General features: G+C 44.9%; 6 protein-coding genes across 14 annotated transcripts; 4 read left to right on the forward strand and 2 right to left on the reverse strand.

Annotated features, from left to right (window-relative positions):
- The first annotated feature begins 6,960 nt into the window (after positions 1-6,960).
- LOC117850080 (KH domain-containing protein At1g09660/At1g09670) lies at positions 6,961-11,121 on the forward strand. Of its 2 annotated transcripts, XM_034731866.2 has the most exons (7): positions 6,961-7,554; positions 8,081-8,166; positions 8,838-8,983; positions 9,158-9,274; positions 9,381-9,497; positions 10,385-10,528; positions 10,610-11,121. In XM_034731866.2, the coding sequence occupies exons 1-7, from the start codon at positions 7,445-7,447 to the stop codon at positions 10,760-10,762; spliced, it is 873 nt and encodes a 290-aa protein (XP_034587757.1). In that variant the 5' UTR covers positions 6,961-7,444; the 3' UTR covers positions 10,763-11,121. The 2 variants fall into 2 exon arrangements, with proteins under 2 accessions (XP_034587757.1, XP_034587758.1); XM_034731867.2 differs by lacking the exon at positions 9,381-9,497.
- A 1,480-nt stretch (positions 11,122-12,601) lies between these two features.
- LOC117847295 (uncharacterized) lies at positions 12,602-14,916 on the reverse strand. Of its 3 annotated transcripts, none has more exons than XR_004638584.2 (3): positions 14,724-14,916; positions 13,221-14,118; positions 12,602-13,094 (listed from the first exon to the last, which is right to left on the reverse strand). XR_004638584.2 is itself a non-coding variant. In XM_034728477.2 (3 exons), the coding sequence occupies exons 1-3, from the start codon at positions 14,854-14,856 to the stop codon at positions 12,998-13,000; spliced, it is 306 nt and encodes a 101-aa protein (XP_034584368.1). In that variant the 5' UTR covers positions 14,857-14,916; the 3' UTR covers positions 12,602-12,997. The 3 variants fall into 3 exon arrangements, 2 of the variants coding, with proteins under 2 accessions (XP_034584368.1, XP_034584366.1); XM_034728477.2 differs by having other exon boundaries at positions 14,043-14,118; XM_034728475.2 differs by having other exon boundaries at positions 13,950-14,118.
- Positions 14,917-25,790: 10,874 nt separating this feature from the next.
- LOC117850162 (protein root UVB sensitive 6) lies at positions 25,791-30,414 on the forward strand. Of its 3 annotated transcripts, none has more exons than XR_004639196.2 (14): positions 25,791-26,198; positions 26,969-27,067; positions 27,155-27,268; positions 27,568-27,639; positions 27,727-27,837; positions 27,957-28,076; positions 28,256-28,357; positions 28,447-28,519; positions 28,914-28,994; positions 29,071-29,135; positions 29,266-29,367; positions 29,462-29,644; positions 29,751-29,991; positions 30,082-30,414. XR_004639196.2 is itself a non-coding variant. In XM_034731964.2 (13 exons), the coding sequence occupies exons 1-13, from the start codon at positions 25,845-25,847 to the stop codon at positions 29,817-29,819; spliced, it is 1,545 nt and encodes a 514-aa protein (XP_034587855.1). In that variant the 5' UTR covers positions 25,791-25,844; the 3' UTR covers positions 29,820-30,414. The 3 variants fall into 3 exon arrangements, 1 of the variants encoding a protein (XP_034587855.1); XR_004639197.2 differs by having other exon boundaries at positions 30,146-30,414; XM_034731964.2 differs by having other exon boundaries at positions 29,751-30,414.
- Positions 30,415-31,381: 967 nt separating this feature from the next.
- On the reverse strand, positions 31,382-36,271 carry LOC117850164 (PHD finger protein ALFIN-LIKE 5). The gene is made up of 5 exons (XM_034731970.2): positions 36,077-36,271; positions 35,944-35,976; positions 35,079-35,307; positions 32,014-32,143; positions 31,382-31,941 (listed from the first exon to the last, which is right to left on the reverse strand). Exons 1-5 carry the CDS (start codon positions 36,177-36,179, stop codon positions 31,660-31,662), a joined length of 777 nt encoding a protein of 258 aa, XP_034587861.1. The 5' UTR covers positions 36,180-36,271; the 3' UTR covers positions 31,382-31,659.
- A 4,121-nt stretch (positions 36,272-40,392) lies between these two features.
- LOC117850163 (uncharacterized) lies at positions 40,393-42,524 on the forward strand. Of its 4 annotated transcripts, none has more exons than XM_034731966.2 (6): positions 40,393-40,845; positions 40,996-41,107; positions 41,204-41,385; positions 41,465-41,632; positions 41,713-41,782; positions 42,047-42,524. In XM_034731966.2, the coding sequence occupies exons 1-6, from the start codon at positions 40,490-40,492 to the stop codon at positions 42,389-42,391; spliced, it is 1,233 nt and encodes a 410-aa protein (XP_034587857.1). In that variant the 5' UTR covers positions 40,393-40,489; the 3' UTR covers positions 42,392-42,524. The 4 variants fall into 4 exon arrangements, with proteins under 4 accessions (XP_034587857.1, XP_034587859.1, XP_034587858.1 ...); XM_034731968.2 differs by having other exon boundaries at positions 40,396-40,845; positions 41,264-41,385; XM_034731967.2 differs by having other exon boundaries at positions 40,398-40,845; positions 41,204-41,357; positions 41,455-41,632.
- A 22,699-nt stretch (positions 42,525-65,223) lies between these two features.
- Positions 65,224-67,857, forward strand: LOC117847369 (uncharacterized). The gene is made up of 3 exons (XM_034728569.2): positions 65,224-65,817; positions 65,976-66,253; positions 66,971-67,857. The coding sequence occupies exons 1-3, from the start codon at positions 65,535-65,537 to the stop codon at positions 67,649-67,651; spliced, it is 1,242 nt and encodes a 413-aa protein (XP_034584460.1). The 5' UTR covers positions 65,224-65,534; the 3' UTR covers positions 67,652-67,857.
- Positions 67,858-69,503: the final 1,646 nt, after the last annotated feature.

Below are 69,503 nucleotides of genomic sequence, written 5' to 3' on the forward strand. Positions count from 1 at the left end.
GCAACAATTAGAGTATAATATTTCTTTATTGTTACTTTTAGTATCTTTTTTGTTTCTCTCTTCAAACCAAAATATAGCATGGCAGTATCTGAAGCTGTATTCTGGTAGACCAAAGTATGATCATTCATTATATGATTCCTTTAAATATTATTATATTCTAGAGTAAAATATACCATACCATGCGGTGAAGATAAATATGAATGGTTACGATCAATATTTAGACATCTTTGCTTTGCTACTGCCTCTTTATTTTCAATTGTGCTACTTTCTTTATTCTTTCGTTTTCTCTCTTGTATTTTTTGACGTCTAATGCATCTTCTTTTCTTGCTTCTCAGTTCACTATCTTCTATTTCTTCTATTGGTTTATCTCTTTTCTGATTCAACATTTTCAATATTTCCTATGGCATTAAACCCAGATTGAAGGGTTAAAATGTAACAATGTTAGTAATTATTGCATAGAAATTATACAAAAGGTTAAATAATGTACTACATTAACCCATCGTACATATAAAGTGGAGCAAAATTTACATAGCGCCATTTGAAGTACATGGAAAAGAAAGAAAAAAGAAATTACAGCCATTTTTTCAGAAATGGCAAATTCTTTTACTACATTTTAAGTACTTGAAAAGAATGAAGAAAAAAAGAAGTTACATACATTTTCAACAGCTGGCAAATTATTATACCCAACATGAGAAGTAGTTAAAATCTGTTAAAAGAGCTGATATGTTTTCGAACTGTGCCATTGTTTGTAGGCATCATGCTATACTAAAATTCAATGATTCAATTGCTACAAATAAGAAAGATCTAGCAACATCACAATATTATGTAACTCAAAAATGTATTTTTGTATGGAGAAACGTTTACAGCAACCTAAATGGAAAAGAACTGTCACAAGGGTTTTGTGCAACACATTGGTGATATAAATGGTTATCATCATTATTCTAGATCGATTAATTGTAATAGATGTAAGAATAATACGTAAAAGTGAATCTTAGTGTCCTCTTGTAGTTGAGATTTTTTTAGAATGAAATCAACTGACATATTTTATCTCTAATGTACAGAGTGAATATTTAACATCTATAATTTGGAAATTTGTGAATGTTACAGGGGTACTTTAAAGTTGTGCGGCGTCATCTTCGGTCCCTTGGGTCCCAAAAAAATCAGATTTGCTGACATAGTGTAACAGGGTAAAATTTAGGAAATAAATTTTTGCATAGAGATATTTGAGTTAATTGCTTTTACCCGTTGAGCATCTTCCATTACAACCCCTAGTTCACCGTGCTTGGTCCAAACCAAATAGTTAGACATGAAACCGTATTTAAACAAGTGGCTGTGAATAGTCCCCCAGGAATCCTTTGAATACTCCTTCCTGTTATTGCATTGGAAGCATGGACAACATACGAACCCATTCTCTGGCTTGTTCGCTTTTGCCACTTCGAGAAAATAATGCAAGCCATCAATAAACATCTTGCTCCTCCTGTCTGCATTATACATCCATTGCCGGTCCATCTGCATCGTATTACGCATGAAAATGGATTACACTTGACAATGGATTACGCGTGAAAATCGATTAAAGATCCAAACAACATGGTACAATACAACAACATGAAGATCCAAATACACATATTTAAATTAAAGTCCCAAACAACATTATACAATACAACAAGCCATCCACTGGTTATTATCACGGAGGACTTCTTCATGACGTTGCTGCAAATAACGAAGCATTGCTTTTTCCAGCGCGCTCTTTTTCTTCGGCTTATGCTGAGGGCCAACTATGATTGGAACCTTGCCATAATAGGAACCACGATCGCCCCCACCATCGCCACTTCCTCTAGTAGCAGAAGCCATCTATGTACAAAAATTATTATCTTAACACTGCATAAGTTGTTCAACTTGAAGACCGTGATCATCTCGCGAGGATGTCCTCAACTGGGCGGCACCGCACTTCGTCATTAAAGAGGTTAGATGCTACGGAAAAGGGGACACGGTCACGATGTCCGTATCCACTCTTTCTCGTAGAATCAGCATCATTTTTAAACCACTGAAATAATGCATACTATATATGACACATCAATCTCCCTCACATTCTAGCTCAAAATACCTCTCCATTTTTCTACTTCATCATCACATTGTAGCAAATAATCTTTCCATCTCCAAAGCATAAATCAAAGCATAACACGAGGATGAAGTAGCAAACCTTCGCAACACTTGTGTTGGCTGAGTCAAATTCCCACGAAAATGAGGGAAAAAACTTCGGGCAGCACCTCCCTTGCTTTGGCACCACCGGAGAGTAGGTGAAGCTCAGCTCTCTATCAATGTGCTGGACTGGCTCGGGCTGGAGGAAGAAAGTCTCTGTCTCGGGGTATAGTGGGGGATGAGTTTTTATCCCGGTTAAAAACTCCAACCGAGATAAAAGGAAACACCTTTTGTCCCGGTTGGAAGGTTAGTCCCGGTTGGATCCTCCAACCGGGACTAACCTTTTTATCCCGGTTGGATCCTCCAACCGGGATAAAAGGGTGTCCCTTTTATCCCGGTTGGATCCTCCAACCGGGATAAAAGGGTCCAGCCACCGACGCCCCCCCCCCTTTAGTCCCGGTTGCAATTACCAACCGGGACTAATGCTCCCCTCCAAATTTCCGCACCCCGGCGCACCCCTTTTTGTCCCAGGCCAACTTTAAACCGGGATAAAAGGGGGCGGATCGAAAGTCAGTTCTCTACTAGTAAAAAGTAAAAGTGAATCTTAGTGTCCTCTCCTGACATATTTTATCTCTAATATACAGAGTAGGGGAAATCAGATTTGCTTATTTGAGTTAATCAGCCATACAGCTCATGAGACCATCTTATCTGTTATCTCCTAGTCAATCGACTAAATCACAGTGTTTGACAGTAGCAATGTGTATCGTATATTGTCGACTTCAGTAAAATCACTTGGTAAGTAGATTTCTTGAATATTGTACGCTAAAAGACTGAGAAGGATGCAAGTTTGTTTGGAGCATACATTTTACTGTCTGCTTATCTCCAATCTTCAGTTTGGACTGGCCTGTAATGGAAACACAATCTTTTGTTACAGAAAAGTGGCATATAGGGTGTAGAAATATGTTGATATGTAATGATGCTTCCTTATGCTGCTCAGTAAGGACCTTGCATAGTCAGTACTACCTCACTTTGGGGAAGACAAAGTCTTCAATTTCTGCTCTCAATTTCTACTCATGTAAAATCAGATCATCAATGATGTTGCCTTATGCTAGTCAGTCAGGGTCTTGCATGATCAGTACTACCTCTCTTTGGGGAGACAAAGTGTATTCAGTTTCTGCTCTTAATCTCTACTCATGTAAAATCAGGTCATTATGCTCTGTTTCTGTAAAATTGTTAGTAGATTAAGTTTTGAAATCTTGACATTCAGACCCATACTCAAATTGCATGATATTATATATTAACTTTTCCTAAGTTAAATATATTCAGAGGTTAATCCAGTTCTTGACCTAACACACTCTGTTGTTGACTGCTCTATATCTCTTCAACTAATGGTAGGCTGCTATGACTTTTAAAAGAAAAAAAGCTCTAGTACCATACTTACAGTGATTAGTATCTCACATATTTTGGCAAGAAAGCACATAGGCAACTTCAAGATAAGATCTTATCTGACAATGGAGTACTCTGTAATCAGATATATCAGCACATCAATCAATTATGTGTACAGGAAACCATTCAATTACTTTTAACATCATGTAGAATATTAACAATCATTATGGAAGTAATGTTGGAAAATATTTTTTTCTTACAGGGTTAGGGGAAAAGAAACAGTTCACATCTACGAATCTTTTTAGACTCTACCCTCATGGTTTAATGGATGTAAAATCTAGCACAGAAGCATACCTGGTTGCAGTGCAGATCGTTCTTTTGTTCAAGGCCTCAAGCAGATAGGATTGCTTGGGTGATGGAAAGAAGACAGAAGGGTTGTTGGCTTTTGCTTGGGTGATGCAACGAGGGTGAGAGGGTTTCTGCCTGGGTGGGCGACGCTGCTACGGCATGCGCGCCGGTGGGTGCGCAACTGGATTTATGGAAGGGGAAATGCCAGCGCAGGAGATGAAGTGACCGGAAGGCTGTCGAGGATCCGAATTCCCATTTTCGAGAATTCAAACCAACGCACTTCCGTGATAGTCCTAGGAAAACTATCAAGTGTGAATCACTATCTCAGATAATATAAATTCATACCAACACAGAAATATAGAGCAACAACATAGTACAAATATCACAGATATCATAAGTATCGAGTCCATCTCTTTGGCACAAGCGGATAAAAGTCCATCATGACTGAATCAAGAAAGAAACGTAAAATATCTACGCAGCAGAAACATAAGCTATGGCGAACTCCATCTCCAAAGGCGACTCGAGCGAAGGGTCATCCCTAGTCTTCCCATCCGTCGTTGTCGAAATCGTTGCCGGACTTCGACCCTGAAAAGCTACCATCCCTAGTCCCTGAAAATGAATTAGTTATAAATTTTTAAAGATTAAATGATTTATTTAATTATTTAAGTAATTTCAGAAAACATTTATTAAAGGTGACACGTGTCAGCACCTGGTTGTGCCATGTGACAGCACGAGAGTGCGCCATGTGTCTGCTGACATCAACGTTGACCCGGTCACCGGTCATCAGTCAACTGGGTCCCTTCGGTCAGCCGGTGGGCCCCACAGGTCAGTGGGCCCCACGGGTGAGTGGGCCCATTCGTCAGTTAGTGGGCCCTACCAGTGGGCCCGAACCTTGGACACGTCAGCGCCACGTGGCAGCCACGTGGCGCGCTTTACCCTATGTGGCCCCGCCACGTGGTGCCAACGTGGCAGCCACGCATCATGCGGCGGCAGCGCGGCGTGGCGCGACGTCACGGGGCTCGAGCGGCGATGATCGCACCCACGACGTCGTGGCGTTGCAGGGATGGTGCGCGGCTGCGGGCGTGAAGTGGCAGGCGCGGCGGCGTGCGCGGGCACGGTGCAGTAGGCGCGGCGCGAGGCGTGCGCGTGCATGCAGGCATGGGTCATCCCTAGTCGCGGCACGACCGCGGCAGCCGACGGCGAGGCAAGCGACGGCGGCTCCTACAAGCGGCTCGAAGGCCGGGCACACGGCAAGGTAGCAAGAGAAAGGAGAGGGGGCGGCGAAGCTCACGGCGGGGAGAGGAAGATGAGACGGATGATGTCAGGCGGCGGATGGCGGCGGGCGGTTTCCCCTTGGGCGGTGGCTCCGGCTCTCTCCCTCGGACGGCCTCCTCTTCCTTTTCTTTTCCTCCTTCTCTCTTCCCTTCTCTTTTCCCCTCCTACACTTCTCCTCCCAGCTCTCTTTCCTTCCCTCTCTGGTAGCAGCGATGGGGAGGAGCCCCGGGCGGCTTAGGATGGCGAGGAGGGGGCGTCGAGGGTCCTATTTATAGCAGTGAGGAGCAGCTAGGGTTTCGAGGGCACAGCGCTGGCACTAGGGTTTCGGGGGAGCGGTGCCGGCGGGTGGACGCCCGGGATGCGGCGGAGGCGCGGCACGAGCGGCGGGAGTGCGTGCCAGCGCAGACGGCGAGGCGCGACCATCCCATCCGATGTGCACGCTCGGCGCGCGTGCATGTACGGTCGGAGGAAGAAGATGAACAAGAGCGGCTGACGAGCGGTTCCGACGCGTCGGTGAGAGAGAGAGAGGGTGAGGGGTGCGGCGCGGTTAGGCGGGCTAGGCTGGAGCGGCCTGCTGGCTGCACGAGTGAGGCGGCGGCTAGCGGGCTAAGCCGGCTGGCGGTGCGGGTGAGGCAACGGTTGGCGAGCCAGGCTGGAGCGGCCTGCTGGGTTGCGCGGGAGAGGGGTAGGTTAGCCGGTGGACTGCGGCCGGCTTGGTAGGTTAGATAGGTTTTGATTTTATTCAGATTAAAAATTCAAACACACACAAACTTAAAATCCAAATAAAATTCAAAAAGATCCAAATCATTCCACCCAAGTTTTGAAAATATTTGTGATTTAATTATTAGAGATTTAGATGAGAAGAGAATTTGACTTTCATTTTTAAACAAGCACACAATTCAAAAGGAAGTTTTAAATTTTTAGAAATTTCACTTAAATTCATATTACAATTTTTCGAAATTCGAGCCGTATCGAAGGCACTGGATTCTGTAGTCATGGTATATCTGATCGGTTTGCTCGAGATCGGATGTCGGAAAAAGGGCGACGTGACCCAATCAGCCCCGGGAAACTTCACCGGATTTAGGTCATCAGAGACAGGTGCGATTTCGAGAAGTTTTCTTGACCTTTAGCCAACGATGAAATGTAATACTTTTCTCGATACAGTAAGAGAAATTTCCTTGTACCATTTTTCCCGTAGCTGAGGTTTACTTCCTTCTTTAAGCCCTTTTTTATGCATAGGCAAAGGAGCTTGGAAGATGGAAGTTTTCGTTATCTCCAACCACTTTTGTGTAAATGGGAGGTGTTTGGTTCTTTAGTCCGGATTAAAATTTATGTCACAGCGAATACTAATTATAAAACTAATTACATAGATGGAGGCTAATTCACGAGACGAATCTATTAAGCCTAATTAATCCACCATTAGCACATGTTACTGTAGCACCATGTTGTCAAATCATGAACTAATTAGGCTTAATAGATTCGTCTCGTAAATTAGTCTCCATCTATGCAATTAATTTTATAATTAGTCTATATTTAATATTTCTAATTAGTATCTAAACATTCGATGTAACAGGAATTTTAAGAGGTGCTAAAGAACCAAACATGTTGATAACACAGCTCCAGCTATTTTTCTTTTGCAAATTCATAAAAAAAATAAAAAAAAGAAAAAGGTGAAAAAAACGAGTAACGATCTCTAGAAGCAGGCGAGGGGCACAATCATCTGAGCTGGACCAACCGGTGAGATACATTCACACGTCAGCGAGCGAGAGGGCATCCAAGGCCGGCTCCTCCTGGTTTGTCTCTTCCTGCGCCCCCCCGGCTTCCACCCACCCCCTCCTCCCTCCCACAGGGTGGCTTGCTGTTGTTTCTACGGAGGAGAGGAAGAGCGAGCGAGCAAGAGCAGCAGCAGGCGGCCACAAAGGAGGCGCTGCCAACCCCTGCACAGCCTGGGCTCTGATCATTGATTGATACAAGCCCAGCTATTACCTTCCCTTTTCATTTTTTATGCACATATGCATATATAATCCCACCCATCCCAATACTTGCTCCTTGGTTCTTGGCACCTTTCTGTCCCTTTAGATTTCCTTGGATTCCATATAGACAAGGCCTTCTTCAGCCCCCATTCATTTGCTCTGATAGCTCCCTAGCTGTATCCTCTCTCTTGGTTTCTTGATTTTTTTTTAGTCGGCTTCTTGACTCCCTCTGCTCTTTTTTGTTCCTTACCCCAGTTCCTCGCCTGAAGTTTCAATCTTGTAGAGTTTTTCTCTGAATTCTTGTTTTCCTGCTGTTGGAAGCCATGGATGAGAGGATCCCACCGCCCCCTTTCTTCCAGCACTCACCATCCGGTGTCCATTCTTCCCCTCATCGCCACAACCCCATGTGGTCTTCTTCCTCTGATAGGGAGAGGTATGTGACTCCTGCTACCTGTTTCTGTGTTCCATGTGACATCTCTGACACGTTTTGATATCTGTGTTCTCGCCGATCCTGCTCCTGAAACATTTCGAATGTGAGATTTGGTCACTCTTGTGCGAGATTTACGCGTTCTTGATCATCACCATCTTGGCATGAGTTTGGAGCCGATCAATGCGGCCCTGCTGCTATATAGCGATCTGCCAGGTTGGGGGATCGCTTGCTATTTGCTAATGATGGATTGGTGCCAGTGTTGTTGACTGTTGACGGCTACTAGGAATAAGTCAGCATTGTGTCATCGATTGGGCGATGCTGGATATCCAGTTCATCAGCAGTATTTAGTTTTTAAGCTCGATCGTTAATCGTTATTGTTTTGCAGCTTGTTGTGCAGACCATTTGGTACTCCTGTTTCACAATCTTTCTGTTTCCAAAACATGGAATGGTTACTTCAGTTTCTTTTGTATCCTGCAAGTTTCTGTGACAGCTATAATTGATTGGACTAATGAAATTGTTTGCTTGGCAGATACCTTGCTGAATTACTTGCTGAGAGGCAGAAATTAGCGCCGTTCGTGCAAGTTCTTCCATTTTGTACCAGGCTTCTAAATCAAGGTTTATTTCTTTGCCTTTTCGGTTTTGGTTCTTCTATTGCTATTTTTAGCTATTCCTTCCATCTGATAATCTGCTACACTTTCTGTACGACCATGTCCATCGTTTTCAACAAGTTGCTTCTAAAGATTTCGTTAGGTCGTGTTTACAACTCAGTTGTTCTAATTTTTTTACCGATTTAATGCACACCAAGGGTGTACATCACCTGTTTGTCCTAAAAATTTATGGTTTTAATTGGCTGCTGTAAATTACTTACAAACCCCTAATGCATACCATTTATAAAAATGTACGAATGTGTCGACAGAATTGCTTGTTTCAAATCCCAGAGTCAATTTCACTGAAAAAAAACTACAAACTGTTAATTGTACAATTCTTCAATCATATCATTTAACAGGCTCACTTATTCTTAATCTGAAACAAACATCATTGTACTTAAGTATCTCTGTATATCTATTTTACTGTTATTTTTTTATTATAGCAGATCTTCAATTTTTTCCCCTGTATTCGAGCTTCTTGGTGTAGTTTCAGTTTGCAGCTTTAGACTATTTCGAATATCCTGCCTGAATGGTCTCTCCTTGATCCAAAGTGGAATAAATGAAACTAACATCATCTATTATACAGAATGTTTCGGATGGCATGTATAATCTCATACCAGCTTGTTTTCTTCAATGCAGAAATTTTGCGGGCATCTTCGTTGCCACCTAACCAAAATTTTATTGAACCTGAGAGAATTGATCATGGTAGTCCCTTAAGATTAGCTGGCCAATCTATGAATGGTCAAGCCATGGATCTAGATGGATGGTCGGGAATGCAAACAGAGGTTGTTCACATTCATAAAATCATTTCTTTATTGCTTTTCTACAAGCCCTATCTGTCTTAGCTCCATTTCATATTACTATGCACCCACATAGTGCTCAGAGAATTCTTAGCATACCAGTTATCAACCTTTTTTGTATTGTCATTTGCTTAAATTGAAATGTCTTTCTTTTTTCAGCATTTAGGAGTACTCCAATCCCCATCCATGGTATGGAATGGTACTCCGGGAGTTGTTGGCAGCCCTGTTGTGAAAAAGGTTGTCAGGATCGATGTTCCAGTTGACAAGTATCCCAATGTATGTGCAACTTACTATTAGCTCTAGTATTCGTCTTTTATGTTTAACTTCTCTTTTTACATGCTATGCCAAATCCAAATTATTCATAACCTTTTATAATGATTAGTACAACTTTGTTGGCCGTTTATTGGGGCCACGAGGAAACTCGCTCAAAAGAGTTGAAGCTACGACCCAATGTAGAGTATATATTCGTGGACGGGGTTCAGTGAAAGATTCTGTTAAGGTAATTAAACAAAGATTAGAATCAGCATGTTGTAGTTGCCTATTACTTACTAAAAGGATTGGAACCTTTTAGGGCCACTTCTATTTCGCTGCAGTACTTATCAACCATTAGCTAAACAATTGCATTAGTTGTATCATATAGGAGAATAAAATTAAGGATGGTTGTGATTGACATGAACCAACCTATATTTGACATAAGGCGTCATTTATGTTTTCTGAAGTAAAATGCTGGCAACTGTTGAAGAATTAAACCAGTTATGATGTTAAAGTACTTTTGATATTTCCTAGTATCAATTACTGCAATCAAGGACTTGTCCAGATGTATAATTTTGAACTTTGTGCTATATTAGCAAGGAAAAAGTGCCCAATTGCCCATCGCCCAAAGCATAAAAAATGTCCTTGGATTTTTCTACCCTGATTTCTGAATTTGATGCACTAATGGATCTGAAATGTTTTGTTTCTTTGATTTTATTCCATGTATGTTCATGTTGTTCCCTGGATAGTGGATACTGAGATAATTATAGTGACGCTTTGAGTTTTCTTTTATTGTCCAAAAATGCTATTCCTGTAGGTAGAGATATCAACTTTAAGGCAATATATATTTTTTTTTTGCATCTTTGAAAGGTTCTGTTTAATTGTCATCATCTCACAGGTTTATACTACGGCTAAGCTTTCAGACTTAAATGCTGTTCTGAATTCGTTTTGTCAAATTTTAATTTTGTGTCTGACTTGCAATGTTGTACCCAACCCTTTTCCCTAAATAAAACATGTGAATAAGAAATCTTTTGTTATGGAACAGTTATTGCACTTGTGTAGTTGTGTTTGCCAACTCTTGACTGTAAAACAACAGTGGAGAGATTCTAAAAAATAAAATCCTGTCTTAAACAGGAAGACAAGCTGAGAGACAAGCCTGGCTATGAGCACTTAAATGATCCACTGCATGTGCTTGTGGAAGCTGAGTTCCCAGCAGATAGTGTCGATGCCCGACTAAACCAAGCTGTGGCCATATTGGAGGATCTTCTCAAACCAGTTGTATGTACTCTTACTTGCTTCCAATATTTATCTTGCTTTCTCACTGGTATTACTCATCTCATTAACTGTTGTCATCCTCAGGATGAGTCCATGGACTACTACAAGAAGCAACAGCTGAGGGAATTGGCTATACTTAATGGCACTCTAAGGGAGGAAAGCCCAAGCTCCCATCTTAGTCCCAGTGTATCCCCCTTCAATTCTACCGGGATGAAGCGCGCAAAGACAGGGCGGTGATCATAGTCTGAAATGCAGAGCTTGAGGTGATCAAGATATGTATATCAGATTGCGAATATGCTCCACTGTCGGAAATGATTGCATATGAGGGATCAGCACGGCTGGCTCCAGGCCTGTCATGACATGAGCTTTACTGTGGACATCCTTGGAATGGACAATCGATGTGCAAAATATTTGTCTATTCAAGGGTTTGCTGTTTGGTCTTATTCTTTGTGTATCTGACTTTGAAATATTAACATTATTGGTTGGGTGGTTCTAGGTTTTGGGATTGTAGTGTTGACAAATGACAATAATCAGGGTTTTGAATGTACAAGAAATAGTTCCAATTTGTTAAAAATAGTTTATGTTCTTGCGGACAACTGTGTTCTCAGTAAGATTTTGTACTGGAGTATTCTTTCATTCTCTCCTTACCAAAGATTTAGTCCAACAATTCTGTCTTTCTCTGTTGTGGCTACTTGTACAAATGATTGACAGAATTCAGAGAACACGAACCTTTTTCTGATCCTTGAGGGTTCTGAATTATTTGTCTACAGAATTGCTTTGTGAAATTGTTGAGTTCCATCTTAGCTTTTGCTCTCTTTTTTTTCATTCAACGTTCTTGCTTTTGAGAAGAGAGCGGTAAACAAAGTTATCATTTGCAAGATTTTTAGTACTATTTATAAATTATAACGGGACATGGCATTTGGTTTCAAAGAGAACAGATATGGCGTGCATTTCTGCCAAAAAAATATTTTTGGCAAGATGTTCCTCTAAGTCCCAAATCATCAAATCTATTACAGTTCATGGTCGACCCCAATTTCACGGCGCATTGGTGATGCAAAATGGCACAAACTAAATAGGTTCTAAATCCCAATTATTTCCTGGCAGTACCTATGCAATGCAATGCGTATTAGTGTTGTTAATACCTCTCCTGTTTGCTTACACAGCTTGTTTGCTTACACAGCTTGATGCAAGCTGACATCATGTTTACGGCATCAGATTAGACGAAGCGACCAAACGAAAACAATGTGCATGCTTCTTCCAATGGAGATCACTGCCTTGCCTTGCAATAAACCTGTCTCTTTGCGTGGTAATCATGGTACTTGTTGCGGTTATGCTGCGAGGTCGCCCATCATTTCATAGTACATGCCTTATATTGGCATGTCCCATGAACTCCCAGAGTGGCCTGGGATGTGCGGCCATCATGGTCCGTGCTCTACGAATCCATGATCAGATCGTCGCGAGGTCATCATGGGTGCCATTGCATCACGACCGATGTTTGGTTAGATCTGGAAGGAACGATGCTCCCAATCGTTCTGCCTGTACATTTTGTAGTGCTTCAGCTTTGTCAAGCACGATATGCATTCGTCGGTGTTCTTATGAGCCAAGTATCTATGGCCTTTTCTCTTGCATCTATGGCCCCATTTAGGATGTGAGAAATGAGAACTGAGAGTAGAGACTTCACTGCAAAGGAATTACATTGTTTCCTGCAAATTCCTATATATGTTCCGCCTTTAGGTTATCAACTTTGGCCAATTGTCGAAATGTATATGTTTCCGATGTATTTGTCGATACACAAAATATGTACAAATATATTTCAATTACTTAGTTCAGGTTCTATTCTACTGCAGTCTACACAGCACTCAGCAGCAGCAACAGCAAAATAGTACACTCTCCAATGGAGCTTCTATTATTAATCGGCAAGCTACATAACTTGTCTGTTAAGGAACTGACTGCCGAATTGAGTTTATCATGACCAATCTTTTCGATACGAAAGAAAGTGGGAGAGATTTGACAGAAAACTTAATGAACTCCCACTTCACTTGACCCAGAATTACGTTGAATAATAATCATTGAGTCTTGTTGGACAAGAATGCATAAAGATTAAGGTTACACTTTGCAATAGCTAGGACTGGAGTAAGCTACAGAGTATAGACTCAGACGACCAATTCAGCTCGACAGTTACACAATTATAGAATGGCCATGGGCATGCTAAACAACACAAGGATCTGAAACAACGATCCAGGATAGTGTTTAGTATCTAATGGTCGACCAATGCGATCACATTCAATTGCATCCAACCAGATGCTGAGCAAACCAGGCATTTGCTACAAGTGTAAAATATGTACAGCATTTCTCACGAGATACAGACTTCTGTAGAGAATTCACATAAGACATATCGAGTTGCAGCTAGGTTATGTGCCTACAGCAATGTCCTGAGCATCTAAGTATCAGCAGATCCTGGTGCCTATTGCATTAAGCTCGCCTCCATTTATCAATTTCCTTTGAAGTTGCTTTGATTAATTTCTTTGTGTTCTCGATCAGCTCGTCAAGCAATACATCGATCTGATCTCTGAAAAATGTCACATGACCCTATTAAGTAATTCTGCTTTGTAATGACAGAAAGATATCTGGATCACAGAAACCAAACATTTGTGGAAGTAAAATTGGGTTGGAAAACAGGCTATTGCCCATTGACCTGGTGGTGGAGGCTGTTTAACCTCCCACCATGGTTTCAGTCCTATTCCTGCGCCGGGTACCATACCAATCTCTCTTTTTTATGTGAATGTCAAAGCTCTTGGGCCCCAAAGTCACTTCAGGCAGCTTATATGCAAGACCTGGATTCAACTGGGAAGAACTCTGATACAGAGTACCAGTGATCAATCTTCGTACAATATCTGCGACTACTCATGATAATGTTTGTTAGGGAACATTTGAAGAAACTATAGGCCTGTTTGCCCAAGTAGTTATCAACAAGACAAGCTAACCAGGGCCAAAAGGATAGCTTATTTTTGGGCTTGAAAGCCTACAGCATCTCTCAACCAAAAAACAGGATCTGTGGGAGTGACTTGTGAGTCCTATTAAGTCTGCTGAGCACATAAGGTGCGGTTGCACAAATTGCTTGCACGGTTCCTAGACACTACTGTTTTGGGTATGTAAACAGTTACCTTTTAAGGAGATACGAATAATTCTGAGATAGGCCTATGCAAAGCAAACCCAAGGTGTGGAAATAGTTAATTCCTCTATGCTGTTGGTGCTGATGGCAATCATATAAGAAACAAAACTAATTGCAATTTTGGATAATTACAGAAAATTTTATATAATCAGCAGAAGAGCACATGATTTTACGAATATAACTACAGGCATTGCAAAAGGAATGAGATGATACCATCTTGCAACAGGTATGTGGCACTAAGTTAAATCTTACTCTGATGGGAGGCCCTTAGATTTCTGATTTGATCTGACAATGTTTGAATATTTCCCATTTTCATCATAAGCAACTCCTGTTCCAAAACCGTACCCGAATCCAATCCCTATGCCACAACCCACGCCAACTCCAAATCCTAAGTGCAATCCAGGGAACCCAGGCCCGACTCCTGCACCATGAGTCACATTGGTAGCACAATGAATAGGAGTCAACTGGAAGTTCAAAGTTTAACATAATTATTAGTTCATGAAGCAACCAATACATCCTGTAATGCATCCACAACTGTTAAGAAAGGGCAACGTTACATATAACCAATGTCCTGAATCTAAACAGAAAGTGAAGATAAATCCTGTTCGCGTTACTGATTGAGCTGAGAAATCCAACACTTCACAAAAAATCCATGTAATTCACAACTATTATTTGCAGAATATGTCAGCCTTTTAGCCTTTTATTTTCTTATTTTATACTAGAAAGACCAACCAACAATCATTGAAATTACCATCTGTCCTGGCATTGGTGCCATTTGTATTTCATAAATGTATTACTGTTGCAGCCATACGAAGTTCAGAAAAATGATGAGCCAACCCCAATGCCAGACCTCTGCAGTCAGGTCGGTAATTAATCACTCATTAATCGATCAGCCTAAGCCACAAAGAGTGGAGTGGCATGTGTTCCAGATGAAGCTATTCCAGTAACCAACAGCTACAAGTAGACAAATTCTGGACGCTTCGATAGCCGCAAGAGCGGGTCTAGGGCTTAAGGGAGGGGTACTACCGCCGATGAGTCCGACGCCGACACCGACGCCGCAGCCGGCGCCGGCGCCGAAGGATGGGCCCAGCTTCCCCAGCACCTTCGACCTCGCCGGCGGCAGGCCCCACCGCGGCCCCCTCCGCCCGCCGCCGCCCATGCCTCCCGCACGGCTCAGAGATGCTTTCTCGAAGCACGCACGCTTCGTGACTGGCTGACAGCCCCGCAGGGAAAGTGGGAAACCAGCGCGGGCAGCGTTCGTTATGGACGCTTGACCCTGCGCGGAGATTCGCGCTGGTTTCTTTAAAAAAAATGCGTGTTCGCACGGCCTGGCCCAGAGACATTGGAGCTGGGTTTTTCCTTGGGCTCAAGTAATCCAGGATGGGCCGAACTGGGCTTCGAGTGGATCTAGCACAAAGCTACCAGGCCAGGCCGGTCTTCGTTTGCTAATACACACACGAGTGCTCTCCTTTTTTTCCTCTTGTTTCTATTTTACAAAATTTCGTTGTGGTGAAAGTGAAACGTCATGTTTACTAGTACTATTTCGTTTAAGAAATATTTCTTAACTGTGTGTTGAATTTAAGATCTTATAAAAATAGAGTAAAACAGAAAAACTTAGACACATTGGCATTTTATAGCTCATTGCCTTGCTTACATTTGACAATGGACGAACTCTGGAAATGACAGCATACGGAGATCAGGCAAATACAGAATTATTCAGTCTCCAACAGTCCGGCAGTCTACTCTCGTGGAATCCTTCTCCAACATATGGATATAATTGTACCATACCACGCATTGCTATGTATGTTCACATGCGTAGTTTCACCATTCACATTTAACGTTTTGATGCCCTTGAAATTCTAAGTGAAGTACCGTGCTGTTCTACTTCTTCACCAGCAGGCAGCAGCTACCTAATCGTTTTAATTAGTCCGTAACCTCCATCTGAACTTCAATTACGTTGACAAGAAAATGCCTTCTCGAAACATTCTGTAAAACTTTTTTTTGTCCAACTCATGGCAGCTGCTTATCCTGAGAAATCCAAAACTTGAGGGCAAGGAATTGCACACTAGCACAGCATTGGTCAGTGGCGTGGGCCCCATCTCATCCTCTGCCAGGTCAGCACAGCATCATCCACAGCATCATCCCTAGCGGCCCCTGCTCACCTGCTTGGGGGGTGGGGGTAGCTCTGAACCAACAATGCCCGGCTCTTAAATGGCCCCCAAATAGTGGAGCCTGGGGGAAAAAATGTAAAAATAGCAGGCAAGGAATGTGGTTCATTTTCCATGATAATGACTTGTATGAATATTGGGCGGTGCCTGAAAATTCGGCCCTTTAATTTTGTCATATTATAGGGTTCTGTATGAGAGGCACTGGCAATAACAAGTATTGAAATTTCATCCTCTATGGCAAGACGTTTGTCACCGACTCACCGCAGGACTAACATTTCCTAATCCCAAGTTGCACAGATTGTGTGGTAACATTGCTGCCTTACCCATTATCCCTATTTATATTGGAAAACAAAACAAATATGTGTTCATATTGTGCTATATTATTTGACACTGATGTGATATGCCACAACCACCTATAGTCCCAATGTTTTTATTTTTTTTCCATCTCTACTCTTTTGGGTGTACACATAGAGCACGGAAATAATAGATCAATTCCATTTTTTTCAAAAACTACAGCAATAAACTTGTGCTCACATTTATATCCAGAAAGCAAAAGTAAGGCATGTCTAGGGTATTCCCAGTATGGGTTTTATTTTTCACGATTTCCTGGAGTAATATGTTATCTAAAGAAATTTAAGTTGATGAATGAAACAACAGCTCTAATGTATAGTTGTACTTCGCGGTTTCATAGGAGTCATCGCATTTAATTGCTATGCACGACATTAGATGAAATCGGATGAAATGAAACCCTCCAATGCCAATTTTAACATGTTTCATAGTCCTGGAAGCAATATGCACTAAGTTTTTCATTCAGATGAAACACATTTCTTTTCTCTCCTTATAAATATGTTGTCATTCATCATTTTGTCTACGTGGCACCGTATTTAATAAGATTAAATGGCACTTTTGGTGACACATGGATTTCTTTAAAAATGGCAAATCAGAAATTGACTCCTATATTTGTTTCACGTTTTTACATTAGCTTGCACTTCATGGGATGGGAGTATCATCTAAAGTTTAGACTCATTAAAGACCTATTGCATAAAAGCAAAACAATTATGCTTGATCAGTTCTCCTAGTTAGTGATTCCTTGCAATACAAACCTAGTGGAACATGTAATTGTAAAAGCACTTTCATGGACCATGGGACATGGAAAAACATTAAAATACCTTTTCTATTAGGACATATGATTTTTTGATAAATATATGAAATTTCAATGCAAGATTAATCATGAAAAAAGGCTATTGCCCTGATACATAACTCCTGCAATTGGAAAAACAATTGTTACAGAATTTTATTAGGATCAAACCATCAAAGTGATACCTAGCGGACCATAGCATTTTAAGTTGAGGACCAGTTTAACAGAGCTTCAACTCCAATAACTCATGAAGCTAGAGCTAGGAGATACATTGGGAGCATTTGGACAGTCATTATTTTTCTATTTTATTTATTACTCCCTTAGTCCACAAATATGCATTTCTGATTTTTCTAAATCAAACTATCCCAAATTTGACCAAATTTATTGGAAAGAATATTAACATCTACCACATCAAAGAAGTGAAATATGAAAGTATATATATCATAATGGACCTAACGAAGCTCATTTGAAGATCATAAATATTATTGATTTTTCATAATTTTAGCCAAACTTAGAGCAGTTTGACTTATGATAAAATATAAATGCCTACATTTATGGATGGAGAGTGTAGTTCATCGAATGCACTTTAAATACATATAAGACATGAACTTTGCTATTATGACTTATGACTAAGACTTAAAAGAAGATAGAGAAAAAAATGGTATCTTTTGTGCATGGAATTCAACTCGCTCAAAAAAACGACCCATAATTCATAGTCACAAAACATATGCAACAATCGATTATCTTATGGAGCCCAAAGGCCATTCTCAGTGCAATGTTTCATGTTTATGTTTCCAAGTATGCCATATAAGCAAGAGTGCATTTAATTCATGGATGAAATAAATTACACAATGCATTGTTTCATCCTTTATTATTTCCAATACTACATACAAGACACAAATATCTTGGAAATAGTGTACACATGATTTCATCCTCATAAAACTAGTTTCTTCTCTTACCTTATAAATAGTGTGTCATGTCACCACAATTGCCTATATGGCAACTCATTATTGCCCATGAAACTAGCATTGAGGATGGCCTAAAAACAACCATGATACTATGCACTAGGGTAGTTTAAAGTGATGTGGTAGCTTTGGAGTGTGTGATAATGGGAGTAGCCTAAGGCTAGCCTCAATGGAAGGTATTATAGGAGTTTCATGAGCATTAAATTGCATGTCACATCAGTATTTTTCTGAATTGTACGAGGAGAGAGAAGGGAAAGTTTCATCAAATGTGGGATGAATTTCATTCCCATGACACTCATCGGGCACAATTACCAAACTCGCAATCTTGGTACCTGTATAATGAAATTGTGCATTGAGACTGGTATAATAACAGTTACAGAAACTAGCGTAAAAAAGCTGCACTAAAATCTTCAATCGAGGTTTATGTGTGTTGAGACGGGTTGGGGAAAGGGAACAGGCAATACGATAGGCAACAGATTAATTATGAGGTGATTAGCCATCCAGGCATGGACTTATTGACTTGGCTATGACCACAGACACGATCAACGTGCTTCACGCATAAAGAAAAATGCCCTGCCGATGCAGACTGGTATACACGCCCGCACTGAGAAGCATTTGATCAACACCCGAGTAATTTGACCGATGTGATCTTATTCACGATGGATGCTTCTTGTACAAGCAAAGCTATTACCCATTATTTTCCACAAAGAAAGGAAACCAAATTGCTCCATTCTCTGCAAGGAATAGAATAAGTAGAGCACTCAAAATGTTAAAATGAAGTTCAAGTTAACACTATAGTAATTTTAGGTGTTTACACATGCTCAAAGAGATGGAAGCAAAAAAACATGGTCAGAATACTCCATAGTGGTGTTTTGGCCACTAAAAGCAACCTTGGGCCCCCTGTTTTGTCCCCCATCTGTTTTTTTTTTGACTCGTGGAATTTGGGCTCCACCTGGATTTTGTGGCAGCGTTGAATTTAACAATGCATATATCAAATAAGTAGGTGTATCAGCCCCGGTGAGAAAATGTCTGCCCGACCTTTGATTTGGCTTAGTCATAAACCAAAGGATAAGACATGTTTTTACCAACAATGAATTTACCATTGCTAAAGTTAGAAGCATATACAGCAAGCACTCCCTCCGTCCCAAATAGTAATTTGTTTTGGCTTTTCCAAATACACATTTTTTGACATACACCTAGATATATGGGAACGTATCTGGTGCAAACCAGATACCCCGTGCAACCTTGGAAACTCTGAATCAAGACCACAAGATGTTAATCCAATGGATATGGTTAGAGATGGAGTTATTTTGCACACATTTTGCACGCCTGCTGGCCAGCAATGCAAAATTAGTTTTTTACAAATCCCCCGCCCCTTCCATCCAAACCTCCCCTTGGACCCATCCAGGGATGCCGCCGCCGCCCGAGGAGCGATTCACCGCCGCCCGTGGCCCTCCGCCGGCCTAGTGAGGGCGTCGCTGCCCCTTCGCCGCTACCCGTGGCCCTCCGCCGCCCGCGGAGGAGGTGAAGTTGGCTAGCGTGGCGGCGTAGAAGGTGACGCCAAGGGTGAGGTAGGCGAGCAGGAAGAGGAAGGCGTGCAGCACGATGGCTGGGCGCTTGGGCGGCGCCGGCGGGTGGTCCCCGGCCGCAAGCGCCATGGCCGGCACGATGCGGGAGCGGTGGAGGTTGGTGCAGCCGCTGGTGGCGACGGCAATGAAGTCGAAGAGCGAGGGCGTGCCGGCGGCAACAGAGGTGGAGGAGGGGTCCTCTGGGTCTAGCTGCGGCGAGGGCAGGGACGAGGAGCATGACGGCAGGTCGAGGTCGTGGCGGCCGTCGATAGAGCTGCGGCGGAGGTGGGCGCTGTGCGGCGGCAGTGGGGACGGAGGGGGGTGGTGGCGGCGAAGGGGCCACGGGCAGCAGCGAAGGGGCGGCGGCGCCCTCACCAGGCCGGCAGAGGGCCACGGGTGGCGGAGGGTCACGGCAGGGGTTTGGATGGAAGGGGCAGGGGGGATTCGCAAAAAACCAATTTTAGATTGCTGGCCGGCAGGTGTGCAAAATAATCCTATCTCTAACCCTATCCATTGGATTAGCATCTTGTGACCTTGATTCAAAGTTTCCAAGGTTCACCTTGCACCAGATACGTTCCCTAGATATATGCTTATGTCTAGATACATAGTAAAAATGATGTATTTAGAAAAGTCAAAACGAATAGTAATTTGGGATGGAGGGTGTATCTAGTTAAATGCCATAGGAGGACAATTCAAACATCCCCCTCCCCGCTCATTGTACGACAAGAGTGCTGAGCAGGCCGATACATACTGACTGGCTTAAGAAAACTACATATATTTGTCCCCTTGTTATCATAAAGAGGACAAGGGTGTGAGGTATAAAGATACAAATAGACATGTCATCACTCAATAAGATACTTCAACATTAGGTAGGAACATAGTTATACTAGGATGGCAACGTGCAGAGATGGTGATCTCGCCCTTATTAGATGGAAAATTGGAGTTCATCTGTCCCTTTCTAGAGTCACACTCCACTCAATATTTAGTTATACACAAGGCGGCGAATAAGATTGGGCCGATTTGTTCGGTGCATGAACGAAAGACATCAAGAGACGTGGTCACAGATATATAAGGCTTTGCCTTTGTCCCAGCTACTATCCCCTTGCTCGCAAAAGGTTGCTGTTTTGGAGATCGGAACTGACTCTAAAAGGCCAAAACACAACTTGGATTTGTTATTATGTTCTAGATAGATGAACTATGCACATTATTTTCCCATTTTCTTTATCCAAATTGTAGGAATATAGGAGTAATATTGATCGTCAACAATCTAGTCTAGAGCACAAAAAACACTTGATTTCCCCGTGCCCCAGAATGGCACTCCACTGGAGTAAAGCATTTTAGTCGTGCTACGCTCACCTTCGCCGAAGCACCGTCGTCCGATGCGATCTGCGTGGCCGCAAAGAGAAATGTTTGGCATCTCCACTCGTCAAGCCGTCGTTATAGAAATCAGCTAGCGATCGTGAGCCGGTGACGCACAGGGCCGGGGGAAAGGGAAAGAAACAAAGGCTCATTCAAGTCACGCCGAACGCGCCGCGCCGGTGACCAGACGTGCACCGAGGAAAGCGTGGACGGCAGCGGCTCCGCATCAAACCGAAGCGCATAATCCGCTGTGTGATCGTCGCCACAGCGCCACCTATCCTCCCCGTCGGCGAAGATTTGGGGACGGACGCTAACTAATCCCTCGCGTGATGTCCTTACGTTCGCCGCGCTCGCTGCCATGGATCAGCGCACCCGGCCAGGCACCGGCCGCGACCGGCGCAGAACGTGCCGCGCGTCCGTCTCGTGCTACTGGCACAGGGATTTCGCGAGGATTTCACGTGCGATCGGCATGATTTCCATACATGATTACCGCACGAGACCACGCTTAAAAAAAAACTCACCGCGCACGACACGGACAAGGACCCCCGGCGCCGATGGCGACCGGAAAAAATCTGCGTCCACACGAAAAAAAAGGCGGGATTCGTTGGATTCCCGCGGGCCCGGGCCGACCGAGGCCAGGAAAAATCAAGCGCCGCGCTAGCGTGGGTGCCTCACGCGGCGCGCCTGGCTCGTGGCTGCTGCCGGCCGGACACCCGCGCACATGCGCCGGTGGTGGCGACCGCGGGCCGTGTCGCCCACCGGCCCCATCATCGGATCGGCTCGCCGCTGGCTGCTGCTCGCTGTCATGACCCATGAGGGATCGCGCGGAATCTGCACGACAGGGAGAGGGGAGAGCTATCATCGCTGGGGAATTCCGATTTTTCGTGGTGCCGTGAGCTTTGCGCTTCTCGTGTCATTGGTCCCAACAAGGAGGGTCTGGTTGTTCTAGTTGGAATTGGAACAGATCGAGTCTGTAGGAGTATCTATAATGGGGTTTCTAATAACAATCTAAGGTGGAATGAACATGGTATACAGCTTTCAAATATAATTTTGTTTTTGAGATGGTCTTTCAGTACTACGCGAAATGATCGATAAAATATGTACGTATATAGACATATTTCCCGGCACCCGGCAGTGTTAAATCGAGACGCAAGCACTACATGGGCACTCTAACCAATTTTGCTAACCTCATGAGTCATGCGCACGTTACTGGTTAGGACTAGAAACTGTTGGGATACGAGGTAGGTTACACTAGCGCAAATCAAAAATTTCTACCGCGTAAACCAGGAAAACTGTCGTATAAGGATCACGGGATTACCACTCGACGCACTACTGGTGCGGAAGATGTAGATTCGCGTCGATGCAGCGAAGTTGATCAACGTAGTCGTATGTAGTCGATCACGTCGACGTCCAGCAGCTCCTCAGCAACTCATCCACGTGCAGCAAGATCTCCCTCGTGCCGCGGCTCGTTGGCGACTCGTCGTGGCTCGTCGGCGGCTCGTCCAAGTGCTGCAGGCGCAACACCTCCAAGGTATCCACACGTGCAGGGAGGAAGCGTCGCAAGCCGGACTGCTAGATCCGTGAGTTGCAACAGGCAAGGGCGTGGGAGGCGCGGCAGATGAGTTTCGCCAAAAGGTGTAAACCCTAGGGCGCCCCCACCCCTCTATTTATAGAGGTTCCTAACGGGCCTCTGGGTCCGAGGCCCATTAGTACTTCTAAACCTAATCCAACTCGGATCACATCCGAATTGGGCTTCCAGCCCCTTAAGTGTGTGACCCTATGGGTTCGGATACGTATAGACATGGCCCGAGTACTCCTACTCGGCCCAATAGTCGGTAGCGGCCTCTAGCAAGACGTGCCAACTCCTATACGCACACGAAGATCATATCAGACGAACCATCACAACATTATATACATGCTATTCCCTTTGCCTCACGATATTTGGTCTAGCTCCAAGCCGACCGCTCTTTCTCGATCCTGTGATTCGGAATCCCTTTGTAGGTTAACTCTTAACCGTACGTAGCATGGCCATGCATTTTCGGATCCGATCACTCGAGGGGCCCAGAGATATCACTCTCAATCAGAGAGGGGCAAATCCCATCTTGATTGACCATGTCTCACAGCATGCTTCTTGACAAACCCGAAAGCTACCTTTATAACTACCATGTTACGACGTAGCGTTTGATAGCCCAAAGTAGGTCGATCCACATCTTGAATACATGCGACAATCTCAGGTCTAAGGACAAAGCATATATGTTGTTTAAAGAGAGAACTACTTCTCGTGTTAGGTCAGTCCTAGCACATATCTCCACATGTGCCCACATTATTAGTTCAACATCTCCATGTCCATGACTTGTGAAACATAATCATTAACTAATACATGTGCTAGTCTAATATTCATGTGTGTCCTCACATGAACTCCGACTAGGGACAACTTTAGAATAACCATACAAGTAAAGAGTTTCACACACAATTCATATAATTACAAATCAATTCAAGTAGCCTTTAATGAATATTCAATGAACACAATATAAATCATGGATACAAATGGAATATCATCATCTCTATGATTGCCTCTAGGGCATACCTCCAACAGAAACACCAGGTGAATACCATGGCTGGTCACAACTTTATTTCCATCTCCCTTGTAGTGTTACGTGACTAGTTCTCGTCCATCCATTATGTGAAACAATAAATCTTTATCGCGCGAAGAGCTTTGGTACATGCTAGGTTTATCTCTTATCCTTTTAATACTCAGCACGCCTAGTGATTGCTGATCGTTAGACTCATAGGAGCTTGAAAAAAAGTGAAAGATTAATGATGTCGAGTGAGTGCCAACTTTTACTTAAAATTTGGTTTTCAAGTTGAAAGATAGATTTTACCAGCAACAAGAAAAGTGAAATATTGGAGTTCAAAATTCTAACTTTGAAGTTTAGGGGGTGTTTGGAAAGGGGTGCTAAAATTTAGCACCCCACTTTTTAGCACATTTTAGCACTTGACTCCCAAACAGGAGTGTTAAAAGGGGTGTGCTAAAGTTTAGCACCCCCATTTTCTTTAGCACACCTAAGGGGTGCTAAAAGGTGCTAATGGGTGCTAAAAGTGGTCCCAAGCCCATTTTTTCCCCTGGTGCCCCCCTATCTCCTCTCCTCTCTCTCTCCTCTCCGCCACCTGCCTCCTCCGGGTGCCCCTGCTACCTCCGCCGGCCGTGCCTCCTCCGGCTGCCCTCACTGCATCCGCCGGCCACGCCGCCAACGCTGGCCCCGCCGCCTCCGCCGGGCCCAGCCGCCTCGGCCGAGCACAGCCGCCGCCTCTGCCAGGCCCCGCCGCCGCCATCTGGGCCCCGCCTCCGTTGGCCCTGCCTCCAACGCCCGCCTCCGCCTGGCCCCGCCTCCTCCGCCCGGCGCACGGATCTGGAGGGGGCGCGAGGGAGGAGCGGGGAGGGAGGCGGCGGCGGCGGTAGCGGGAGGAAAGGGAGGCGGTGGTGGTGGGGATGGAGGTTACGGCGGTGGTGGCAGGAGGGAAGAGAGGCGGCGGTGGTGGGAAGGGAGGCGGCCTCCTCCGCCAACTCCCGAGCTCGCCTCCTCTGTCTGCCAGGCCCTGCCGCCTCCGCCGGCCACGCCGCCTCCTCCGTCGGGCGTCGGGGGCCTCTTCGGCGGCGGGGGCGGTGGAGGCGGCGGATGGGGTGCGGGGGGCGGTGGTGCCGGTGGCGGCGATGGGGCTTCTGGTCCACCTTGTTCTCCTTCGGCGCGGCGACGATTTGGAGCTTGCTTGGATTTCTTGAGTGGATTACAAGAGCAGAGGGGTATAATTGTCTTTTGCAAACTAATGTGCTAAAATTTAGCACGCTATCCAAACAGCCTTAAGTGCTAAACTTTAGCACTACATTTGAGGGTAGCACTGTGCTAAAGTTTAGCACTTGCTATCCAAACAGTGCTGTGTGTTTACAAGTGGGAATCCATTTCGCATTCAACAAGATGATTCTATATAAACACTGGAATAGAGTATTATTATTTTCTTGCAAGGGATGGAATAGAGTATTATCATTTTTTTCGAGGGATGAAATACAATATTATGCGTTGATTAAATTTTACCTATAATGCATCCTATCAACTTATCAAATCTACTATTACAATAGATAATCGTATTGTCCAATCGCTAAAAACTTACATGAGAACATATTATGATCCTACATGACTTCAATTAAATTACAAAAATTTTAATAATTTTGCATGGTGGCCTCGTGAGCACTATTGTTTCGTTCTGTATTCCTTGTTTTATTCTCAACTATAAAAATAATAGAAAAAATCATCATAAAAAAGAACAAAGCATCGCGAGCTTCACTCCAAAATGCTCTCTCCCATTTGCTCTTCTTTGGAACTAACAGCCACACATACGGGGGCGCTGCAAACTACGGTGACGCAGCAGAGGAAAACATGCAGAAATTTCGCCCCTGAGAACCGAACATGGAAAAACCTCAGCCAAATAAAGCCCTTCCACCCTTTTTTTCTCATTTTCCCCATTCAATTCCAATACCCAACCGTTCGCCAGCCACCCGCCAGCCTCCGCAGCCCCCTCACTCCCTATGACACATGGGCCCAAAACTCCATCTGGCCCCACCCGCCGGTCAAAGCTGGAGGCCCGCTGCAGCGCACGCGGCCATTTCTCCAGCTGGCACCAACAGCCGACCACACGTCCGTCCGCCACCCCAGTTCCAGCACATCCCGCCGACACATGGGCCCATTTCGGCTGACCCCACCTTGCCAGTCAGCTGCGAAAAATATCACCTCGAAGCCCACCCGAGTACTCGTAGCTCCCTCGGTTCGGAAGCGAGCCGCATATAAAAACCGTCTTCCATCTCTCCGGGCGGCCGCGCTGCTTCGCTGTCTTTCGGCAACGCCCTTCACCACATCTGAATCTCACCCACCCCACCCCCCCACGTCCCCCTCCGCATGGCGCCGGTGATGGGGCTGAAGCGGCCGGCGGCGGCGGCGGCGGGTGCGGGGGCGGCGGCCGCGCAGACCGTCACGCTGCCCGCGGCGGCCGTGCGGGACGCCGTGCGCGCCGCCGTGCGGGAGGCCGAGGCCACGGCGCAGGCCACCGCCCCGGCCGCCAGGGTCCCGTTGCCCGCGGCGGTGCCGGCAGAGATCGCCAGGGACGGGGTGCTGTGCCTCGAGGAGGTCGACGGGAGGCGGTGGAGCTACGTGGTCGACGCCGCCGGCGCCGCGGTCAAGGCCAAGGGGAGGGCCTCCGTCGGGGCCGCCTTCAAGGCCGTCCCGCTCCAGTCCCCGCTACCGCCCGTAGAGGTGAGGCCCCCTTCTGCTACCGCCTTGGATCGCGGGGATTTGGGGCATTAGTGCCGATGGCCTGGTCTTGGATTTGGCTCCTGTGCCGATTGCTGTGCCTCTGCGGGTGACCGGTGACGGTGTGCTTCAACGAGCAGGAAGAAGGCTGTGGATTTTCCGGTGGTTTAGTGGCTTTGTGCGGGTTGTGGGGATAGGATGACTTGCTCGTGGTGGTTTTGAGGATGCGTGAATTTGCAGTTGGATTTGATGAGATATGGATGGGGATGCGTGAAATCATGGTTTAAGTGGAGTTTGGCGCATGCTAATTGCGCTCGTGTCTGGTTAATGTGGAACTCCCAATTTATTGTGGCAGATTGGATCTGTAATTATAGGCCGTGGTGTTGAATTTTTGGGAAAAAATGGTCGTTTTGTTTGCTGCCTCATAGCAATTTAGTTTACCCTCTCTGCTTTCAGTAAATTTGGTTTGGATTGAGTGGCTGTTTGCCTTTGAATTTGGTTTCCTCACGTTGTTAATCATGCATGGGCCAGTATGTGATTTTCGGTGAAGTATTTTCGAACCCAAGATTATCTAATTTAGGGAGACGCTGGTGTCTGATTCAAGCTAGTTGTTTGTTGGATGCTGCTTAGCCACACATTTTTCTTCTGATTGTGATCTTTTGGTGTTAACTGCCTCCCTTTGTTTTCAACTATAGAAGTATTGGATACAAGGAACAACCATAGTCGAGAATGATGAACTACAATATTGATTATATGTAAATTTTCTGCTGCAGGAAATAATGTCCTTTATAAGGTCATATGTTGTGCCTGAAGGCTTTCCACACAGTGTCACTCCTTCATATGTCCCATACATGTCATGGAGAGCATTGAAGGTATATTTTCATTACAGTATACTTGGTTTTGATGATCTGCCTGATTTTGAATGTGTTACTTATTGTACCTTTTTTTTCTCTTTTCAGCACTTCTTTGGTGGAGCAATGGGTGTGTTTACAACAAGATCCCTTCTAAACTCTGTTGGAGTCTCCCAAAGCAGGGCTGTGCCTGGTGCTGTGGCAATCAACTGGATACTCAAGGCAAGTGTTTTCCTGGAAAAACTTACAAAGAGTGTTTTTAGTTGCTTTTCTTGTTTTCTGCGATATCTATCCAAATCATGTCCTACGAGAACAACAAAAGCATGCTAATGGCTAAGGAAAAAAGAGAACTCACAGGTCATAGTTGGTTGAAATATTTTAGATCCATTCAAACATATCTTCTGTTATTGCTGATGCCCTTCTTACATACATGGGTTCATTGATTTATTTTCGCTGCATTTATCCTGAACCTATAGTTATCAGCACTATTTTCTGATAGACGTATTGTTTTGCTGCTACAGGATGGGGCTGGGCGTGTTGGGAAGATGCTTTTTGCCCGCCAAGGGAAGAAATTTGACTATGACCTGAAGCAGGTATTTGTTTAGATTCAATGTGTGCCCTTCTGCACTCCTAATTTTTCTTCCATGCTAATGACTAACTGAAGTCAAAATTTACTACAGCTCCGCTTTTCTGGTGATCTCTTGATGGAGTTAGGAGCTGGGATAGAATTAGCTACTGCAGCTTTTCCACAACTTTTCCTACCAATGGCTTGCATAGCAAATGTTGTTAAGGTTTGTCCTATTAAATTGTCACAGCAAGTTCTTGCATCACTAATAATTTCAATTTGCCTTTACCTGCAAAAGTAGTGATGAAATATATCCTTTTTGTTTGACACATTTGCTCCATTCAGAATGTTGCTGCTGTCACTTCGACCTCCACTCGCACACCTATCTACAAGGCATATGCGAAAGGAGAAAATATTGGTGATGTCACTGCTAAAGGAGAAAGTGTTGGAAACATAGCTGATCTGGTAAATGTTCAGTATTTTTCAACTATTTTTGCTTATTATTTACAAGACATGCATCTTTCATCTGTTGCTGCCATCGTATTATTTTCACATTATTATATTATGGTTTCTCAACTGTTCAGTTTCTTTTTTTTCTTTCAATTTATAACGTTTCTTTTCTTTGCTGTTGTTTGTTTGTGAAGTTGGGAACTGGTTTGAGCATTCTAATCTCTAAAAGCAATCCATCACTGGTAACTTCATTTGCCTTCCTGTCTTGTGGATATCTCCTCAGTTCATATCACGAGGTTCGGTTTAACTCCTTCAGTTTGTTGCTCTTGAATAATCTTTTTGATAAAGTTCCTTGTAACCAAACTAATGTCATTTTTATTACCAGGTGCGATCTGTTGTATTGAATACTCTAAATAGGGCAAGATTCACTGTGGCTGTGGATTCTTTCATCAAGACTGGTATGTCAACATTATCTTTTTGAATCCTCATAATCAGATTTTTGTAGAAGTTCTGTGAAAAGAAATTAGTTAGTGTGTACTGCTGTATTGCTCAGAAATGATTAACTTAGGTGGCAAATTGTTCCAAATACACCAGCTATATTTGTGAGAAGGAACTGGAATAATATTGATAGATATTTAGAGGGATCGCCGGATATCTGCATAATACTTGTGATTGAATTGCAGTATAGAATTACAATAATGGAACTACCATAACTTCCAGAGAGACGTAGTCTAAATAATCTATAATTCAGAGCTTGATTACATGCATTAAAGCTTGCAGTGTTTGGTTGCTAGTTGGCCTTTTACATGTCATGCAGCAGTCTGATATTGGGTCTTCAATTTTCTGATGCAGGGTATGTACCTACATTGAAAGATGGAAACTCACAAGAGACAGTATTTAATCCACCTTGGCGACATGAGCCAGTTGCAATAGGTTTGCACTCTGACCATATATTTCTTTCTGCAGGTCGAGTGCAGAATCTTTGTTAATCAATTTTGTTTCTTTACAGGATCAAGATTTGGGGAGGCATTTCAGGAACCTGCTTCGTTTATTGCTATAAAGCCTTTGTTTGAGGTACCATCTCGTTTGCTCCATTCAGTGTGTTGTCCTATGGAAAGTTTTCCAACATTTTTCGGTTGTTCATTTCCTTCTTTTAGTGTAATTAAAGATTGGTATGTAAAGTTGTCATGTGTTTTAATTGCAGGATGAGAGGTATATTGTTACATATAACCCAACAAAGGACAAGGTATATGCTTTGCTCAAGGACCAAGCAAAGCCGGATGACATTCTCAAAGCTGCTTTCCATGTGAGCAATGACTGTATTCACTACTTCGGCACCATCACACTGGTTAAGGTTGTTTGCATCTACTTATACTCTTCAACTATGTTCTGGTGTACAGGCACATGTGTTACTGCATTTTATCAATGCTTCACATGCTAACTTGAATGCAAGAAGGCGCATGAACTCCAACCGGTCATACCAGCATAATCCAGTGAACATGGACTTCATACCACACATTGAGGAGTCGTGCAAGATTGTAATGTCATCTTATGGAGTTTTCAAGAAGAAAGCAAGAGAACAGGTAAAACTCTGCCTTGCACTCTTGCTGAACTTCTAGAGAAGTAAAGCTTGACAAGAACCGCAGGATTGTAATTCTTGTAGCTAACAGCCTTTCTTTGCCCCCACAGGGATGGATAATGTCGGAATCACTTCTTAACCCTGGACGAGCGCGATTGTGTGGAGTAGTACCACAATGATCGAAGTCTTTTTCATTGATCATGATGAAGAGGATATGTTTTTTTTTCTTTCATACTTTGGAGTCCAGCCCTATATGTGAGTCAGCGAACCTCTAACAAAGTCAACAATCAGCTCAAGTACATAAAATGTATCAAATCATCACGAGCCCAAAAGGAAGAGTACTTGTACCTGGTCAGTTCTCTCTCCTGGAACCCAAAACTTTGTACATTTTTACTTGACACGCAGCCACAAATTTCCTTGCCCGCTTGATATAACATGCAGGAGCATTTGATTACATCAGTTACCATGATAACACGCTCTGGCTGGGGCGTGCTGACTCATGCAGGACCATTGAAGGGGCTCCAAACTAACTGCGGAAGACCAACTAACAAACCTTTTTTGTATATTCGTTCGGTATTGTATAATGGAGACGGCTACCCTTCCTAATGTGACTGGACTTAGTGGTCATCGTCTGAGTTGTTTGACTGTTTGACAGTAAACTTTCCCCACTAACTTTGCGATACCTTGATTCTCTCCTCATTTCCCAAACATGAGGGGTTGTAAATGCCAGTTTTCGATAAAGAAGAGCTGTGTTTGATAACAGCATATCGTGCATGTTCTAGTTGTTTATGGCACAACCTCACTTTTGCAATGTGCGGCTGTACGAGTTGTTCTAGTGCGCGGCTGTGCTTTGTCTCTTTGAGCTAATGAGCTGGTCCTGTGTTTCGTTGTCATGTGTCCCCGTACTCATTTTTTTTGCATGGTGGTTACAGCAGTTTTTCTTGTTGTGCTACTTAGAGCAACTTCAACCGTCTATCCATTTTTACTCTCTCTATCTAAGTTGAAAAAAATTTCTCTCCATATTGAGTAGTCCGTTTTTACTCTCTATCTAAGTTGAAAAAAATTTCTCTCCATATTGAGTTCTATTTCCTACTCTTCAAATCCAATAGTTAATTTCCTCTCTAAAAATCTATATTCTTCGTCCACTCCAATCTCTCCATTTTGCATTATAACGGACTTTCCATTTCACTCTCCATTTTGCACATTTGGCAAGCTAAACCTGCTTGCTAAGTTTGGAGAGTATGGAAGAGTATTTGGCAAGCCGGATGAGATGGCTATCCGGATAGCAACTTAGTCGGATCGTGATTTTTCAGCAAACTTGTCAAATTTTAGCTTGGAGAGGGAGATGGAGACGGTTGGAGTTGCTCTTAGGACTTGTTTGAGCTTCTGGTGAACTTCTCATGTATCTTTCGGTTTATATGGAAAGCTGATCATAGATTTTTGAATATTTTTTAGAAGTTATTGTTGGTTTTTTAAACCAAAAGCTAGTAGCACCTTAGATATTTCGTGTTATCTTTAGCTCACAAAATCTTGGACGATCACCATGTTCAGAGAACGATTAATCAAAGTTGCAGAAGTATAATGTTGATATATGAGGCCCGGCCTGGAATGAAGAGGCCTGGTCAGGAGCCTCAAAGAAACTTTGCAGAACTCACGCGTGAAAAGATTCGAAGCATGGCAACATCGCAATGAGACAAGCGAAGGATCAGATAGCATGGCAACATCGCAATGAGACAAGCGATGGAAAAACGGTCAGTTTTCAAGTCTTTCAGTTGAAGAACACGTCCATCACACATCTGCAAGACAGCCTCACCAGAGAATCTGGTATTACTACAACAACCGTTTGAAACATTAAACACAATTAAGCCCGAGCAACATGAGCTGCTGGGGCAACCGAGTGAATTAACTGCGTTCATTCGAAATGAAAAGCAAGTCTACAAGCTAGACAGCTAGGCCATATCTGCAGACACCGACGATTCTGGCGCTTGCTTCCCTCCCGGGTCTCACCAGAGCTTGCTGCTAGGCTCTTGCCCTCTTGTTGCTGCAATCTGGGCACTTGTAGTGCTTGATATGCTCAGCTCGAGCAGGTGTGATCTTGACACACTTCCCATGGTACCACCGTTCGCAACTGTCGCAGCAGATCCAGAACTCGTCCTTGCCGTCATTTGTTCCACAGGACCCACATAAGGTGTTATCACGTTCTTCCTCTTCTTCGTATTCTTCGCCACTCTCATCATCATCATCATCCTTGGGGGGTGCCGACCCTTTTGTTGCCTTCGAATGAGACTCGGGTCTTGATGGCTGAAACAGATAAAATCATCAGTGATGCTAATACTGAACGGCAGCATGATCATGATAAGTGTCTAAACTTACCATTTTCGAACTTGGTTTGTTGCTTTTACTGGTACTATTGGGGCCCTTCTCCTTGGTTTGTTTCTTGGCAACCCCAGTCACTACTTCAAATATTGTGGGCAAGTTATTTATCATGTTGAAGAGTCGCCTCCTGTTAGGAGAGAAACAAAAATACATGTTTTCAAACATCCATAGCAGCAGAAAACTGTATTCAAACAGATAGTAATCTGAATGCTCCGAACCAGTGGAACCCAGATAGCAGTATTGGAATCCATTACAAGAACCTGTCTATTGTTTACTTAAGAGCCCTTCGCATGATCAAAACCTGCTAAGCCACAGGTAAGCAACAGATTCCTTTTTCTACCAGTTATGTTTACCCCTTGGCCCTTGCGTATTTCACATCCATGTATTTTCCTAAAATCATATAATCACCAACACATATTCCATTGTAGTAGTGCAAAAGGTAAATGTCCATTCTGGTAAGATCTATCAATCCACCTAGTAGATAACAAGATCTACAGTTTTTCAAGTAGTCAATTATTAGCTTCTCTCCCAAAAACAGATTTATGGAAGTGGAATGAATGCTCAACCCAATATACTCATATAACTAACCCCAAATGCATTACATAAACAATGTAACAAGCCAAACAAAGAATATTACAATCATATATTACATTTTATTCAGTCTCTTTTCTGTAAATGTGTAAAGTTTAAGTAACTTTCAATCACTTGCTACTGGTTCTTGATCAAGATGTTGGCAAAAACTGAAAATCTGTTAAGTTTAGTGTTTTCAATCCAAAGGAGGCTCATAAAAAATCCATCAAGCGACTTGAATACATATTTTCATGTTTGCCAACTAGCATAATGTTCAATCGTACACGCAAAAAAAATTGTTCAATTATAAAATCATCCTACAAAAATTCACAACTAAATGAAGCTAAAGAACCAAGTTGTCTTTGAGTACTCTGAAGTAAAGCAACAAGCTGCAAGCCTGCAACCCAGCAATAAATGTTTTGTACAGTAGTTGTGAATTCTGATGTCAAAAGGGAATAGCTTTGTTTGAACCAAGAGAGTCTTCCTTTTTCATTTTTCGCAAATGGTGCTTGAGTCCAGTGGCATAAATTTAAATTTTTAAAAAATCCACTACCAACAATTTTTCAACTCTTAGTTTCAGGTCATCAAAGTGTCACGACTAATGCACTTATGACTTATGCTGGATAATGAATCAAACCCAGAACTTAACCCTACATTTAGCTCCAACAGTGAAACAAAATTGTCAGCTCTTTGTTTGCCCCTAGAGTGCCACAAAACCAGTAACTTGCCTCTCAATGTTTCAGTTTAGTAGCAAATTTAGCAGTTCTCCAATATGTGATGCAACAGTATCAGGTGAAAAAAAATCAACGGTAACTTGCATGTTGCTGAAGTTTCAAGAAACACGTGGACTGTGGTCTTCCAAATTTCAATTTCCAAAATAATGGAAACAGAGAACTGCAGAGTACAAACTACAAACTACTACTTTCAGTGCAGCATGTTGTCCTAGAATCAATATGCACTCAATCCACCAAAGGTGAAAATGTTAGTAGTAGGTTTATCACCAAACTTCTTCCATGCTATAACAATTTTACTATCCCTTTTCAGTATAAAAAAAGTAATGGTAAAGGTGTGAACTGGATACTGTGTTGGTAAAGGTGTGAACTTCTTCCGTGCTATAACAATTTTACTACAAGAACCAGGAGGATATAATAAAGCAGTGTTGTCTAAGCAGTAGCTGCACTTGGCAGTCAGGCTGTAGACCAGTGCTAGTTAGGTGGTATGGAATCACCAAGCATTTAAGCGAGCTAGGTGGCGAAAAGGAAGAAATAAAACCAGACTATAGGGATATAATGAACTAAGAATAGATAAGTAATCTCAGAACAGTGGCAATCAAATGTATTCCTGCGCTATAAAAACCATAGAAGTGAAACGGAAAAACTACATGTTAGTGAATAAACTGTTCCATGTTCTTTATATGTTATTCAGGGCATGCTCTATCTGAAACCTATGGTATGCATCTAATACCTATTTTTTCTTAAAAGAATGATAACAAACACATGGAAGAAGCACTGAGCCCCCAAGACTCCAGTGCAAGTGCTCTACTTTTTTCAAGCAAGAGAGGTGTAGTTAAGAGAGGCCATCCAAACAAAGAAATCACTTAAAGTGGTCTGCTAATTAGGGCCTACATCCTCTTATAGCGCACCCTGGTTGGCACTCACTGCCTTCTATCTTCCCACTACTGTGGTAGCCGTCCCCTCAATCACTCCACTATTTCACCTTGTTTCATGGCTTCAGATCTGATGATACCTCTAACCACTTCCTAATTGGCAGCACCATTCCTTCCTGATCCCTAGTGCCTAGTGACCATAGATGTGCTCTCATGGCCGCCGCCTCCCCTTTATCCTCTACTCTCTGTTGGTTAGTCCATCTCCATGAGGCCTTTCCCCCAAATGTATCAACAGCATGAGCACACGTTCAACTGGCTCATAGTTGCTGACACCTTCTTAGGCCTCTCCATATGCATACCTCAATTCTTGGGACCACTGGGCTCCCAGTGCTAATGATGCTGCTCGTCACAGTATCACAGCCAAGCTTGTTACCAAACAATACCCAGTACACATGTTAGTTTACATTATTCAAAATGTCCTAGCAAACAACATTCTATTGATTTGGATTGTAATTCTTGCAATTTTTTGTAATCCAAACAGTGGAACTGCAGGCCAATTTCAGCTCTTCTTTTTTTTTTTGTTCCCCCCCTGAAAGAGGCCAATTTCAACTCAACTCTGATATTTGAATTGATGCACAAAGTAAACAAAGGATCAAACTGATCCTTAACAAAGGAGAAATCACAATGAAAATTTTCAAACGGGTGAGACTTGGGAGTCACAAGTTAGCGATGATGAATTTCATTTTGCAAGTCTTTCATATTTGTCGGTCAACACTACAGACCTGGATGAAATTTGTGCAGATGTAGCAAATAGACGACACAAAACCATAGATATACAAATTAAGTCCAAAGGACACTGCAATGTTCAAATGTCTGGAATCGTTACCTGGCCTCTTTGTCAAACCCAAACCGGGCCGCAAAGTAGAATGCAACAGCTAGTAACCAGGAATCGCTGTGAACGGCAACTAGTGCCAACCAATCCTTCTCATTCATGCCGTCCCTCGCAAAGTTTATTCCCAATGCTGGTTCAGGGATCTCCGGAGGAACTTCCTCCGCCGGCAAAGTTACTTCCCATGTTTCATTGGGGTAACCATAAAGGCATAAATTTTCCTTTTCTGTTCAAAATAGGCAAATTAGTAGATACAAGAAGACTCATGTGTTGTATTACTTGGTAATTTACTCAGTGAAGTGCAAGAACATGCAAAAAATGCTACTCTTGCAAGAAAAAGCTACATTGGCTGCACTAAAAGACAAGATAAAAGGAGGTTTTGCTGGTTTCACAAAACATACAGTACTTAATTCTGACCCAAGATTGCATTTATGGACTATGGTAGAAACAGCCAAAAATCCAACAAAATAAAAAAAAGAAATAGCAACCGTGGCTAATATGGAGACTTGCCAGCACCAGAAACTGGAACTTTCCAAAAATCCTACATTTTCCATTGAAGGCCACCAAGAGTAAAAAGTTGAGCTAACCAATGCATGAGAACCGCAAAATCCTTGCGAATTCGAGGATTCCATCCAACCTTGCGCTCAATCTACACTTACAATCTCTCACCACACTCGAACCCATTACGTCATTTACCGAAACCACAACGCGATGACCAGTATAGTGCTCCCATTCCCGACTAGCAAATTCACCAAATTTAGCTTCAGAAAACCAAGCACAGCAAACGAGCGCCCGAACCCTAACACCCACGAGACTGTCGGCGGCCCCAAACCCTACACCCGAGGAGATCGAGCAGACTCACCGGGGTCGCAGAGCTGGTAGAACTTCTCCACATCTGCGCAAACCACCAAAGCAAGCAACGCGTCAGCACCAGCGCAGCCGCCAGATAGGCAGGCGAAATCCGGAGCACAGGGAGCGAGCGGCGGGTAGCATACCGGTGGTGAGGGCCTTGATCATGCCCGCGCGGCGGCCGCGGAAGTCGCGGAAGACCTCCTCCGCGGTGCGGGCGGAGTAGTGCGCGCCGGCGCCGGGGTCCATTTAGGGTTCCGGCGAGGAGGAGGCGGCGGCGGAGACGAGGGGAGGAGGGGTGTGTGAAGGCGAGGAGGTGGGAGGAGGAGACAGGGTCGCAGAGTCGCAGGAGGGGTGAGGTTTTATTTGGGAGAAAGTTGTGGGCATTTCTGGGAGATTTGAGCCCGTCGTTTTTTTTCTTTACCCAAGTGACTGAGTATGTCACCATTTCTTTTCCCAAGCAAATTTTAATCGTCACCAATTATATATTTGCATTTGCCTGGTGTATTTCAAGGAAACCAATTTGCACTTTTTTATTATGTTTACGTTGAAAGCTGTGGAAGCTTTGAGAGGGTTTAGGCGGGCATGATTATCAAGGCTAAACTTTTTTATCAGCAGTTGTACCCTTTGTTTCTTGAAGGTTTTTTTGCCCTCTAATTTGTTCTCCATGTTGTAATTTTCCTCTATGTTCTGTTCATTTTTATGGGATTTCTAACTGTCCATTTTTCTTGAAGCTTCGCTAGAAATCTTCGTGTCTATTGATTTTACTCTAGGTTTATGTTCATGCTCCTCAATTATAGAGTTTTATGAATTACTATATGCACTTCTGTAGTCTGACTGTAATTTTTTTACATAATTTAGCGTAACATAGCTGACTAGTAGCAAAGAGAGTATCTGTCTATTTTCCTAGAGAAAAATGATGTGTGCATGTGAACATAATGATGTTGATTACAAATAAAAACACATATACTCCAATTTTTTTCCCAGGATTATTAAAAACTATGCATAACACTATGGAAAAATCAAAGATTTGATTTTATACCAGCACGGTCATCTATTAATTGCATTGAAAACAAATGAAGATAATACATCTCATCACTTCATAGCAAATGAAATACACCCGTAATAAAACTAAAAGCAACAAGGAGCATCAAGTGAAAACCATCACATGTATCGCATTTACTCCTTCCGTTTCAAAATATAGTTCGTTTTAGATAGATTGATGAAGGATAAGAGTACCCACGGGTCCTCACTAACCGGTCGGCCCTGATAGGGAGGCCCGCTCGATCACGCCGTGTAGGCCAAGGCATGAAGATACGTGGAGCACAAGTCCAGAGACAGGGCGAATGGACTATACTCAGATATCACGGGATACTTGTTGTAAACTGATTCATATTGCTTCCATGTAACAACGAACTAGACTTATATCCTATCCGATTGTAACCCTAGGTCGTCAACCTGTATAAGGCGGCTAGGGACGCCTCCCGAGAGCATCTAACCTCAACTCTTCGCATCCCATACCAGCAATAAAATTCACCAGAACACAAGACGTAGTTTATTACTCTCCGGAGGTCTAAACCTGTCTAAACTTTGCGCTCTTGTGTTACCATTCAAGCTCTTGCAATCTCCCCCACCTTCAACTCTACACTGGGTAAGTTCCTGGTGGACCGCCGGTCACTAAATCTGACAGCTGGCGCGCCAGGTATCCCCAGCGAGCTCGATGGCATCCCACCCCCCGCGTCATCTTCCCCAAGAGTATGAAGGACTTTCTCACCAACCCGATCCAACTCCGCTTTGCCAGCATGCTGGTGGACTCCGACTCCGTCGCCTCCATCACCGACTCGGTGTCCGCCGTCAGCTCGGCATCTGTCGGATCTGCATCGACGGAGCAAGGTCTCCACCTGAGAATCATCACGCCGCTTGCCCAGCAGATTGGCGATCTCTCTCTCAGAGAGGATCCCGCGCATCCTCGCGGCAACCCGCCCACTCACACCTTCTGATCTAATTGCGGGGCTAGATCGCATCAGCAACACCATTGGTGAGTGCATCAACCTCTCCGAGGTGGCACTACGCCCTAGAAGGTTGATGACGTGCCTTCCCCGCGCCCCTTTTAGCCTCAAGAACTCGGCTGCTGAGCTTTCTGAAAAACTCGCGCAGTTGTTCCAGATCCAATCTGAAGACCCACTCAAGCCCATCCAGTTTTTGGACTGTGACGAACATCCAACACCTGCGGCGCTTCTATCCTTAGGACCTAAAAGCTATGTCCTCTCTTTCAACTTTCTCATATTGAATAAATAAAACCCTAAAGGTTCTTTGCGAACCTACTACCCTATCGCTTTCTTAGCCGAACTCTTAATCACGTTCGGGGACTGTGCGACCTGTTCGACAGACCACACCCTCACCTTTACGCTCAGAGGCTTCCCCACTACGCGCCGACTTCCGGGTCCCAACTTTTCTTCTACCCCTCTCAAGGTTGTGCGACTAACTCGTGTGGACAACGTCCTAGCATGCGAAACCTAAACAACCTTACGTTCGCCCCTTTTACAAGCTCGAGATCCGCTCTCAGAAGAGTGCTGGCTAGGCAAGGCTAGGCGCTTAGCGGCTACAGGCCTAAGCCACATGGCGTCTGGTCAAACATACTAGGGAGGAAAGGAGTTTTGTCTATACATAAGTTAATCAGCAAGTTTTCTTGCCCCATAGCACAGATTGATACATTTTACAGTTTTTTCATTACAGGTCCAGTTCCTTAACTACTTCCTCCACGGCTTGTCGATATTGCTCGGCCAGCTCTGGGAGGTTACCATCATTAAAGTCCTCGGCAACGCCCGTTGTTCTGACGTGTTCCATGGCCAACCGGGGAAAATGCGTCTTTAGAAGCGTCATGACATTCTTGGCGCACCCTATGATGGTCTCCTTCGTCAAGGCCTTCAGCCGAGTTGGCGCATGCTTCAACTCGGTCACGAACCAAGCTAAGGCATATATTCAATTAAATATTTTACGGCTTTCGTATATCTTCATACATCTCGACCTTTTCTCCATGTCTCTGTGACTTTCACCGACCATATTGGTCACGCCCCGACTGCTCATACAGCTTGGTCCGTCCACAACCGTGCAGACGGGGCTGGACCCTAGCGCACATTTTCGATTTTCCGCACAGTTCTGACTACTTTGTCACTTGTCCGCCTCTCTTAACGGTTGCTAAAGTACTTGGGTAGCACACGCTTTAATCCGTGAAACCTTGACTCATCTTGTGATGCCCCGTCTACAAACTTGAGATCCGCTCTCAGCAGACTGCTGGCTAAGTAAGGCTAGGTGCTTAAACGTAACATGCTAACTAACCGAAGAAATTACATAGCCTACAAAAACGGGACGCGCAAGGATTTATTATACGCTGAATAAAACTCCGAGTTATTCAATTATTTAATACTCTACATTATGCTACATAATCTTTGTATTATCCTTTTACAGCTCCGAAACTACTCGGCGTGCCTCCCGTTACACGGTCGATTTTTCTAGCTCAGGGCGGGAGGCGACTTGGCGTGGTTCCTTGGCTCCTCCAGTCCTCGTGCTCGGGAGCTGGGCCTATATTTGTATCCTTTTTACGACAGAAATAATACATTAGACTCTTGATCATTAGACCGATTACTTTAATCGCTTCAGCAGTCGTATAGCCTAACGCATTTGGTCATACACATGTGGAAGCTTCAATTTTTCTTCTTTTTTGAGCACTGCGCAGCCTCTCCATCACTATGACGACCGCACATCTTCAGCCAAGTACATTACAAATCATGTTCATGTTCGACTCCACATCGTTTGGGAGCTCGAGGGATAAGGATACCCACGGGTCCTCATCGACTAGGATACTAGTCAGCCCTAACAGGTGGACCCGTCCGACCACGCCGTGCAGGCCAAGGCATGAAGATACGTGGAGCACAAGTTCGGACGCCGAGCGAACGGATTCTGCCCAAATATTACGGGATACTTGTTGTAAACCGATTCTGATTGCTTTCCATGTAACAACCGACTAGGATTATATTCTATTACATTGTAACCCTAGGTTGTCAGCCTATATTAGACGGCTAGGGACGCCTCCCGAGGGCATCTAACCTCAACTCTTCACATCCCATACCAGCAATACAATCCATCAGAACATATGATGTAGGATATTTTTCTCCGGAGGTTCGAACCTGCGTAAACCTTGCATCCTTGTGTTACCATTCAAGCTCTTGGTCTTGCAATCTTCCCCTCCTACAAATTTACCACCTAGGTAACCCTGATGGACTGTTGGTCACTAAATCTGACAATAAATTTTACTATGCACTTAAATATATATAATTATATTTAGATACATAGGAAAATCTATTCATCTAGAAAGATCAAAATAATCCATATTTTCAAACGGAAGGAGTACAAAGATTTTGCAAAACCTTCAATTGTCAGGTAGTAGAGCAGAGTGTGGGAAGGGGACGCGCCCTCGTGCGTTTGCGTGCATTCCTGCCAAGAAAGCAACCGTAAAAACCGAACACCCGCGACAGCCACTGAGCCGCGAGGGGGTGGATATGGCAGCCCTTGCCGCCCACCACCACCGCCTCTATTCCTCCTCCGCCGCGGCTCCAGCTCCTGGCCGCCGCCTCCGCTTCTCCCCGCGTCCTTCTTCCCATGGCCGTTTCAGCTCCAGAGCCGCGGCCCGCGTCCTCACGCGCGCCTCGGGCGGCGGCGGCGGCACCAGCACCAGCAGCGCGGCGGCCCCACCCGCCGCGGCGGCGACGACGGCGTCGTTGTCCCTGGAGGAGCTGCGCCGGGGCTGCACCACCTGGACGTGGCGCGGGATGCGCGTGAACTACCTCGCCAGGGGGCAGGGCCCGCCAATCCTGCTCGTCCACGGCTTCGGCGCCTCCGTCGCGCACTGGCGCAGGTGAGCGGGCCTTGGCTTCCTGCCTTCCTTAGATCTTTCTGATGAAATCTGAGCTATCTCGTGATCCGCGGTGCACGCGCGCGATATGCTCGACCGATGAACTAGCCGAGAGCTTGTGCAGCGATCACTAATTGCTCAGCTCGTTGGTAGGAACATTGGGGTGTTGTCTGAATCCTACACCGTCTACGCGATCGATTTGCTGGGTTTCGGCGCCTCGGACAAGCCTCCTGGGTTTTCTTACACGATGGAGACATGGGCTGAGGTGAGTGTGCTTTCAGTCTCATATATACATGAACAGAGACGTACTACTTGATGTTTGAACGGAGTTGATCTCACAAGATTTGCTTAAGATATCTAGCTTCAAAAGAACAACTTCTCATGTAAAGAAAACCATTGGTGCACGTGCTGTATCAAGCAGTTGATCCTGGACTTCTTGGAGGAGGTCGTGAAGAGGCCCACGGTGCTCGTAGGCAATTCTGTCGGGAGCCTCGCATGCGTCATTGCTGCCGCAGGTTCCAATCCGCCAATATCTTGTAAATTGTAATCCTCTCTCTGCAAACTCGGTAATTATGATATTTAATTAGTTTGCCTTGTGCTAACGATGAGCAGAGTCTAACAGAGACGTTGTTCGGGGCCTTGTGCTGCTGAACTGTGCTGGTGGCATGAACAACAAGGCGATCGTCGATGACTGGAGGATCAAGTTGCTCCTGCCTCTGCTCTGGCTGATCGACTTCCTGCTGAAGCAACGGCCGATAGCATCCGCACTGTTCGAGCGGGTGAAAGGCAGGCATGTTGATCTGCACTACAGTTCCCTCTGGTCTGACATGTTGGCACTTACACTACTCTGTGGCAATCTGAACTGAACAGGGACAATCTGAAGGATATCTTGCTCTCTGTTTACGGGAACAAAGACGCCGTGGACGACGAATTAGTCGAGGTAAGGGTATCTCCTACTCCTAATGCTCCGTCTGTTCTTCAGCAATCAGTTATCAGCTATGCAAGAATTCATGACTTGGGATCACTGAATCAGTGGGTTAAACTGATGAACTGCTGCTCTATCCATCCCCATTGGCATTGGCTTTGGCCGAAGTCTCACATGCCAGTGATAAGTAAACTGAGTGGAGAACACTAAAGCTCAAACGACAGAGTGACTACACTGAATCGTTGATTTCTGACGCTTTTTCCCCCTTTTGAAACGGAGATCATAAGGGGACCGGCTGACACGGAGGGCGCCCTGGACGCGTTCGTGTCGACGGTGACGGGCCCGCCGGGGCCGAGCCCGATCGCGCTGATGCCGCGGCTGGCCGACGTGCCCGTGCTGGTGCTGTGGGGCGACCGGGACCCCTTCACCCCGATCGACGGGCCCGTGGGGAAGTTCTTCTCGAAGCTGCCGTCCGAGCTCCCCAACGTGACGCTCCACATGCTGGAGGGCGTCGGCCACTGCCCGCACGACGACCGGCCGGACCTCGTCCACAACAGGCTGCTCCCGTGGCTCGACGGCCTCCCGCCGCCCGCGGCCGAGGCGGCCGGCGCTGCGGCGGTCTAGTCGCCGATGTCCTGTAGTGGTGCAGACGCTGGATGTGCATGAGAGATGATCTTTGTTTCGCTTCGACGCATGTTCTTCACTGAAATTCTGTATTTTTCTCTTTTGGTGGAGAAAGCTTAACGAGATTTTGATCCGGGCCCGCGCTTCGTATTGTACGCACGGCCCAACATGAGTTTAGGCGGCGGCCACTTTTTGGGCTCTTTTGGTCTGTACCAGAAACAAACTCAGGTTCTTAGCCCACTTGATCGACCGACCGGGCTAGATTTCCGCTCGACCGGGCTGAATCCATCCTCCCTCCTCGCGGGAACCTCTTTGTCATGGGCCAGAAAGCTCGCGACGGGCCGATTTGACAGCCAAACCGATCTTTTTCTCCACCGAGAAAATCAACAGCTTTCATTCCCATTCATGTGTGTGTGTCCTAGCTCCTAGTCTTGGAGAGGCAAGTACTACACGAAAAAAAAAAACAGCTTTCAGTTGGAGTTGATGTTGCCATATGCTCCAAGATACAGATTCTAGATTAGACTCCATTTCCTGGAAAGAAGATCTGCGATCTAGAGATGTTGACCACCACACAATGTCACCAGCATTTTCAAACTAGCGAAACCTGTACTCTCTCGTTCTTTGAACAGCGAAAAGTATACTCGGTCCAGCACCGTCCTCTGGATGCCGGCTTCCACCGCAGGCAGCTGATGGTGGAATCCTTTCACGGCCAATGAGACACGGCAGTCCACGCACGTCAGACCCACAAGTCGATCAGCTGGGGAGAAATTAAAAGTCAACCTCACAAGTCATCTGGCGCCGGTCAACGACTAGTCTAAGGTCCACGCATAAGCATGGGCGTCAAACGCCGGAGACCACACAGGCATCGCACGATTCGCAATCAGTGTGGACGATCGGTCTCGGCCCCGCGCACGCGCGCAGCTAGCGTCAATCTGCTAGCGTAGTAATGATGCATCGATCGGCCGTCGGGCCTGTGCAATAAGTTGGGGGCCGCCGCCGGCGGTGGCGGCGAGCCGGCGAGAGCGGCCTCACCGCCGGTAATAACTGCCAGTTATGGGATCAGCACGGCCCACCGGCCGGCCGGTCGATCCGTCGCCGGCCATGCATGCATGGGAACAGCTGGAACGGGGAGGAGTAACTGGAGCAGAGAGGCGAAGCTATTGCACATTTATGCACGCGTCATGTACCCACCTCGCCGATGGAATTCAATGCATATCCTCCTGGAGTAGTATCATGGTTTTGCTAGAGGAAAAAGTCAGCCGTTTGTTTTAGGAACAGAATGATCTACTTTTTATTTGGTTTTGGAAATAGAATAGATTGATTTGTCACTATCTCATTCTTCACAAGCACATAATTAGCTTAACAATGAGAGATGGTTTAATCTCACCAAAATTCATGGCATAACCCCAGAGCGGGCCATTCCATTCTAGATGAAGTGATTTCTTGAACCAAACAAACCGTAGCCTACATCTTGCTACGATAAAATGGTACCGGTCTTCCCCTTTGCAAATGTATGACGTTTTAGACATGACATGTTTCTAATATGCAATTTCTGTAACTTTTAAATAATCCCATACAATATTAATTGAATTTTTACACAACAGAATATAAATTGTAAAAATTCGTAGTAGTCATGAGAATATTTTTGCAAGATGAATCAATTGATATGATGTGACCACATGATCAATCTAGGTACTTTTTCCTAATTTAATGGTCAAAGTTAGAAACATTTAATTGTGCACCCTATGGATGCATACACTAGGAACAGAGGGAGTAACTTTGGCAGGAGATAAATTGATCTAAAAAAAGTGCATAAGTTATGTGTAGTATGATAGATCACATAAATAAATAATTTGGGATATATTACTTCGGTAGAGGTAGGAGAAGAAGAGAGGAAAAGGTAGAAGAAATTAAAAAGAGGAAGAATATGCATGAAGAGTAAGACAGGAGCTCATTACCCCCACCCCCACCCCCACGGGCGCGCCTAACCTCTACCTCCACCATTGACCACATCGAACTATTCAAATCAAAATAGGAAAAAGTGCTAAAAATTGCAAGACTTGTTCTTTTGCGATTATTTTTCATAGCTAGAACACTATGAACCACTCCCTCATATTGCAAATAAGTGACATTTTAGATAATGTCGGTGTTTAGACCCGACAACCTACCGAGGAGGGTGCTCGAGGTAGTGTTTTGGTTAGTGGGGCTCGTCGAGATCAGGAGCTCGAAGGTAAACGCACACACACGATTTAGACAAGTTCGGGATGCTGAATAGCGTAAGACCCTATGTCCTGTGTGTTGGTTGGATTGAATTGCTTTGGAGGAAGTCCCTACCTCACCTTATATTGCCGGGGTAGGGTTACAGGTCGGTTGATTACAAGAATACTAGTCGGATTCGACTAGACGAGTTCTACTCTTATTGCTACGAGTACTTTTCCTAATCCTCAACTAGTTCCTGTCTTGCCACGTAGACTACACCATCCTGCACCATAGTCTCCATGTCAGACACGTCTTGGTGTCCAACCCCATGTTTAGGACTGTTCAAAACCTTCTGGTGGGTCTATAGATGTACTTATGACAAGCTCCCGAGTACTTTTTAGTCAAATGCAGCAATTTCGAGTACTTTTGTAGATTCTAAGCTCTTCGAGTGCTTCATCTGGTTGAATCTTCAAAGGGACCCGAAAACTGCCATGCGGCTAGAATGTGCTCAAGCCTCATTTAACTTAGTCTTGTATCTTTCAACCTTGAATTTTATATGGAAGTGAGACGAAAATCACACTCCATATGGAGTAGCCCTCGAGCCTTAGGTTGAATTGAAGAATCAGTCTGAGGGCCAATCTATAATTTGCATCACTTTTCCCTTAAAACCCAAAGAAATTTTTTTTTGTCGATGGACATGTGGCACACAACCCCTGAGCTTTTTACCGACTAGTTTGGTGGGTATAAGGGTCAACCTCTGGTTAAGGTGACTGTCTTTGAAAGGAAAACTTATCTCTTCCAAAAATAGAGGTAACTGCCAACCAGTTGTCGCGAAATCTGCGAATCTGTTAAACCTTAATATTGCTTTATTCGTGCTGCTGTTACTGCACCACGGTTATAAATAACGGAGGAAATCATCCCTTTCGTTTCACCTTTGCCAACTGCCTTTCCAACTCCCACGCCTTAGGCCCAGCGCCGCCGCTGCCTGATCTTTCGAGCGCTAGCGTCACCGCTCCCACCACTTAGCCCCCGAGTATATGCGACAGAAGAAACTTGTGACATCAAGGATGGGGAGAAAAACTGCTGCATTCGAGGCGGTCGAGGGTGAGAAGCAAAAATGTATGACAAGAAGAAGGAGCCGCAGTTGCCGGTGCCCAAGTACAGGAAGATGGATTAGACTGCACCGCCAACTCCCGCTTGTGCTTGGAAGCAGTCATCTCTGAAGGAGGAGGAGATCAAGTCTCTTGTGGCTGCCAATCTGCTCCAAGATCAAGACTTCATCAATTGGAGATCCGCCTACGGCAACCTGTGGTCATTAGAGGAATACCCTGATGAAATGGTAATCTTTGCTCACTTCATCAAGCGTGGTCTAGCATTGCTAGCATCTGATTTTTTCCGAGGCAAGCTGGAGTATTATAAGTTGGAGCTAGTTCATCTGAACCCCAACGGTATTCTGCACACTGCTATTTTTGTGCACCTCTATGAAGCTTTCTTAGGGATCAGGCCTCACTTCCAACTATTTCAGAAATTTTCCCGTGTGAAGCCACAACCGAAGAGGAAGCACACCAAGTAGTCAGAGGTGCCGTTATCCAGATGCGGGAGAAGCTTAGCAGCCTGTACTTGGATTATGAGCTGATAGATTCAATTGCCGGATGGAAGGAGAAATGGTGCTACATTGGCAACCACGATCCCAAAGTACCCAAGCTGACAGGACATCGCCCCACTTGGAACAACCGATGGCTGGATGAGCCAACTCATGGAGATTGCCTTCAACTACCCAAGCTCCTGGACGGAATATCCAAACTGAAGCGAAGGAGTGACTGGAGTTGGAGTAGCTTTCAGTTTCATGAAGCGTCGAATCCAGCCCTTGCATCAGCGATGCCCCTGGGGCTACGAATACTCTGGTGTCAATGACCTGTCTAGACTGTCTCCTAAGGAACTCAGCACAGAGGAAATTATGGCGAGGTTGAGGCGGATGTTCAAGAATGTGGGCGAGATCCCCACCATTGTGCAAGAATTCTATGCTGCCAACCCGCTAAAGCTTGTAAGTACCTATTACCGTAGCCCCCCGAGTACTTATTTTTGTAGCGTTTGGATGTACTAACTTGTCTTTCTTTGCTAGAAGATGTCAGCTTGTACTTATCCACTCCTCCTCCTCCCGGATTGGAAGATATTTGTGAAGTTGCTCCTCGCATACATACGGCGGAGAGCACTAAGAGTGATGATGAGGAGGAGGAAGTACTCGAGGCCTTCAGCGGCTCTAGTTCTGATGCTGCGGAGAACTTTGAAGTTAAGGCCCAGCCATCTGATAAGGTCGGGTCATCCTCTGGATCGATAAAGCTTGAAGCTGATGAAGATCTTGAATCTGTAATTCCTCCGCCGCCAAAGAAGAAGGGGTCCACTTCTGCAAAGCGGGCCGTAAAGAAGTCTGTCACCGCAGAAGATGTGCCTCCCGCGGTAATTACTTATGAGGAAGGACAAGATCCTAAGGGCCGTGTACTCCTGGTAGGAGACTCCAATATCACCACCGTGTCTACTCAAGATGACATCGGTGGTTTGTAGGTACTCGAACCAGCAACAAATGCTTAAAGGGCGGCTGCTCTGGCTGCGCCAGACAGGTTGCTGGCTATCGAGGAGGTGATCACCATTGATGATGATCCAGAGCCTCCTGCCGCTAAGGTGGACCCTGCCAGCGCAAGAACTACTCGAAGAACAGAGGCGGTGGCTGAGGCTGGCAATTATCATGCTGCGGCCATTCAAGCCGCACCAAAGAAATTGTTTCTGACCATCAAGCCGCTGGCGCCTGACTGGAGAACCCTCTTTGAAGTTGAGGAGATCCACAAGGTATGTCTTGCAGCTCCTTTGAGTACTAATTGTAGCCCATGATCAACTTGTTGTGTCTCTAAAATCCTCTGACGTGGACCTTGGAGGGCCTAGCTTGAGGCCCGTGACTGATGGCAGTAGCCACTCGGTCCAGGACGTCTCCCTGGTCCAAGCAAGTCTGCAGCCAGAGGAACACCCTACGACAACAAGCAATCCAAGTGCTGTGTCTCTTGTAGAAGCATTGATGCAAGATGTTATATTGTCTTTGACTGATGTTGTAGTGCCAGCCCCCGAGCAACAAATATCTGAGGAAGTGGCGGTGACTACCTCTGGCACCGTGGCTACACTCGTAGCCCCCGAGCCAGAGGCGGAAATTGAGACGGTGACAGTGTTGGGAATTATGGCTGCCGACGCGTCTACCGAGTTGGGTTCGTCAACAAGTCTTGCCATGGTTCCACTCAGTACAACGGATTTTGAAGCTCACGTGGATCCACTAGCGGCTCGAGAAATTAGTCTTGAAGATATCCAGCTGATCGACGACCCTTTGCTAAACATGGACATGGTAGCTGGAATGATGGAGATGCACCGTCGTATCGCCTACGCAGAGGTATGCTTGATCTGGCTTCTTCCATTACTTGTAATTAGTAACCATGCCTTGATATGAGTACTTATTCTATGGCGCAGGATGTCATCAAATGCTCCCACCGGAAATCTCAGATGCTTCAAGGCTATGGGGACTCAGTACTCCATGCTGAGGCCCTTGAAAAGGAACTTGCCAAGGAGAGGGAGTACTCCTCCCGACTACTGATGAAGTACGATGGAGCTGCTGCTGAGTATCGTAGCCGCATCCAGCAGCTTGAGGAGGAGAAAGACCGTCTCAAGGGGCGGAATAAGTCATTGAACTAGCAAATCACAGGTAATTGCTCTCCTCATTGGATTTCAAGTACTGATTCTGTTTGTAATACTAATCCTTTTTGTGTATTATTTGTGTAGTGCTTTAAAAGTCAAAAGAAGATCTCCAGGGACAAGTCAATAATCGGAAGAACGCTTACTACCGGGTGATAGATCAACATGATAAGCTGGTATCAAGATATGAGAACCTGGAGCATCACCAGAAGAAAGAGAGAAAAATGCGCGAAGATGGTGAAGTTGACTTGGTCAATGCCATGAAAACCATCCAGGAGCGTGAGTCTGAGCTGGAAGCTGCAAAAATTGCTTTGAAGGAGATATCTGAAGCAGCCCAGCCAATAGCGGATATGGTGGAGCCTCCAGTTGAGGGTGTAGAGCCCTGCCCGCTGATTGAAGTACTCAAGGACTTGCCAACAAAATTCACCAACTACACTCATAAGATGATGAAATCTGTCTCCAAGCAACTACTGAGCTTCGTTAAGTCCTTATATCCTCAAGCTGATCTGACTCCTGTTGCGGAGGATATAAAAGAGGATTGCTCGGACGAACTTGTTATTACAAGCTGATGAAATCTGTCTCCAAGCAACTACTGAGCTTCGTTAAGTCCTTATATCCTCAAGCTGATCTGACTCCTGTTGCGGAGGGTATAGAAGAGGATTGCTCGGACGAACTTGTTATTACAAGCCGTGACTAGACAGATTTGTCTGGTGGATAGTATCTCAGGTAGTTTAGTTAACTCCTAAGGTACAAATGGCTTCTAGTCTGCAAGCTGCTAAGGGACAGATTTGTCCAATGAGTTAACTAACTCGTGAAATTTACTGCAGACTCTCTTTTGCAAGCCGCGATTGGAAAATTTTGTCCAGTGAGTTGAGTAACTCATAAAAATTTTGTAGACTTGTTATTATAAGCTGCATTTGAGCAATTTTACCCGGGGAGCTGAATAGCTCTGCGAACTTGCTTCTACAAATCATAATTCGGTAGAAATAAGTAGTCGAATTACGACAAAAAATATGACTGCTTTATTTAATTGTAATTCTACAACTAGGACAGATGGCCGATGTACATGAATATGTAAATCAAAATTTAGGGATAAAATCGACAGAGTTGCTTGATGTTCCACATGTTGTTGACGTCTTCACCAGAGAGATGTTGGAGCCTATACGACCCAGGTCCAGTGACCTTGGAGATGATGGACGATCCCTCCCATGGTGAGTTTAGCTTGTGCAGCCCCTTGGTGTCTTAGATATGCTTGAGAACCATATCGCCTATATTGAACGAACATTCTTTGGCGTTGCGATCATGATAGCGGTGGATTTCTTCAAGATATCTTGTAGACTGAATGAGTGCTGCACAACGAGATTCTTCGAGGCTATCTAAGTCTAGACGCCTTGTTTCTTCTGCTGCGCCCTTCTCGTATTGCTCGACTGTTGGAGATTTCCACATGACGTCGGTAGGAAGGACAGCTTCAGATCCGTAGACCAGGAAGTAGGGCGATTGCCCTGTAGGCTTGCATGGCTGGATACGGAGCCCCCAGAGGACATTAGGTAGTTCTTTGAGCCACTTGCCCCTTTCGTGTTTCTGATATCATGCAACCTTTTCTTGAGGGCTTCCAGTACCATCCCATTGGTGCGCTTAACCTAGCCATTGGCCTGTGGATGAGCGACAGAGATGTACCGGATGTCGATCCCACTATTCTCGCAATATTCTCAGAACTCGTGATTGTTGAAGTTGAAGCCTAGGTTTGTGATAATGCAATTGGGAAAGCCGTAGCGGTGGACAATTTCGTCGAGGAAGTCGAGTACTCTGTCTACCTTTGGGCAGGTTATAGGTTTCACCTCGATCCAGTTGGTAAACTTGTTAATTGCCACCAGTACTTGGTTCAACCCTCCAGGCATCATGGGCAGTGGGCCAATCATGTTGAGCCTCCAGCATGCGAAGGGCCAAGAGGGTGGTATGGTGATCAGTGTGTAGGTAGGGACATGCTGTTGCTTGGTGAAGAACTGGCATCCTTGACATCGGCGGACTAGTTCCTTGGCGTCAGCGAGAGCTGTAGGCCAATAGAAACCTGCTCTGAAGGCTTTGCCCACGATCGTGGGTGAGGATGTGAGGTATCCGCAAATGCCTTTGTGGATCTCCTCCGGTATGTCCTTGCCATCTTGACGTGAGACGCACTTCATGAGTACTCCTGATAATGCACCTCTTCTGTAAAGCTTGTCTCCGACTAGAACATAGTTCTTGCTACGTTGTAAGACTTGCGCTGCCTCGGTCTTGTTTGACGGTAGTTTTGCTCTTTGATGTAGTCGATGAAGGGAACTCTCCAGTCTTCGTCAATCATCATAACCTCCCGATCTAGTATGGTAGGACCTCGATCAGTGGTCTTTGATGGTGCCAACTCTGATATGGATGGCTTGTGTAGCTCATGTACAAAAACCCCTGCTGGAACTTGAGCACGAGTAGATCTAAGCTTGGATAGGACATCTGCGGCAATGTTGTTGTCACGAATTACATGGTGGAATTCCAAACTAGAGAATTTGTTCTCTAGCTTGCATACTTCTAGGCAATATGCATCCATGTTCTTCTTGTGACTATCCTACTCATTGTTGACTTGATTGATCACCACTAGTGAGTCGTCGTAGATGAACAACCGCTTGATTCCTAGCGAGACTGCCAGGCGGAGCCCGTGCAGAAGCGTTTCGTATTCAGCTTCATTGTTGAATACTCCCCAGAAGATTTGCAGTTCGTATTTGAGTTGTTCGCCTTTGGGAGATATCAAGGGTACTCTTGCACGGCACCTTCGAGGCTGAGTGATCTGTAGAAATACATGACCCAATGCTCTGGACGTTCTGCTGGCATTGGTAGTTATTTTTTTCCGTCATTCTGCCATGAAATCGATTAGTGCCTGGGACTTGATTGCAGTCCTCAACTTGAATTTTAGGGACAATGCTTTGAGTTCTACCGCCCATTTGGATATTCTTCCTGTTGCATCCCGATTGTGGAGAATTTCTCCAAGAGGGAAATCTGCGATGACGAAGATGTTGTGCTTCTGGAAGTAGTGTCATAGTCTCCACGTGGTGAGTAGTATTGCGTATAGCAACTTCTGGACTAACGGGTATCTGGTCTTGGATCTGACAACACCTCACTGACGAAGTAAACGGGCCTCTGTATTTTGTATACATGTCCTGGTTTTGGTCTTTCAACCACGATCGCCGTGCTGACGACGTTAGTAGTCGCGGTGATGTAAAGCAGCAAGTCTTCATTGGAGTTTGGCGCTGTGAGGATTGGTGGCTTTGAAAGGAAGTCCTTTAATTGTTGTAGGGACTGATCTGCCTCCTCGGTCCACTGGAATGTCTTTCCACTTGAGTAATTTGAAGAAGGGTAGGCCCCATTCTCCAAGCATTGAGATGAATCTGTTGAGGGCTACCATGCATCCAATCAGCTTCTGTACACCCTTGATGCCTGAAGGGGCATGCATGTCATTGATGCCTGAAGGGGCATGCATGTCGGTGATGTTGGGGATCTTCTCAGGGTTAGCTTCAATCCCTCGGTGACTAATGATGAACCCGAGTAGTTTCCCGTAGGGTACGCCAAAGACGCACTTTGTCGGGTTGAGCTTCCACCAAAATTCTCACAAACTTGTGCAAGTTTCTTCTAAATCCGCAATTAGGTCATCGGGATTTCTGGTCGTTACGACCACGTCGTCCACGTACACCTCCATGTTGCGGTGAACCTGCTTCTTGAAGCACTCCTGGATTGCCCGTTAATAGTAGTGCCTGCATTTTTCAACCCGAAAGACATTGTTGTGTAGCAGAAAGCTCCATATGGGGTGATCAACGCTGTCTTGATCTGGTCTTTTTCCTTAAGAGCTATCTAGTGATATCCTGAGTAGCAATCAAGGAAACAGAGGAGGGAGCATCCAGCTATGGAGTCGATGACTTGATCAATCCTAGGGAGCTCGTAGGGGTCCTTTGGATAGTGTTTCGACATCCTCCACTTATTGTAATTTTTCTTTCGCACCAGGACGGGATTGGCGAGCCACTCTTGATGATAAACTTCTTTTATGAAGGCCGCCGCGAGTAGTTTGACTAGCTCTTTCTTGATGGCTTTCCTTCTATCTTGGGCGTATCGTCATAGGCATTGTCTTTTAGGTGTAGCTTTTGGATTCACATTGAGTGAGTGCTTGATCAACTCCTTGGGCACCCCAGGCATGTCCGCTAGTTTCCACGCGAAGATGTCTCAGTTGGTCCGGGGGAAGCTGACGAACGTGCTTTCCTATTTCCAGCCCTGTGCCAATAAGGACTGTCTTAGAGCTATCACCAGTCTCAAGGTTAATGACTTTGACATCTACTTCACTTGCTGGCTTGACCTTGGTTGTCCCCGACTTTTTTTCTAGGATCTCGAGTTCCGACAAGGTTAGTTTTTTGGATGCGGCGAAGACTTGCATCATTGAGTTTGGTACTTGGGTAGTTGCTGCTAGCTCCACAGCTTCTGTGTCGCAGTCATACGACCTCTTCAAGTCTCCGCGCAGGGAGAGTACTCCCTTGGGTCCAGGCATCTCGAGTACCAAGTACACGTAGTGCGGGATGACCATGAATTTGGCCAATGCTGATCTTCGGAGGATGGCGTGGTACGATATTTCAAGTTCGCTACCTCAAACTGGATGTATTCTATCCATGTTCTTTGGTCCCAAAGGTAACTGGGAAAACCACCTGTCCGAGGGGTACAGCCGCGTTGCTCGGGATGATCCCATACAATGGAGAGTTTGTTGGGGTGATCATATTGGTGATGTCGAGGCCCATCTTCTTCAGTGTCTTGGCGAACAGTACATTGAGACCGCTACCGCCATCGATGAGTACTTTAGTAAGTTTGGAGCCAGCGACAACTGGGTCTAGGATGAGGGGATATCATCCTGGGTCTGAGAAACTAGTCCATTGGTCCTTCTTGGAGAAGGTAATTGGCACCTCGGACCATTTGAGGAACATTGGAGTCGCAGGTTTAATGGACATTATCTCTCGAAGAGCGAGCTTTTGGGACTGCTTAGTAGCAGTACCCGAGGTTCCACTGAAGATGACGTTGATGGTGTTGGATGGGTTCTGAAATTTTCCATTTTAGCATTATCTTCATTTTCCTTGGTCTTGCCCTTGTCTTTGATGCTAGACAGCTCTAGGAGGTCCTTCATGGCTCTGCGTAAACTAAAGCAATCTATCACAGAGTGCTTGTGTTATGGATGCCATAGGCACTGTTTCTTCAGGAGCTTGTTGAATGAGAGCCTGTGTTGATTCTTGCCGCCACCTTTCTTGGACGACTGTAACATTGCAATGATAGTATTGTCTGGCTTTCGCTTGCGGTTGTGACCTTCTGAGTAGTTATTTCAGTTGTCATTGTTAGGGCGATCGTTTCAGTTCTCATCGTTGCGTTGGCTATTGTTCTAATTATTTTTGTTCTGGTCCTTGTTGCAATTGGACTCGAACCTTTTGATCTCCTTGTCTTCTTCATCTGCCTATGCCTGTACCATGATTTTGAGAGATTTGACGTTAGCGGGGTGTTTTGTGTCGAAGTCATGGAACATCTGGCGGTCGTGGAGGTTGTTCTGGAAGCAGACTATAACGTCGCGCTCTGTGATGTCCATGATTGTGGCCTTCTTGTTGAAAAAGCGACGTAAGTGGCTCCGCAGGGTCTCGCCTTCTTGTTGTTTAACTTGAGACAAGTCGATCATGTTGCCAGGATGTTGCATTTCCCCTACGTAGTTGTTGGTGAACGCTAACTTGAGGTCCTTCCACGAGTCGGTGGAGTTCTTATCCAATAATTCGAGCCATGGAAGTGGCGCTGCCTCCATGTAGATGGGAAAGTAAATGACTTTGGTGTCGTCATTCCCCCCAGCTGCTTGTACTGACAGTGAGTAGCACTGTAGCCATTGGACTGGGTCCTGCTTGCCATCACACTTGGTGATACTTGGAGGTTTGAATTTTTCGGGTAGAATTGTCCTCCTCACACATCTTGAGAAGACGGGTACCCGTTAGAATCATCTCCTGGGTGTTCGACTTCTTGCTCACGCTCGCAGCACTATCTGTTGATGATGGTACGAGCGTCGTGGTTGGCATTGATCTTATTGCGGAGATCTTCTCCTGGGCGTTCAGGCTCTAGGTTAGCTCCATGGTGGTCACGGCCTCCCGAGGGTCTTGCCCAACTACCCTCTGCTCCAGCTTGGCTTGATCTGATGTCTTCGAGTTGGCTTGGTCTGGATGGAGGGCCTCTATGGCTGCTGTCATGCTGACTATGCTGGGATGGGGAGCGTTGAACTGACTATATTAGATTTTGTTGATTGAGTTGTTCGTACGCTAGTTCCGCCAGTTGAGCCAACTATCTTGTGTACTTGTTCTGGAGCATCGCGTGGGTGATGAGATCAATAGATGCGATGGCAGCCAAGGGAGTACGATGATGACGCATTTGAACTGCTTCAAAGGCATTATCCAGGTTCTGGATTGGTAGGTGGCTGCAAGGTGGCGATGATGCTCTGCTCTTGCGGTGTTCCTTGCTCGTCGTTGAGTTCTTTTAGCTTCACTCTGTTCTCCAATAACGTTGGCAGTGAGCTCATCCTGCGAGATGTCATTTAGGTGAAGCTCATGTTATGGGTTTCTATCCCGTTGCTCTTCTTCTTTATCCTCTTAATGAGAGCGAAGAGTTTTCATTCCGGGGAATAGCTTCCCGAGCTTGAAGTGATGACGTCCGTGGTGCCGCCTTCCTCGTAGATGGGTGACAGAGGAGTTCCCTCCTAGTACGGGAGAGTGTCGAGGTAGGCGATGTGGCATGAATCATCGTCCTTAGTGAGAGCAGGTGGCTTCATGTTGGGCCAGTAGACAAATCTGCCTTGGGAAGTTGATATGATCACCAGGCCCTGCTGCGGACCTGATAAAAGAGTCTCCTCGTCCGGGTCCGAGTAGTAGTCAAGGTCCTCGATTATATACGTATCGGATTGTGATCTGGACATGGTAGCCTGATAAATAGTGGTTGTGTTACGAAATCTGAACGGGAATCGATTATGGCGGTAATCCAACTCGCACGATGGCTTATTTGCCAGCTCATGGAGTTCAATTCGACCAGCGGAAAATGTCAAGTTGTACTCGGACTCGTCCCCCTAGCCTCTGACTAAGTCAAAAATTGAAAATTCGACGAAATTCTTGACGTGATCCTCCAAAGCTTGACGCTGGAGTTCCATGGTTTGTTGATTCTTCTCCGGCGAAAATTTCCAGCACCATCTATGATGCAAACCCAGGAGCCGAAGACGAACCTCGCGCCTGCTTCAAACACGACAATCGGCTTGTTGATGACTTGTGCCATCGAGGCTACCAGTTGATTCTCGACGAGTTCCCCTACCTGGCGCGCTAGCTATCGGTGTTTAGACCCGGCAACCACCGAAGGGGGTGCCCGAGGTAGTGTTTTGGTTAGTGAGGCTCGTCGAGATCAGGAACTCGAAGATAAATGCAGACACACAATTTAGACAGGTTCGGGCCATTGAATAGCGTAATACCCTACGTCCTATGTGTTGGTTGGATTGAATTGCTTTGGACAGGGTCCTTGCATCACCTTATATTGCCCGGGGCAGGATTACATGTCGGTTGATTACAAGAATACTAGTCGGATTTGACTAGATGAGTTCTACTCTTATTGCTACGAGTACTTTTTCTAATCCTCGACTAGTTTCTGCCTTGCCACGTAGACTACACATCTTGCACCATAGTCTCCATGTTAGACACATCTTAGTGTCCAGCCCCATATTTAGGATTGTCCAAACCTTTTAGTGGGCCCATAGATGTATGTATGACAGATACCAACTCCAAAGGATAACTTTTAGTAACTAATTTCTGCATGACTATCACACAGACGACAACAACAACAACATTGCACACGCGCGTGCGCACACACATGTGCCACAAAGGGTGCTCCCTTTTTGGTATAAGTTTACTCATATGATTTTTAAATAACTAAGCTGAACACATAAAAGTACCTCCCTCCTATCGGGGATAGATCCCAGTACCCTCAAGGAACGAAGAAGATGGACTCCTACTTATGATTCCTCTGTAATCCTACTAGGACTCATACCATATAATCTTACTAGGACTCCTTGTGACCGACTAGTAATCCCGCCCCCTAGAGTATATAAAGGAGGGCAGAGGTCCCTAGATCGGTAGGTGAAGACCTCATAGAACCACAACAGAGGACCAAATCCTCAACACCAAACAACACCCAAGCACAGGGTGCAATATACAACACCCTAAACAGGATGTAGGGTATTACGCTACTCTGGTGGCATGAACCTGTATAAATTCGGTCTTGTATTCTCGCTTTTACTTTCGAGTTCTAGGTCCGACTATCCCCCACCAACCAATCTACTACCTTGGGATACCCCTCGGTAGGGGTATAAAACACCGACATCTAGCGCGCCAGGTAGGGGCGATTGTCGAGATCATCAGATGAGCTTGAAGGACCTCATAATCAACATCAATCTACTCGATAAGAAGCAAGTCATCGAGTCAGAGTTCCGAGCAGACAAATCTACGCTGAGATAGAATCGATGCGCTCCACGTTCTAGTCGAAGATCGAGTCAATTTTTGCCACAGGCTGCTGCATACGGCTCGTCGATCAAAGTAGAGGCAAATCCAATTTAAGTTGGGGCATCAGGTAGACCGAGGGACCCACCCCATAATTCTGAAGATGACAAAGATCTGTTATAGTCACACGTGGATTGGGACAAATAATCAGCTTCGACTACTTTATGTGAAAAGCAGTTTTGAAGGATTTGTGCTACACGCACATGGAAGGCTACCACAAGATCTCAAAATTATAGCCTAACATACATAGAAGATGTATGCGAGCCCTGCTACCCCGACCTCCGGCTGCATCAAGTCGCCGATGACTATTTCAACTACTTGTCTCGACTAGAAAACTAGTCAAGAACGGTCTACTTTGACTACGGTATACTTTGACTACTCATCTCGACTAGAAAACTAGTCTAGAGCGGGTTCCACATGATCAACAACTAATCGGAGTTGACTCCGACTAGTTGGCTTCACCAACAATTGACACGGCTTCGTCAACAATTGTACACGAATCAAGCTAAATCACTTTTAAAATTATTTTATATAATTTTTCTAGCTTGTTTTCCGCACGCAGGGCAACGCGCCGAGTACTTTTGTGTATGCCTCCCAACCAAAATTACCCTCCAGAGCTGCACTTTGCAATCTATTCTTGGGGCATATTAACCGACAGTCATGGGCTTGGTACACCGAATTACGGAGGCTATAGCCACGGGTTTTGTGCACTAAATTCTGGAAGCTCCACCAACAGGCTTGGTACATCAAATTTCGGAGGCTACGGCCACGGGTTTGGTGCACTGAGTGCTGGAGGCTTGCGGCGGCTACACCCTAAGGAGGCACAAATTCTATGCGTGGCAACACACGTTCTCCTTACCAAAAGGTAAGGTCTCAATGACTACTTTACGCGCAATCGCGTAGTCTTTTTGTTGCAATGCCGACTACTTATTTTAAATATCTTCTCTTAGTGGTTGTTAATCTACTCGAGTAGAACACGCCTCAATTCGTGAAAGTCTCGGATTTTCTGTCATGCCTAAACATTTGGACGCGAGACAAAGATCTCCGTAGCAGCAGTGCCAGTACACGTACACGAGACAAAGATCTCACATGCAGTGCCAATGGCTAAACAAGAATTGAGAGTCTAAACATAACAGGCTAACTACTTGGGAGAAATATGGCCGAACAAGAGCATGACACACAACATTTACATTATATTCATCACTGAATAAATTTTAGTAGTTCCAAATTCTACAAATATGCTACATAATGTATGCATCTCTTTTTGCAGATCAAGCTTCGGCGACGACTCTCCAGGACGCTCAGTGTACCTCCAGTGGCTCCACTAGCTTCCAGGCTCGAGGGCTAAGCACCAATTACTACTCGGAATATCTCCAACGGCTAAGCTAGCTTCCAAGCTCGGGGGCTAAGCACCAAATAACTACTCAACGTGGCTTCTATGGCTCACCTGGCGCATAAGCTCGGGGGCTGGACGCGCAATACAACTCGGATGATGACTTGTGTGAAGAGTAAAGATTGATTATTTAATCATTACAAGGCTCGGGGACTGATAAGCTACACTCAAAAGTTGATTTTTTCAAGATGAAAGAAGAAAATTGAAGATTTTATTGACCCTCAGCCTGATTCTTTGATTCAACCTAAGGCTCGGGGGCTACTCCATATGGAGTGTGACTTCCGCCGTCCTTCATATCACATTCCAAAGATAAAGATTACAAAATCAAGACGATCAAGAGCTTGAGCACACCATAGCCTCATGGTAGCTTTGAGGAACGTTAAAGATTCAGCTAGACAAAGTACTCGAAGAGTACCAAAACTACTCGACGAGGATCTGAAAGTACTCGAAGGCTGCTGCATTCGACTATGAAGCGTTCGGGGACTTGTCGGGGATAGATCCCTATTACCCGCAAGGAAGGAAGAAGACAGATTCCTACTAGGATTCCTCTATAATCCTACTAAGACTCATACCATATAATCCTACTAGGACTCCTTGTAACCTACTAGTAATCCCGTCCCCTGGAGTATATAAAGGAGGGCGGGGGTCCCTAGATCGGTAGGCGAAGACTTCATAGAACCACAGCAGAGGACCAAATCCTCAACATCAAACAACATCCAAGCACAGGGTGCAATATACAACACCTAAAACAGGACGTAGGGTATTACGCAACTCTAGCGGCCCAAACCTGTATAAATTCATGTCTTGTGTCCTCGCTTTTACCTTCGAGTTCTAAGTCCGGCGATCCCCCACTGACCAATCTACTACCTCGGGATACCCCTCGGTAGGTTGCCGGGTATAAAACACCGACACCTCCATTGTATATTTTTCCGAGTAATTTGTAATCAAAATTTTGAATCAATTGACACTCAACCTACAAATATCACTTAGCTTGCAGGAGTCGTTTAACCCTAAAATATGAAATTTCATGATAACAAAACATAGCTAAAAACTTTCAAAGTGCTATTTTTCTAGCATAGATTGTTATGCCAACTATTGCACCGCAAAAAATGGAATTTAAAACTCAGCAAAAAGTCATTAGAGGTTGAATTGGCCTAGTTTATCAAATGGGTGCGTGGGGGGCAAAGAGTGCAAATTCTGTACAAGGGCTAACCGGACATGTATGTAGTGGCGCGTAAGTAGGCGAAAATTTGACATGTTTCTGGCTCCGCCCTAGACACGTGAATTGTTCAGTCTGTGAATACAATTCATGCATGCGAATCAAAAGGGTACCTTCACGAGAGAGAGAGAGAGAGAGAGAGAGAGAGAGAGAGAGAGAGAGAGAGAGAGAGTACTACGACAAGATCGACATCAGCTAACAGCCGATCGAGTGAGCAAAAGTCAAACACACATTTCCAGCAAATTCTAGCGCCTCCATGTTGTGGATTTTCCTCGGTCCTCTCCCCCCACATATACGTACACGTACACAGTCACATGATGGTAGATCTCATGTACAGACTTGAACTAAATGCACATGTCCTCATGCATGCGTACTGGTATATACTGTACATCCTTGCGCGCGTGCATGGGCTTGACCTGTCAGAGGTACGTACGTGTACGCATGCACAACGCGTCCAGCGGCCGAAGCGTGTGCGCTGCACGGCCGAGCTTCCGGTGCGCTGTCAGCGCTGCACGCTTGTGCCTAAACGTACGTACTGCCATGACCTGCAGTGGTCAGTGTGCGACGACTCTGCGCATAGTGCCATGGCCTCATACGCGCAGAATGAATAGGACAACCTTACCAGCAGGTCAGATCAGGCGTCGTCTTTGGCGTCCGTGTAGTGGGGTAACCTGGAATTAATGGAACCGATCCGACCACCCATGATGCTGTCGCGTCTGCGTATATACAGCACAAGGTATATATTCGATGTTTTTCGAAAGCTATACTACACTGTTAAGAGGTGCTATTTAATGCTCCCTCCATCATAAATTACTATTTATTTTTATTTTTTAGATAATGCATAGCTTTTAACATGTATCTAGTTCTTATGTTTAGAGACATATATAGTAAAAGTTATGTATATAGAAAAGTTAAAATGAATAATATCGTGGGATGAGGGAGTAGTTCTTGTTAGTGGGTATATTGTGGGTTGTCTCTAATGTTGTATGGTGACTTGTTTTCACCCTAAGATAGGTTCAAATTACGCTACAAATAAAGATCCTAGAGTATAAAAAATGTAAAGATAATAATAGCCCTCAGCCACTTGCGAATAACAGTTAAAATGTATTAGAAACCTTATAACAATTATTTTGTATGAATTCTATATAAATAGTTAGAGACAATAGTGTTCTTCGCTTGGTTACTGTCTGGTGTAAAGTACGACGGTATGCGTGGAGCTAATGCGTGCGTGCGCATATATGTCCAATATGTAGGGTTAAGAGGCCTCGAGCTACCTCCTATAAATGCGTGTCTCCAGTTCATCACATCATAAATATTGTGGCATGTTAGTTGGAGCATCACAAAGTTAACCTTATTCATGGGAGATGGGATCGGACATAGTATTTGTGAGCATTTTTTAGGACAATTTTGCATTTCGTAGCTGTTTTAATTTGCTGTATAGCAATGTGCTCGACGCGGGGATAATTTTTCCCTTACGTCCAGCACATATCATTACAAAAATATAAAGTTTTTCTTAAGAACCATGGCTAAAAAAGCTTACCTGAACATTTCATTTCTCTAAAGAGAGATTACAAGATCAAGCAATCAACCCCATCACTGGAAGTTGGTGATCATATATGATACATCTTAGGTATTAGGAGAAAAGAGAGTCAAAAGGGATTACAATCGCAAATTACAGAGAACAAATTCGGCCGAGGAACGCCATGCACGGACAAAGGAAGCAGCAGATTGCTCGAAGAAACCACCAAAATGCAGCAGTACCCGTGGATATCCGCAAATGTGAATTGAGCACCAAGACAAACACATTCGTGACCAATGAGTGTTGGCAACGGGAGGGCTAAACTCCACCACTCATTGCCACCCAATCGGGCCATCGAGACCCAGCAACTTGCCATCGAGATCAACGACGCTAGGCTCAGTGCACACCAGGCGCAATGCTTTTGATGTGGAGGGGTAGAACTATTGCCAAGACCATCACATCACCTGAGGTACGGTCCTCAAGCCATCCTTGTGTCATCGCCGCAACCACCATGCCGAACCACTGGGAGTCATGGCAGGAAGCACACAACCACAAGCAAGTCGGAGGAGAGCGCTGGCCACCAGCAAAGCATGCAGACAAATTAAAGTTGCCTAGGGCCCGTGCCGCACGAATCCGTTGCTAAGGGTGCGATGAGGAGCGACTGCATCGGGCACCCGCACCACCCGCCAAAGAGCTCGCCCTGCTGCATCCCCCTCTCCCCCAACACCAAAATCAGATCAGCGCTGATGGCCCCCGGCCAAGAGGCAAGCACGAGGACCGACAACTCGACCACCTAGGTTGATCCAATTAATTACCCACCTCGACTATTATTAAAAAAATAACCTAAAATAACACCTGAATCGGTAAATATGGATCTAAATACTTAGGTATGTCACTATAAGAAAATATCACAAAGTACTTATATATGTGCTTCTAAATTATCCACTATAAAGAAAAAAAACACTAACTCACAAGCAGCTTGCTCGGAACTACAGCCATCAGCAGCTGGTGCAACCAGGTTGTTTGTTGACTGTGCAAATTGTTAGCTCTCTATTTATTTACTTTTTTCTACTGTTGAGGTTGCAGCTGCTTGGGGCTTGCAACCAAGCAGCTGCAATGTGCAGCTGCAGCAGTAGCACAAGCGAGAAGGCTGAAGGTATACATCCATGATGTTTGAGCATATTTATTTTCATGTCAAACACACATGCAAGTGCAATATGCAAAAGAGAAAATTGTAAATAGGAATTGAAATGCGTATAGATAATTGATAAATAAAGTATATTATTGCAATAGGATAAAGATAACAAATATTTATAGGAGTAATGTGTTAGATTATGAATAAACAAGAGACAACATAAAAAATAAGCAACTTCGACTAGCTGGATGTTTCATATTTATCCATGAATTTTTAATAATTATTTCTTTTAAAATTAGTAGCATGTGCAGGAGAACGGTCTGGTGGACTAGTGATATCTAATCCATCGTGTGATGTATGGGTGAGCTGTGATAAGGGATGTCACGGGCTTCACTTGGCCCCTACTCACAGTACTGTCCATGCATATACACGAATCAGAGCACAGGATCTCCTGCACTACTTGTGAATAAACCATTCGTCTCTTATGCCTCCTTTTCTCTGCTCTATAGCCTATACTACTACTTGTAGTTTAGATGGACGGAGATGTGCATGTTGTTGTATATTCTGTCGGCTATTATAGCTAGCTACGTATGCGTACGTGCTGTAAGTTTATAAAAAGACAGTGCTGTCTGATGCTTTGTCACCAGATGCTAAGGTTTATTTCAACTTCTTCATGAGCGAATATATAACATAGCTAGGATTTTAAACAAGAGGTTTAGGTTTTAGCTAGCAAGGTTGCCCTCATGTTTCATCTATACAAAGTTAAGAAGTGACTAAAATTTGAAATATTTTCAGAAGTGTAATATCTGAAACTGATGGTTGAGATCTAATATTTCTTTTGTGGAAGGATCTAAATATAAATTGAACGAAACGCAAAAGGCATTTTGGCAATATTAGCAGCTGATCTTTCCAAGCACGTCATTCAATTTCATAATATTTGGTCCTTCTCTCACACCATTTTTAATATATACTTGTCACTGTTTTGTGTAGTTGTTGCAATATTGCAAAAATGAGTAGTCTTACTGAGGCCTTCGTGCATGGACCACATATATGAGCTGCCCGGCCCCATGCGTGCATGTGGGCTATCAATTCAGAAATTGTCAGTCTTCTCCATTCCTCAACGAACTTGACCTTATTCTTCTATCATTCCATCCTGCCATCTTCTAGATCTGACTCTTCTGACAGTGTGTAGTCTGTGACTCGATCTGTATAATTGGAACGTCATAGCTGGATAACATCTATCATTTGCATTTCTCACCACCAGCAGCAGTTGCCATATTTTATTTCAGTTCCGTACTAACATTGCATCTTTCTTCTTGAATCGCCTCTTTCTAACAACTGTGTTTTACAAATTTATGTTAGTGCATTAATAATTTTTTACTTCTACTATTTCTAAACAAAAATCTATAACAGCAGTACGATTTTCATGTAGTCAATTGCGAGAACTTCGGACATATTAATGGACATATACTTCTAAAAGCTTTATCACTACGGTTTCTAGATAATGAACGAATAAAGAGAATACAATACAATGCAAATAAGTTTGTCCAACAGTTACATTTACGTTTCTGAAAGATAGATATAAGTATTTTCGAAGTGTGAAAGAAATGTTTTCTTTTCATTAAGGAAGTGAGAAGGATGCTTGAAGAAGGCCGGAGAAACCAAGATGACCGGAATGTTCGGAAGAAAATTACAATTAGACATCCACGTCAGAGCCTGGATGAGGTAGCCGCCCAAAGAGGGGCTCATCTTGGCCAGTCTCTTTCTCTCCTTTAATTCCACAACTCAGTCCCTTTCCTTCCACTTGTAGGACCATGTATACAAAGGTCTTGTGTACAATTTACACTACCAACACAGCCGCTCGTTGTATATGTCATAGCTGATTTAGGTCCTACTCTTTGGTGGCCACCACTTCTTCCTAAAAGGTCATTGTGGCACTGGTTTCCAACTAGCTAGCTGGCCATCAAGCTGTTCTCCATTGCACCCAAGGCTTGTTGGACATGGGAGTCTAGCCTGTACTCGACCAACAGATTAAAATTTATAGGATTTCACTCATCCAACATATATAGCCCCCTCAATTGCCATAGCGAAACGAAGAGTTGCCTCATCTGCAGTTGATGAGGTTGTAGAATTTTATTTGATTTATTGTAGTTTCAACGCACGTGATGGATGCATTATATGACTCTAATTCTTGAAATTCTCATGTATCCTTAATTTTTGTGATTAGTTTCTGGTTTTCCTTATGAAACAAATGCAAATAATTAACCATCAGATCAACAAAAAGGCATTCATTCATGTTGGCTTAGCATATTAACGTACAAATGTCTCTGACGAGTCATTCAAGTTCTTAACTAACTCCTAAAAAAGTTAAGAGCCTAAAGTTAAGGTTCAATTTCGTTTTTTTGCCTTGATCCACAAAGGTGGATGAGTCATAAAAGCATCTCTTAGGTTGCTTCTTCGCCATTCATTTATTCTCTTGAGTCGAGTTTTGAGGACCATGTAAGGAATCGGCATTTGTATCGAAGCAAGATGTCCACCTCATCAGCCTTGGAAAAAGCTTTCCATCCGCCCCAAAGTATAGGTACATTTATGTTTCTTCTAAAATCATTTTTTAAATTTTGACCAATAATATATCTAAAAATAATTTATTTTGAACATAAATGGTTATATATTATGAAAGTTGGTTTCACGATAAATTTACTACCATCATTTTTACATTGTCAATCTTTACAATAACTTTGCTATTCATACTTAAAGTTGAAAAGTTGACTTAGAAAAAATCTAAAAATAGATACTACCTTTCTGTTTCAAATTATAGGTCATTTTGATTTTTTAGATTCATATGTGTTTGTATGCATCTAGACATACGCTATATTTAGATGCATATATACAAACACCTTTGGATCTAGAAAAAACAAAATGACAGAATGGAGGGAGTATATCATTAAATATAAACAAGGCGCGTCAACACCATCTACAGAAAACACTACTGCAATGTATTCCCAAATCAATGTTTATCATTGCAACCACATGTATACCAAACTGCACAAACAGTTCCAGCAGAGGTGGAGAAAGGCTCGGTAGCCATCGTCAAGTGGGTACTGCCGGCTGTGGGTAGCGGCAAAAGTGACCCGATCGGTAAGCAAAACCGCCACTCCAGTATATATCATGCATCATTTCATCAATCGTGCCGGCACCACCCTCTTATCCTCTCCTCCCACTCGCCTCGCTTGCCCCCCCAAATTCTCTGCCTCCTCCTCGGCGCGGTGCTCCCTCTCCGGCGTTGCCCTAGCTAGCTCGCCCTCGCTCGCTCGCCGTCGCTTCCGGCGCGCGCTATGCCATGAGCAGGGACCTCGAGGACGGGCAGGGCGCCATCGACAGCGCTATTGTGGCAGCACCTGGAGGAGGGGAGGGGAGTATCGAGGCGGCGGCGGCGGGCGGTGGCGGCGAGGCCGCCGGGGACACGCACGACAACGACGTCGTGATGCCGGGGTTCCGGTTCCACCCCACGGAGGAGGAGCTGATCGAGTTCTACCTCCGGCGCAAGGTCGAGGGCAAGCGATTCAACGTCGAGCTCATCGCCTTCCTCGACCTGTACCGCTTCGACCCATGGGAGCTCCCCGGTAATAACCAATTAGCGCATACAACTGCAAGCTTCTGTGCTTGATCACCTCGCCTGGCCTCGATCTTCTTGGCTACTATCTAGCCCCGAATCTCGATCTGGACTAATTAATTCGCTGTAATCACTTGTGGCGGTGCTCCCGGTTGCTCGGTGGCGCAGCAATGGCGGTGATGGGCGGGAAGGAGTGGTTCTTCTACGTGCCGAGGGACCGCAAGTACCGGAACGGCGACCGGCCGAACCGGGTGACGGCGTCGGGGTACTGGAAGGCGACGGGCGCCGACCGGATGATCCGCGGTGAGAACAACCGCCCCATCGGGCTCAAGAAGACGCTCGTCTTCTACTCCGGCAAGGCCCCCAAGGGCGTCCGCAGCAGCTGGATCATGAACGAGTACCGCCTCCCGCCGCCGGCAGCCGACGCTGACCCCTTGATTCCCAAGGTGAATTAAGCCCAGAATGGCAGAATCCCCCCATAGATTAGGGTTTCCGTATGCTCAATTTGCATTTGCAGGGTTCTTGCTCGCTTCGTTGCTTCCAAATTCCAAAAAGTTTTGTTATTTTGGAAATTGAGGTCCTGCAAGAAGAGCTGTTTATTTGGCGCGGTTAATTACCAATCATTTGATCTGCTTTTCGTTCGGTGCTTTTACTTTGGTCGCATGATTTCTATGAATATGCGAGATGCCTATTCCTTTTCTTTTCAGATCTATACCAGCTAGGGTTCGCTTTTGTTTCCTTCTTTCTTTTCGGCACACATTTGCGCACCACCGGGCATGTACAAAAGCTACACTCTAGAATTACCCTCCTAGCTAGATACCATGCACCCCAGATTCTGCAAGATCTTTGCACCCCTCAAGCTGAAGTCAATGACTTCCCTTTGCTAATACTCAGATCTGAACTTAATTGCAACACTCAATTATCCCTGCTATCTCAACCCATCTCAAAGTTGTGTTTCTTGACGAGTAGTTGATGATCTTAAAATTCGTGTGTACTCTCTCAGCTTACTCTCCTCTACATATGTTTGTTTGTTCCTTTTCTTGTCTATGAACTGGTGTCCTCTGACGCTTGCTACTGATTTGTCAGTTTGCTGTGGAGTACGCTCTATTCCTCTTTCTTTCCACGAAATGGATATTGACCATTTTGTGACGGTGATGATACAGTCGGAGATCTCGCTCTGCCGTGTCTACAAGCGCTCCGGCATCGACGACGGCCACGGGCAGTCATCCTCCAGTACCCAAGCTTCCTCAGGGCGGCGGATATCCTCCCGCACCGGCGTGCCGACCGGTCGGCACGGATCGTCGCCGTCTTCCACGCCACTGTCACCGACGCAGCAGCTCAGCAGCTTCCATCTACTCCAAGGGGAGTGCTCATCTGCCTCACCGCCGGCGCCCATCATGGACCAAGTGGTCACCGTGCACAGTGCGCCGCCGCAGCTTCTGCCTCCCCCAAGGCCGTGCACTTACGCGCCGGCGGCGACGATAAGATCAGCAGCGGCGGTTGCGCCGCAACGGGCACAGGGCGCGGCGGCCCTCGCCTCCACGTACTCATCACTGTTCAACATGGCCGCCGCCGCGCCTATGGCCGGAATCTCAAGGCCGCCCATCGATGAGCTGAGCACGCTGGTTGGCCCTGGCCAGGCCGGCTACGCAACCCTCTCGGCCGCGACGGGCAGCCACTTCCTCCCCTTGATGCCGGCGCCACCACCAATGCCACAAATGACGCCGCTCGGTGCGCTGCCGATGGTGCAGCCACCGCATTCGGTCACTGACAAGCTCAGCTGGGACTGGAACCCGGTCCCTGACACGGCGGCCCGGGATTACGATGCTTCTGGTTTTAAGTGAGCCCAAACTCACTGTTAAATTCTGAAAACCTGCCATCAGTGTAGGCTAACATATATACTCTTCAATCAGTCCACAAGGACTACAATGCACGTCAGTTAGTATATATCAAGGATACTAAATGGGTTCAGGAACTGAAGGTAGCTAGTGGTTTGTAAGCATAATGAGATCATTTTTAAATATAAGCATCAGCATGCAAGTTTAATTCACTCCTGATTGCATGCATGCCTTGAACAACTAATTAACATAACTGGTGTACTTTCCTTAGTATTTCCCAGAAGGTTTTTGGTAGGTTTTCTTTTTGCAGTTAAACTGCAAGACACATGAAATAATGTGAGCATGATTGGACGGAGACCGTTGCAGCAGGGGTTGTTTCTTTCAGCATGATTGGGAGGAAGACTTGCAGGGGGTGGACAATGTCAGATAAAAAGCTTCGCATATGCCCATAGGAATTCTGTAATCTTTCAGATCTAGAGGTGATGACTGTCTTTTGATCCATGGAATGATTCATGTGATTATTGCAACAGCTTTTGTTCTTTACCTTGCAACAGTGCTTGGTCGTTGCTCTGAGTCACTACCGGAGCTAACAGCCACCGAGTATATATACTGTGCTTTTTTCTGAAGGAAAACGGTAAAGATTAAACAAGATAAGCTGAAGATGCATTCGTGGGTAAGATTGAGACGCTCTTTCTGTTGTACATATCTTCAGTCTGATTGATGGAAAAGACGATCTATTTGGCAGATGATCAAAAGGCTACTCAGTTTGTTTTATCGATCGATTCACCGAGATGAGTCATCCATGTTGGATGCTTCATATTTTGGTGTGTTCTCTCAGTCTATAAATTCTCATAACATTAGGCTGTACTGATGAATGATGATGCATATATATAGCCAAGTCAAAAAATTTGCTATAAATAGCTAACTGTAGAAGCAGCGGTTTCTGGCTAATTGCAGGTTACACACAAAGCAAAAGAGATAATCGCCCATCCTTCTTTTCAAACCAGGTGAGCAAAGATTATAGTGTTTTTGATGTAGCGCTATATATTGCTTCTCAAATTAAGGACATTTAGATATACCCACTAGCAAGGCTAGCTAGTTAGCAAAAAATGGGAATCTGAAACAAACATACAGCCCTTAATTCAGTATTAGTGTGCAATATTTACCTTCTTATTAGCGACCTAAAAGCTAATTAATAATGATGGTCTAATAAAACACTTTCTTTTATAAAAACGGTCCAGAAAAACATACCTTCTGTGTTTGGTCAAACAAGACAAGAAAATTCAACATCCTTTAAGTGTGATGTCAAGCCTTTTCCAACAATAGAGTTGCAATATATAACAAAAATTCTTTGAGCTTCTTGTACTATATATATAACCATCTTACTCATTTTGGGTTTGCTGGAAGATGATACTTCCTTCGATCACGAACATAGGTCCATCAGGATATGGACATGGTCTTCAATGTGACACAGCATTGATTATAAAATATATAATAATTTACAGAGCTATATATAATAAAAGTGTGTATTTCATGATGAATCTTTTAACACCAACCATATATTGTCAATCTATATGAGTTTTTACGTGTTGATGACCAAACCTACAAAAGTTTGACTTAAGACAAACTTAGATGATGGACTTTAAATTTGTGGAGGAAGTAGGTCAGTAATATATCTCTATCTATAGATTGGCTGCCAAACCTGTACTATATATTAATCTTTTTGTTTGATGCAACTATTTAGGTCCAAATGACATCGCTTACATTAATTGAGTTACCTAGATCACCTCTCCAAGATATCTACATAAATTTGTGGAAAGAAATGAATGCCAAGCTACCAAGACATCTCTTATTTGCA

Source organism: Setaria viridis, chromosome 3 (genome assembly GCF_005286985.2).
Source record: "Setaria viridis chromosome 3, Setaria_viridis_v4.0, whole genome shotgun sequence".
NCBI lineage: Eukaryota > Viridiplantae > Streptophyta > Magnoliopsida > Poales > Poaceae > Setaria > Setaria viridis.

Bases quoted from the DNA above. Each gene is read 5' to 3' on its own strand.
- LOC117850080 (XM_034731866.2), top strand. From the start codon at position 7,445: ATGGATGAGAGGATCCCACCGCCCCCTTTCTTCCAGCACTCACCATCC. The intron at 8,167-8,837 runs GTTTATTTCTTT...TCTTCAATGCAG, and splicing joins TACCAGGCTTCTAAATCAAG to AAATTTTGCGGGCATCTTCG. The intron at 8,984-9,157 runs GTTGTTCACATT...TTCTTTTTTCAG, and splicing joins GGTCGGGAATGCAAACAGAG to CATTTAGGAGTACTCCAATC.
- LOC117847295 (XM_034728475.2), bottom strand. From the start codon at position 14,856: ATGGGCGGCGGCGGGCGGAGGGGGCCGCGGTGGGGCCTGCCGCCGGCG. The intron at 14,119-14,723 runs GTAGTACCCCTC...CTCATGGTGCAG, and splicing joins CGGCGTCGGACTCATCGGCG to GAGTCGGGCCTGGGTTCCCT. The intron at 13,095-13,949 runs GTAAGATTTAAC...GACATTTTTCAG, and splicing joins TCTAAGGGCCTCCCATCAGA to AGATCAGATCGATGTATTGC.
- LOC117850162 (XM_034731964.2), top strand. From the start codon at position 25,845: ATGGCGCCGGTGATGGGGCTGAAGCGGCCGGCGGCGGCGGCGGCGGGT. The intron at 27,838-27,956 runs GTTTGTCCTATT...TGCTCCATTCAG, and splicing joins GCATAGCAAATGTTGTTAAG to AATGTTGCTGCTGTCACTTC. The intron at 28,995-29,070 runs GTTTGCACTCTG...GTTTCTTTACAG, and splicing joins ACATGAGCCAGTTGCAATAG to GATCAAGATTTGGGGAGGCA.
- LOC117850164 (XM_034731970.2), bottom strand. From the start codon at position 36,179: ATGGACCCCGGCGCCGGCGCGCACTACTCCGCCCGCACCGCGGAGGAG. The intron at 32,144-35,078 runs GTAACGATTCCA...CTCTCCTAACAG, and splicing joins GGGTTTGACAAAGAGGCCAG to GAGGCGACTCTTCAACATGA. The intron at 31,942-32,013 runs GTAAGTTTAGAC...TATCTGTTTCAG, and splicing joins ACAAACCAAGTTCGAAAATG to CCATCAAGACCCGAGTCTCA.
- LOC117850163 (XM_034731966.2), top strand. From the start codon at position 40,490: ATGGCAGCCCTTGCCGCCCACCACCACCGCCTCTATTCCTCCTCCGCC. The intron at 41,108-41,203 runs GTGAGTGTGCTT...TAAGATATCTAG, and splicing joins CGATGGAGACATGGGCTGAG to CTTCAAAAGAACAACTTCTC. The intron at 41,783-42,046 runs GTAAGGGTATCT...TTTGAAACGGAG, and splicing joins TGGACGACGAATTAGTCGAG to ATCATAAGGGGACCGGCTGA.
- LOC117847369 (XM_034728569.2), top strand. From the start codon at position 65,535: ATGAGCAGGGACCTCGAGGACGGGCAGGGCGCCATCGACAGCGCTATT. The intron at 65,818-65,975 runs GTAATAACCAAT...TCGGTGGCGCAG, and splicing joins CGACCCATGGGAGCTCCCCG to CAATGGCGGTGATGGGCGGG. The intron at 66,254-66,970 runs GTGAATTAAGCC...GTGATGATACAG, and splicing joins CTGACCCCTTGATTCCCAAG to TCGGAGATCTCGCTCTGCCG.